The sequence below is a fragment of the Pongo pygmaeus genome, chromosome 5 (genome assembly GCF_028885625.2).
Source record: "Pongo pygmaeus isolate AG05252 chromosome 5, NHGRI_mPonPyg2-v2.0_pri, whole genome shotgun sequence".
NCBI lineage: Eukaryota > Metazoa > Chordata > Mammalia > Primates > Hominidae > Pongo > Pongo pygmaeus.
The window spans coordinates 171245141-171316581 of record NC_072378.2 but is presented as its reverse complement, the minus strand read 5'-3'; the positions used below and the strand labels follow the sequence as shown (position 1 = coordinate 171316581).

Sequence of the window (71441 nt, the reverse complement as noted above, 5' to 3'; positions counted from 1 at the left end):
TCCACTTTTATACTGCTATGAAAAAATACCTGAGTCTAAGCAATTTATAAAGAACAAAGAGGATTGGGCTGTGCACAGTGGCTCAGGCCTGTAATCCCAGCACTTTGGGAGGCTGAGGCAGGTGGATCATGAGGTCAGGATATTGAGACCATTCTGGCTAACACAGTGAAACCCTGCCTCTACAAAAAATACAAAAAATTAGCCGGGCGTGGTGGTGGGTGCCTGTAGTCCCAGCTACTCAGGAGGCTGAGGCAGGAGAATGGCATGAACCTGGGAGGCAGAGCTTGCAGTGAGCCAAGATCATGCCACTGCACTCTAGCCTGGGTGACACAGCCAGACTCCATCTCAAAAAAAAAAAAAAAAAAAAAAAAGAACAAAGAGGTTTAATGGGCTGGCAGTTCCATATGACTGGAGGGGCCTCACAATCATGGCAAAAGAGGAAGTGAAGAGTCCTTCTTCACATGGCAGCTGTAAGAAGAAATGTTGAGCAAAAGGGGAAAAGCCCCTTATAGAACCATCAGAGCATGAGAACTCACTATCATGAGAACAGCATGGCAGTAACCACCACCATGATTCAATCACCTACCACAGGGTCCATCCCTCAACATGTAGGGATTATAGGAACTACAATTCAAGATGAGATTTGGGTGGGGACACAGCCAAACCATATCAGTGCCCATCCACATTGGGTCAGGGTGGATCTTCCTTATCTCAGTGTCTTCCAGAAACACCCTCACACTTATGCCCAGAAATTGTGCTTTCCCAGCTATGTTAGTATCTCTTAATCAATCAAGCAGATGTCTAAAATTAACCATCAGAATATTTATGCCTGATTCATGGCTAATATTTCAGGATGGAAGCTATGAGACCTCTATTTGTGTTTGTATGTATATTAATATATGTTATGTATATGTGATTTTTCTTCACTCCGGAGAGCATTGCAAAATTCACTTATAAAATCTTCTAAAAGTGCTCTATTCTAACTTGGCTTGGAAAAAAAACAAGCATTTATAAATAAATATTCCCTAAACTCCAATAAATATAGGAACTGATCCAAATGATTTTCAAGTTAACACAATTTCAATAAAACTTAGTTAAATAAGAGTAATTTTATATTTTTGGTGTAATAAAACAACTATGTCTTCAGAGTTATCACCATTAAATATAAAACAAATTTCTATTCTGCTTGAGTTCTACTCAAATAAGCTAATATTATACTTACTAGATACTTAAAATCTTAAAGCTTATAGATTTGATTCTAATTGTCATTCTTATGAAAAGCATTATTTCAATAATAATTTTTTACAATAAATCTGCCTAATAATAGTTTCTAAAATACTTTTGGTAATTTTTAACCTTAAAGTTAAGCTAAGTAAAAGATTTGCATTGAATATCTAGATCATTTATAAATAAGATACAATACTAAAACATTAATTACTGAACATAAGTAATGCAAGTTTATATACTTTTGGCTTCTTGTTTTTACAGAGAGACTAAAGATATTTTGGCCCGTTAATAAACATATTTTTGTCTACCACACTGAGAAATTGTACAATGAGGAAACACATCCCTCTAGATGTTGGGAGATGGTATACTCATACATTTTCTAATCTACTATAGAATGCTAATGTGCGACAGTTTAAAATTGTCTACTTCCTAGTTTCTCTGGAAGATAGAGATTACTAAGTATTAAAAACTAGAAACAACTCTATGAAAAGTACATAAAAAGCAGGGCATGTTTTGCAGGTAAAGTAGGATGTATTTTTTATAAGAAAAACCATACAAAATATAAAATAAAAAGAGATACCTAACCTTCCCTGGGTTATATTTGTATGGGTAAAATGTTATGTTTTCAGAAATTGTATAAAATTACTGGAAATTTGTCAATGTCCTCCTTATCCATGCTATGTGCCGGTATACTGTTTTGAGTCATAATTTTAATTATTATTTTAAATGTTTTGTGCCACCAAAAAAATAGAATATCCTTGTCAGTTGTGGTATAATGAACTCTCATCAGACCTTTCATCACAGCCATTTCATACTCTTTGGCATTTAGATATTATTTCCCCCTGATACTTTCCTGAAAGCTCCTGCAATCAGCTACAGGTCAGAATGTTTGTCTCCAACACAGGACTCGCTCTGAGACTCACGGAAAAGCCTATGACAGGTACTCTGGTTGTAGGCTTCTGATGATATTGTTTAAATAACTTTAAGACCATACACTTGACTCAGTGAAGATCTCCAGAAGTCTAGTTGAGAAATTGATGGGTTCATGACACTGCTAACCCAAGATCCAGCAAGACTGGAATTGATTACATGGCACTGAATGAACTGATGAAAACTGATTATAATTTTATAGCTTTATTGGAGCACTGCTGGTTCTTTAATGTTCTAGTTTCTGGATTTAAGAAATCTCTTTCTCTTAAGCTAACTATAACTCACAAACATTTAGTAGATTATAGTTTTGTAAACAGAAATGAAGCATGAATCTTTTTTCCCTGACTGATTTCTCCAAAATTTTGAAAATCTTACTGAATACTCTTATTTGCATGACAATATAGTTGTTAGCAAAAATCCAATAAGAATCTGTTCACCTTATAGCAAGACATAATTGGAAACTTTGGTTATATTATCAAGGTTTTTACTGGAATATCATATTTAGGAATAGTGTACCTGAGATCAGTTATGACCAGCAATTTTAAGGAACTAAGGCTGACTTTTATGAAGCCAATGCTTACAAAGCACTTTGACAAAAGCCAGCCTGGTACCTACATTACAGGGTTCACAGCCTTACCGGTTAGTAAAGAAGGTCATTTCCTGGTAGGCCCAGGAATTTGGGGATATTTTGGGGGAGTCAAGAACAGAGGAATTCACATAAAGCTATGACTGCAGCTGAAATTTGAAAGTATGTTCTTGGCTTGGCTTTTAGCCTCAATAAGGCCTTTAAAAGTCCAATCTGAGATTCTGTATGAAAACTTCCAGCGAAGAAGCTTGAAAGCACCTATGTGGTCAGCTCTTGCTCTTGCTGCACTTACATAAATACTCAGGCAAAATCTAACAAAACTAGACTTATTTTTAAAACAAGAATAATCTTACACCGATTATCTATGATCAAAAATGATGGTTACTACAGAGAGAAATTTTATGTTTCAGTGGAAAACTATAACTAAGCCACGCGTGGTGGCACATGCCTATAATTCCAGCACTTTTGGAGGCCAGGAGTTCAAGACCAGCCTGGGCCACATGGCAAAACCCCACCTCTACTAAAACTGCAAAAATTAGCTGGGCATGATGGCATGTGCCTGTAGTCCCAGCTAATCAGGAGGCTGAGGAGGGAGGTTCGCTTGCATCCAGGAGGTAGAAGTTGCAGTGAGCTGGGATTGCATCCTTGCACTCCAGCCTGGGCGACAGAACCAGATCCCGTCTCAAAAAAATTGTTTTTAAAAAGGAAAACTATAGCCCTTGTGGGTTATCAGATTCTAGTCTTGTTTCTCGTTTTGGGCTATTTTCACCCCTTTGTAAACTAGATCCTGCCATCTGATGAATTTTGTTCCACAATGATACTTGTGGAATAAAAAGCCAAGTATTGTCTCTCCTACTAATATATCTATTGTCAGTTAATTTGAAGGTCTCCAACCCTGGAACAAAGTTAGAAGAGGAAGGTTTTGCTCCCTAAAACGCATAACCAAATTGTGGTACATTCATGCAATGGAATACTATTTAGCCATAGAAAGGAACAAGCTATCAACTCACACAAAGACATGAGTGAATCGTGCATGCACATTACTAAGTGGAAGAAGACAGTCTGAGGAGGATACACACAGTGTGACCTCATTTAATGAGATTCTGGAGAAGGCAAACTGCACAGATGGGAAAGCCATTGGCTGCATGGGGTGGGGATTTGAAGCATTCTATATGATTCTTTAATAGTGGATACCTGCCACTATGCATTTGTTAAAACACACAGAATTTTACAGCAAAATGGGTAAATCAAACTCTATTCTAATTAAATTAAAATATTCAGGATGTGGAGTATCCCAGCACAGAATACATCATGTGAAAAAGAATTTAACTATGCTACAAATTACTATGGTTTGGATGTGGTTTGTCCCTGCAAAATCTCGTGTTGAAATTTGACCCCCAATGTGGCAGTGTGGGGAGGTGGGGCCTAGTGGAAGGTGTTTGGGTCATGGGATGGATCCTTCATGAATAGATTATTGTCCTCCACAGGGGTGACTGAGTTCTGCTCTCACAGGAATGGATTAATTCCTGCAAGAGTAGGTAGTTAAAAAGAGTCTGACTTCCTCAGCTTCCCTGTTGCTTTTGCTCTTGCTATGTGTTCTCTGGTGCACTCCCTTGCTCCCCTTCCACTTTCCACCATGAGGTGAAAAAGACTGAGGCCCCACCAGATGCCTCTGCCCAATCTCGGACATTCCAACCACCAGTATTGTGAACGTTTTTTACTTATAAATTACCCAGCCTCAGGTCTTCTGTTACAGAAGCACAAAATGGGCTAAGACACAAATACAGGGAAAAAGTCGCTGAAGGTGTAGGGAAAATGGTGTTGACCTCAGTCACTTTGAAAATGAATAGAATCTGTAGGCAGAATGCAAATTAACTATACTTCTTTTCTTTTTCTCTGTTTCTCTTTCTTTCTCCTTCCTTCCTTCCTCCCTTCGCTACCCTTCCTTTTTCTTCCCTTTCCTTTTCCTTTTCCTTTTCCTTCCTTCCTTTCTTCCTGTCTTTATTTGAGGCAAGAGACAGGATCTCGCTCTCTTGCCCAGGCTGGAGTATCATGGTACAACCATAGCTCACTGCAGGTTGGTACTTTTGTGCTCAGGCAATCCTCTCACATCTGCTTCTTGAGTAGCTGGGATTAAATGCTCCTGCCACCATGCTCTGCTAATTTTTTTTCTGCAGAGACAGGGTCTCTCCATGTTGTACAGGCTGGTCTGAAACTTCTGGGCTCAAGCGATCCTCCCACCTTAGCCTCTGGTGGGATCCAGGACCCCTCTTAAGGAGGCCTGACCCTAGCCACCATCCCTCCTTGGCAGAGCCTTCACAGGATGTGAGATCACTCAGGCCAGCACACTTGCACGAGACCAGCTTCAGTTGGGAACTGAGTTAGGTCAGAAAGTCGAAGTGTTTGCTTCCTTTATTGATTTTAGCTCAAGTAGTCCCTGGGCTATTTGCTCACTGTTGTTACCTCTGCTTGCCACACATTAAGGACCCCAGTGCCACATTGATGAATAAGCTGAGAGTGTGTTTTGTGGTGGATGACGGGTTATTTGCTTTCGTGGAAACTCTTCCCAGTTTTGTACTGTCCATTATGGGCACCCTGGGATAAATCCTGGAGATCCCTAAGGGCCCCAGCAATGGAAAATGCTCTGCTGAACCATGGAACCTGGACAGTTTATTAACATCTTCCACCTAAGAGCCCTCAGCTCTAATTGAATGCACTAATATCCCATATACTTCATGAGATTTACAGCGTCTGTCCCCTGCCACAGCTGGTAGTGCTGCAGTACATTTATGCTGCACAAATGCTGTGAGCCTTCTGCCTGGGGAACCCCCACAAAAGGTCCCAACAGGAGTCTGTGGACCATTGCCAGCAGGGAAGATAGGATTACTTCTAGTAAGGTCTAGTTTAAATTTAAAAGGGATACAAGTACAAACAGGAGTCATTGATTCACATTACAATGGGGAAATTCAAATTGTTATATCCACTTCTGTTCCCTGGAAAGCAGAGCCAGGAGAGCTTATAGCACAGCTCCTGATTGTGCCATATGTGGAAATAGGGAAAAGTTAAATTAAATGAACAGGAGGATTTGAAAGCACAAATAAACAAGGCAAAGCTGTCACAGATGGCAGAAGAAACCCTGAGGAAAGCAGGACAACCAGTCACAGTGACAAATTTAATGGTAGCTATGACAGCAGTGATCACCATTGCCATGAGTATTCCTTCAACAAGGGCTGACACGGAGAACAATTGTACTTATTGGGTATATTTATCAATCTTGGCTGGCAATAATGCCTGGATGTAATCACTCTATGACACACTTACACATGCTTTCTGATCTCAGTATTTACCATAATAAATCTGCTCCTATAATTAAGACATACTGCCCTCAAAAACCTATTTGTAAACAGGATTGGACCCAGTTAGAAAAAATGAACATACTTGTTTAGGAAGAATGAATTGCAGAACAGGCAGAGGTGCTGCACAATGCTTCCTATGGTATCATTATTGATTGGTCCCCTAAGGGGATGTTTGGCTTGAATTGCACCTCTCAGTCTGCATGCCATGGCCACACTATGTTCAGCTGGTCTGAACAAAATGGTCAGACGGTAGAAATGATAAGAAGGTCAGATGGTAGAAATGATAAGACATGGCAAGAGTTCCTATCATCTGGAACCATGGCAGTATAGTGGCACCTCAACCTCAAATGATATGGCCCACTCTAGGAGCTTAAATAAAGATTTGTGGAAATTATTAATAGCTCTTAATTAGATCAAAATTTAGGAAGGAATTTAAAAAGCATCTAGAAGGACACTCTACAAACTTGCCTTTGGATATTGCAAAATTAAAAGAACAAATAAAGCATCCTAGGCACACCTGACCTTAATGCCAGGAAATGGAGTGCTTAAAGGAGCTGCAGACAGATAAGCAGCTAGCAACCCATTAAAATGGATAAAAACACTTGGAAGCTCTGTGATTTCAATGATGATTGTGCTTTTAATCTGTGTTGTTTTTGTATAGTCTGCAGATGCGGATCCTGACTCCTGCAAGAAGTAGCTCACTGTAACAAAGCTGCCTTTGCTTTTATCACTTTGCAAATCAAATAAGGGGGACATGTTGGGAATAGGCCCCCAAAATCTGGCCATAAATTGGCCCCAAAACTGACCATAAACAAAATCTCTGCAGCAGTGTGACATGTTTGTGATGGCCATGATGCCCACGCTGGAAGATTGTGGGTTTACTAGAATGAGGGCAAGGAACACCTGGACCACCCAGGGTGGAAAACCACTTAAAGTTGTTCTTAAACCACAAAAAATGAGCTTGAGCAATCTGTGCCTTAAGGACATGCTCCTGCTGCAGATAACTAGCCAGACCCATCCCTTTATTTCGGCCCATCACTTTGTTTCCCATAAGGAATACTTTTAGTTAATCTATGATCTATAGACACAATGCTTATCACTGGCTTGCTGTCAATAAATATGTGGGTATATCTGTTTGAGGCTTTCAGCTCTGAAGGCTGTGAGACCCCTGATTTCCCACTCCACACCTCTATAATTTTGTGTGTGTGTCTTTAATTCCTCTAGTGCCACTGGGTTAGGGTCTCCCCAACCAAGCTGGTCTCAGCAGTAACCAACTTTTGATTTTGTTACTTTCTCTGTTTTTTTGGGTCTTCCATTTATTTCCACCCTAATCCCTGTTATTTTCTACTTTCTGCTTGATTTAGATTGTTGGCATTTCCTTTTTCATTTCTAATGGTAGAAGTTTAGATTATTGAACTGGAATCTTTCTTTTTAAATATAGGTGTTTACAGCTGTAAATTTCCTTTTCAACACTGTCCTGTGTCCCATAAATTTTGACATGGTGTATTTTCATTAATCTCTACATGTTTTATAATTTCCCCTGTGATTTCCTTTTTATCCCATAGGTTATTTTGTTTAATTGCTACTTATTTGTGAATTTCTCACATTTTCTTCTTTTATGGATTTCTAATTTCATTTTATTGTGGTTGGAACACATACTTTGTATGATTTCAGTCCTTTTAAACTCATTAAGACTTGTTTTAGGGCCTAACACATGGTCTATCCTAGAGAATGTTTCACGTGTATTTGAAGAATATATATTGTGCAGTTGTTGGATGCAGTATTATACAGATATTTGCTGGGTCTATTTGGTTCATAGTGTTGTTTAAGTATTCCATTTTTTGTTGATCTTCTGCCTAGATCTGTTCATTATTGAAAGTGGGATATTAAAGTCTCCAACATTTATTCTTGACCTGTGTATTTCTCTTTTTAAGTTAGTTTTTGTTCCATTTATTTTGGAGCTCTATTGTCAGAGGTATATATGTTTATAATTGTTATGTCTTCATGATACATTGACCATTTTATTATAAAATATCTTTGTCTCTAATAATTCGTGCATTAAAGTATATTTTGTCTGGTGTTTATATAGCCACTTCAGCTGTCTTTGGGTACTGTTTGCAGAGTATATTTATTTCCATCCCCTTTCTTTCAACCTATTTGTTTTCCTGAATGTAAAGCAAGTCTCCTCATATAATTGGAGAATGGTTGTTGTTTCTGTCTGTGTTTTGTGTTTTAATCCATTTTGCCAATCTCTGCCTTTTTTATTAGAATGTTTAATTCATTTACATTTAATTACTGATATGGTAGGATTTGTGCCTATCATTTTGCTCTTTATTTTCTGTATGTTTCAAGTCATTTTGCTCTCCATTATTGCTTTCTTTACTGTTAGATATTATTATGTGCCATTTTATTTCTTTGTTTCTTTTACTCTATTTTCTTAGTGACTGCCTTTCAATTAACATTTAATTTCAGTTATCATCCTAATTTAAAACAATCTAGTTCAGATTCATACCAACTTAATTCCAAACATACACAAAAACTTTACTCCAATATAGCTCTATTCCCATCCGTCTTATTTGTGGTATTAACAACATGCAAATTAAATTTTCATATAACATTGTCAAAACATTTTTATTGGTATTGTTTCCTGCAGTTGTCCTTTAAATCAGAGAGAATGAGTTACAAGCAAACAAAAATACATTTATACTATCGTTTTTATATACCTATGTAGTTACTTTTAACAGTGCTCTTTTTTCTTCTGTAGATTCAAGTTATGTGTAATGTTCTTTTATTTCAGCCTGAAAGAGGATGCCCTTTAGTATTTCTCATAAGGCAGATCTATGAATGACAGATTATCTCAGTGTTATTTGTTTATTATTAATTTGGGAATATCTCATTTTTTTTATTTTTCTTCTTTGGTTTTTGAAGGCTAGTTTAGCTGGATATACAATTCTTAGTTGGCATGCTTCTCCACTCCACTGCCTTCCCAAGTATGTCATTCTGCAGCATTTTGTTCTCTGTGAGTTTTTTACAAGAAGCCAGCTATTAATCTTACTGATGATCTCTTATACAAAATGAATTGTTTTTCTCTTGGTGCTTTCACGATTCTCTCCCTCTTTTTTGGCAGTTTGACTATGATGTGTCTAGGTATGGACCTCTTTAAAAAGTATGAGTAGGATACACTTAAACTTTTTAAAATATATAAATTTTAATCAAATGAAAAGCTTAATGGAAAATTTTGGCTATTATTTCTCCAAATAGCCTTTCTGCCTTTTTTCCCCCTCATTCTCTCCTCTGGGACTTCCAGATTTGTTTGATGGTATCCTACAGATTTCAAAGGCTCTGTTCATTTTTCTTTATTCTTTTTTCTTTCTGCTCCTCTAATTGGGTAATCTCAATGTACCTATCATCAAGTCTGCTGTTTCTTTCTTTTGCAATCTCTAATCTGCTGTTGAGTGCCTCTAGCGAATTTTGTATTTCAGTTTTGTAATTTTCAACTCTAGCATTTCTTAGTTGGTTCTTCTAATTGTTATCTCTTCATTGGTATTCTCTATTTGGTGAGATATTCTTCTACATTCCTTTAGTTCTTCAGAAATGGTTTCCTTTAGTTCTCTGAACATATTTATAATAGCTAATTTAAAATTTTTGCCTAGGAAGGATAACATCTGGGCCTCCTCATGGACAATTTCCATTGACTGCTTTATTTTCCTGTTGGGAACAAGCCCCCCAAAATCTGGCCAGAAACTGGCCCAAAACTGGCCATAAACAAAATCTCTGCAGCACTGTGACATGTTCATGATGGCCATAACACCCACGCTGGAAGGTTCTGGGTTTACCAGAATGATGGCAAGGAACACCTGGTCCGCCCAGGGCGGAAAACCGCTTAAAGGCATTCTTAAGCCACAAACAATAGCATGAGCAACCTGTGCCTTAAGGACATGCTCCTGCGGCACTTAACTAGCCCAACCTATTCCTTTAATTCAGCCCATCCCTTCATTTCCCATAAGGGATACTTTTAGTTAATTTAATATCTATAGAAACAATGCCAATGACTGGCTTGCTGTTAATAAACATGTGGGTAAATCTCTATTTGGAGCTCTCAGCACTGAAGGCTGTGAGACCCCTGATTTCCCACTTCACACCTCTATATTTGTGTGTGTGTGTGTCTTTAATATCCCCTAGTGCCGCTGGGTTAGGGTCTCCCCGATCGTGCTGGTCTTGGAATTTCCTCTGCGCGGGCTTTTGTTTCTTTGTGTATCTCATATTTTTGCTCAAACATGAACATTTTAAAGAATAGGATGTGGTAACTGTAAGCCAGACCCTTCCCCAAGGGTTTTGTTGTTGTTGCTGTTGAATTTTTTAGTGACTTTCCCTGACTAATTCTATGAAGTCTGTATTCTTTGTTGTGTGTCTTTCAGTCTTTGCTTAGTGTGCTGAGTGGTCAGCTAATGATTAGATAGAGATTTCCTTAAATGCCTTGAACCTATAAGTCTCCCAGCCTTTGTAGAGTGGCTCTGTATGTGTTGGGACACATCTTCAACACTCTGGCAGTCCAAGTCTGCTTTAGCCTTCACTTTCTGATTGCACAGAACCCCAGAGTCAGATGTAAAACATTACAGCTGCCTCAGGTCTTTCATGGCCATGCACAAAGCCCTGCCCCTGTGTAGCTGTCTAGATTTCTGGAATATATCAGAGCTTTTCAAAGCCTTCTTTGAACATATCATTCCCCAGGATTTCTTTTTTTCATTTTTAAAAATTGTGGTAAAATACACATAACATAAAACTTATCATCTTAACCATTTTTATGTGTACAATTCAGTACTATTAAGTCTAGTAAGTCCTCATTCATCATGGATAGATTCTTGGAATCTTTATGTGACTTTAAGCAACACTACTGGTAATAAAACCAATTTGCCATGGGATGATTGATATAAACAAGAGTTAAGTTCTTGTAACATATTTCTGGTCACAAAAACATCAACAAACATCTAAATAAAGACCCCAAATATTTCTCATTTTAAACATTGAAATAAATGTGAGCTATACATTTAAGAAAGATTGATAAAAACAAGATAATTTTTTTTGGAGATGGAGTCTTGCTGTGTTGCCCAGGCTGGAGTGCAGTGGTGCGATCTCGGCTCACTGCAACCTCCACCTCCCAAGTTCAAGCGATTCTCCTGCCTCAGCCTCCCAAGTAGCTGGGAGTACAGGTGCGTGCCACCATGCCTGGCTATTTTTTGTATTTTTAGTAGAGACAGGGTTTCACCATGTTGATCAGGCTATCTACAACTTTTAACAATTGAGTAACATATACTCCTATGAACAAAATTTGGACCACATTTGGTTCTCTCTACCTGATTTCTCCAGAATTTGGAAACTATTTATAAGTATTCTTAACTTATGACAATACAGTTATTTGCAGAAGTGCACTAAGAATCTGTTTTCATTTGTAACAGGACACAATTGGGGAAACTGGTTGTTTTACCAAGGCTTTTACTTGACTTATGGAGCCAATTAAACCCCCTTGGAAAACTGCCCTCATAACTTTGTCTACACAGCTCCTGTACAGGGTTATTGACCTGTGGTAAGTAAATAATGTCACTTTCTGACAGGCCCAGGAGCCTCAAGTTTATCTTGGAACCTCAAGAGGAGAGGATTGCCCAACTCACAGGTATTTGAGGGCACAAATCCATGGCTGGGCTCAGCTTTTAAAAAGTCTTATCTGAAATACCCTCTATGGAACAAAGTTCCATCAAAGCCAATTTAAAAGCCAATGTTAAAAAATAATGATTCTTGCTGCACTGTATACAAATAATTAGGCCAAGTATAATAAGGCAAACCTATCATGATTTGTCTTTAGTATAAATGGGAAACTAGAGACAGAAAAACTATAGTCCACCAGTTGTTAGATTCTAGTCTTGCCTAATGTTTTTCAATTTTTATCATTTTCTACAGTTTGGACCAAATTCTAATTTTTGTGGGCTACAAGTCTTCAAAATAATGTTTTCAATTTTTTTCCTTCTTTTTTTCCCCCATTTTTTCCTAATTTGGAGTCACTTAAAACTAAGCTGTCACTAAACTAAGTCACTTAAAACTAAGCTGTCACTAAACTAAGTCACTTAAAACTAACTTTCGTGAAGCCCTGTGAACTGAAGTAGACAACTTAAACTTCAGAAGAAAATAATGGGAACCTATTTACTACATACATAAGCCACTTTCATACCTGCTTACTGATGTATGGACTTCAGAGTAACGTGGCCTAGATCAATTTTCCAAGATTGTTCTTATTGTTCTCCCTTCCTCCCCAAATTTTCTCTTCATAGGACATTAGACTTCACAACCTTCTAAAAATTAGCTTTCCTAATAACTCAGGACCTACCCTCCTAGGAATAAACCATCCTAGCCATGAGAGAGCAGATAAAACCTGGGAACAGAAACTTATTTTCTTCAAAAACGCTTTCTCCAAAATATTTTAAAAAAGAAAAGGGGGGAAATGTGAAACGAAATTACCTTGTAATCCCATAATCACTAAGCTAATGGGAAAAGTCAAGCTGGGAACTGCTTAGGGCAAACCTGCTTCCCGTTCCATTCAGTCATCCCTCTGCTCACTGAGATAAATGCATGTCTGACTGCCTCTTTTAGAAAGGTGAATCAGAAACTCAAAAGAATGCAACAATTTGTCTCTCACCTACCTGTGACCTGGAAGCCCCTCCCCACTTTGAGTTGTCCCACTTTTACTTTGAGTTGTCCCACCTTTCCTGACCAATATTCATTTTACATATGTTGATTGATGTCTTATATCTCCCTAAAATGTATAAAACCACCCTGTGCTCTGACTACCTTAGGCACATGTTGTCAGGACCTCCTGAGGCTGTCACGGTCGTGCGTCCTCAACCTTGGCAAGATAAATTTTCTAAATTGAGACCTGTCTCCAATTTTTGGGGTTCATACAGGTTAAATTGTAAAAAATCTGTGTCAGAGGAGGAAGTCCATTCAGAGGGTTGGGGGGCCTTATTTTATTTTTGGTTTATAGGATTCTGACCCTTTTTATTATTTCAGGTTGGCAATGAAAAAAACAGCAGAAGTATATAGGACTAAGGATTCTGGGCTGGGTACAGTAATTCACACCTATAATCCCAGCACTTGGGAGGCCAAGGTGGGAAGATTGCTTAAGCCCAGGAGTTTGAGGCCAACCTGGGCAACATATGAGACCTCATCTCAAAGAAAAAAAAATTATGTAGAAAACTAGAGAGGATAAATTAAAATTCCAATAAGAGAAATCTATTAACCTGGAAACCTAGAGGAAATGGGTGATTGCCTAATAAAAATACACATGAACAAAAGGAATCCTAAAATAAGAAACATACAAATAGGCCAGTTAGTATAGAAAAGCTTGGAATGATGCTTAGAGATCTCTCACTGGAAAAGACCCCAGGAACATACAGATAGATTCACAGTTAAGTTTTAACTGACCTTCAACAAATCCTGATTTTATTTAAAACGGTCAAGGCCTAGTTGAGGGAAGGGGAAAGAAGTTATTTTCTTCAATTGCTTTTATGGTATAATTTCTGTGAAAGGAAAATAAAACTCAGGATCACAAAATCACTAAACCAAAGGGTAAAGTCAAGCTGGGAACTATGTCAGGCAAACCTGCCTCCCATTCTATTCCTAAATAAGATAGCTGCCAAGATAAGAGGCTACATACCTCCCTTAAAATTTGCCCACTAGGAAATTCCTTGTGGATAAACGACAGACAGAACTCAAAGTTATCCCTTTAAGGCGCACCTGCGACAAATGCATATCTGATTGCTTTCCCTCCCCTATTGTTTAGGTAAAAATGATGATTCACTGAGCCAGACTAAATGGTGTATTCAGTGGAAGGCTGATCAAGGACTCAAAAGAATGCCATTTTTTGCCTCTTATCTACTCATGACCTGGAAGCCCTCGCCTCAAGTCCCACTTTACCTGACTAAAGTACATCTTACACATACTGATTGATGTCTCATGTCTCCCTAACATGTATAAAAGCAAGCTGTACCCTGACCACCAAGGGCACATGGTCATCAGGGCCTTCTGAGGCTGTGTCATGGGCGCAACCTTACCCTTGGTGAAATAAACTTTCTAAATTGATGGATGCCAGATGCGGTGGCTCATGCCTGTAATCCCAGCACTTTGGGAAGCTGAGGCGGGCAGATCAACTGAGGTCAGGAATTCGAGACAAGACTGGCCAACATGGTGAAACTCTGTCTCTACCAAAGATACGAAAATTAGCTGGGTGTATTGGCACACACCTATAATTCCAGCTGCTCAGGAGGCTGAGGCAAGAGGATCGCTTGCCCGGGAGGCGGAGGTTGCAGTGAGCCGAGATCATGCCACTGCACTCCTCCAGCCTGGGTGACAGAGCAAGATGCCATCTCAAAACAAAAAAAAAAATTGATGGAGCGTTAACTTTTGGTTTACAGTGTAAATGTTTATTTAAAAACAGACATTATTTTATGTACCATTACAAATATACTGCTACCCAGCTGCTCGGGAGGCTGGGGCAGGAGAATGCTTGAACCCAGGAGGCGGAGGTTGCAGTGAGCTGAGATCGCGCCATTGCTCTCCAGCTTGGGCGACAGAGTGAAACTCCATCTCAAATAAAACAAAAACAAAACAAATATACTGCCAACTAAACTGTTATTTTGTCAAAAATAAATGTTGTTGATGACTTTACTTCCATTAAAGCCACTGTAGTAGCCAAGGGAAAGCTTCCTTTTTGTCCTCTGAAGGTTCACTGAAAAGTCAACCGACAAAAGGCACATTAATTGGAGAAAGGGCACACAAATTTATTAACATGCACATGGGGGAGAACCAGAGTGATTTTGCTGAAACCCCACATGGGGTTCAGAAACTTATATACCATCTTGAGGTTACAGAATGGGGGTTTGGATTGTGGCATGACAGGTTATGGGGGTGGAGACCAGGCTGACAACCACGGTCTTGTTATGTAAATGAAACCTCCTAAGTAGAAGTCCTTAAAGAGAACAGATGGTACATGTTTCTTTCAGACCTTTGCAAACCAACAGTAAAATTCTAAACCCTCCAACCCACTGATGGACCCTCTGCTTGCCCAAGGGCATTCTGAAGTTAACCTGAAAAACTAGTTCAGGCAATGATGGGAAGTGGGGGTTGGCCATGCCTCATTATACACTCCTCCCTTGGAATTCAGGCACAGCAAGCCAGCACTAACATTAAAACAGAGACCTTAAGACTGACAGAAAAGACTCTTGTGCAGAGGCTTCTTCATTACTCTCAGGCACACACGATTCTTGGTTTCCACTGTAGGGTCCTCACTTTACCTGTTCAACCTTCATTTATCTTTCACTGCCTACTCTTGGTTAGCACTTGGCCAGTGCACAGGTTTCCCACATCCTGAGGTGGACACCAGCAGGGAAGGTTTGAGGGAGGGCTCTGCCTCCCTGGCGGCCACCCGCAGGCCCATAGCAGGACATTTGCAGAGGTGAGCGGAGCGCCGTCACCAGCTGCGACTCTCCCAAAGCCAGAACCATCCCAGAGCACACGGAGGAACCAGGAAAGCGGCTCGGAAGCAGAGGCGCCAGGGGCGGGGCTAACGCCGAGAGGTTTCCTCTGCCCCGTTCCCTCGCATTGGTCCTGCAGCCACTGCCGTCAGACGCGTTTCCGCCTCCTGTCCTCCGGAAAGGTGCCCGCCTCTTGCCTTCCTGCCCGGCGCCCGATTTCCGCCTTCCGACCCAGCTGTGGGCTGCGCCCCCCGCCAGCCCGCGCCCCGCATGGCTGCCGCGGGGGCCAGACCTGTGGAGCTGGGCTTCGCCGAGTCGGCGCCGGCGTGGCGACTGCGCAGCGAGCAGTTCCCCAGCAAGGTAGGCGGGCGGCCAGCATGGCTGGGCGCGGCCGGGCTGCCGGGGCCCCGGGCCCTGGCCTGCGAGCTGTGCGGCCGCCCGCTCTCCTTCCTGCTGCAGGTGTACGCGCCGCTGCCCGGCCGCCCGGACGCCTTCCACCGCTGCATCTTCCTCTTCTGCTGCCGCGAGCAGCCGTGCTGTGCCGGCCTGCGAGGTGAGCCGCCAGACGGGGTCGGGACGGGGCCATGCCTCCTACGCGTGCGCGGCGTTAATCCTGGGAGCGACGAGGGGGACGGCGGAAAGCACCGCTGCCGCCCCTCTGCCGCCCCATCCTCAGAGCTCCCTCCGCGCTGCCCCAGGAGCACCTTCTCCCGAGCCCTTCCAGGATGTCCTCATTTTTACTACATAAGCTTCTAACTGTGCCCACGCGCATTGGTAACCCCCAGCTTTTAATCAGTGGGTACCAGGTATGGTGTTAATTCAGATAATAGAAATTGTCTTGGAAAGATGGGTCCCAGTAGCTTTTTCGTATTTTTGGCAGTCGTTCTTAACGATCAGTCTTATTGATTTGATTAACTCAAACCACCTCCAGGAGGCAACTCAGTTGCGTGTACCGGACGAAATCTAGTTTCTGGATTTTAAAAGCTTATTCCTGAAAGCAAAAACGTTCATTTCTTTTTTTTGTTGTTGTTGAGTCTTTTCAGTTTTACGTGTAGAGGATGAAATATGTGAATTGCTGTTTTGTTTGAAGATTAAAACTTTTCTCTGCATTCTTTTTTAGTTTTTAGGAATCAACTACCCAGGAAAAACGATTTTTACTCATATGAGCCACCTTCTGAGAATCCTCCCCCAGAAACAGGAGAATCAGTGTGTCTCCAGCTTAAGTCTGGTGCTCATCTCTGCAGGGTTTGTGGCTGTTTAGGCCCCAAAACGTGCTCCAGATGCCACAAAGCATATTACTGCAGCAAGGAGCATCAGACCCTAGACTGGAGATTGGGACATAAGCAGGCTTGTGCACAACCAGGTGGGTAATCTTTTTTTTAAGTCTCAGTTCAGTTTCATCGCCTTTGTCAACCCACATATTTCCAGGATAACTTTAAAGGTAAAATTAGGAAAGGTATAGTACTTCAAAATTTTTCATGCCTGGAAAACCTTTGTAAAAAAAGCGGCTGTGAAGTCGGAATCACTGAATAATGTCACCATATAGGCATTTAATTTATGACCCTTTATCTAAAATGCCAGAACTATAGGGAATATAGTACTTTAGAGACAGCAAATTATTAGACTGTCTTCAAAACTAAATGATTACTAATAGTGCTGTCCTTTTTGTTTCAGATCATCTGGACCATATAATTCCAGACCACAACTTCCTTTTTCCAGAATTTGAAATTGTAATAGAAACAGAAGATGAGATTATGCCTGAGGTTGTGGAAAAGGAAGATTACTCAGAGATTATAGAGAGCATGGGTAAGCAGTTTCAGGACTTCATTAAGTGGTTAAACATATGCTTGGAAGAAAGGGCTCAATGTGCCTAGAAGAGAGGTACTGAGAGGAAGACTCACTCACTTTGGAGGCTGTAGCATACAATTTTCAGATATTGCCTCAGGTAAAAATATACTTCCTGGACTTTGTTTTCTGACACATATGAGGTGTGTTCTGCTCCCTGTAAAGACAAGGGTAGGTATCCAGATGGTCCCATGAGTAGGACTGCACAAGATGCTGGAGGCTTGGTAAGTTCCGCTGGGTCGCAGATCTGTTTCTTAGGTCGGGATAGTGTGAGTGCCTAGCACAGTGTCGGGCATGCAGAAGGGCCCCTTAAAAGTTTCTCTTTCATCTGGCCAGTTTTAGGTACACAATTTTGTCAGTTTACTTACAGTGCATACTCTTGGGTAGTACTTGTGCTGACCAAGTATCTTAGAGGCTTATTTTATTATAGTAGCCAACATTTATCCAGCACTTACCTTATATAAAGGGCTGTTTGTGCATGAGCTCATTAAAATCGTGACAGCAGACCAGTAAGTCAGAAACTGCCCCATTTTGAAGGTGAGGAAATTGAGGTTCTGGGCATAACTTTCTTTGGTCACATAATGTTAAATTTTACAATTTGAGCCTTGAGCCATACACAAAACCACCACAAAATTAGATTTACAGACTCAAAATGAAAACATCAGCTTACTGGTTTGTAGTTCATACTAGTCATACATTCCAAAACATGTTTGAGTCTTACTCTGTGCCTGACCTTGTGCTTGATAACAGGGATATAATGCGAAGCAATACTCCAGTGGTCAGATGCTCATAGTCTCATGGAGGAGCCCAGATAATACTTGGGGAAGTTAAAGTCCATGTAATGACTAGTAAGAGTACAATACAGGTGCCATGGGAACAAGTGACATCACTGAAGACTTCCTGGAAGGGGCCACACGTGTTCATACCTGTACGATACAAATGATAGATAATGAAAGTGCTTTTACGATAGATAATGAAAGTGCTTTTACCTTTAGGAGAAAGGAGAGCCTAGAGTAGGAGGATCAAGGATGAAAGCTGGACTCCAAATGTGCCTTGTTAGTGTAAATGTGACTGTGGAACTGTGTATTTTAAGATTATGGAGTGAAGTAAGTTTTAAAAAGCAGTCCCTAATCATCAAAAGTAAAAAACTCTCGATGTAGCCATATAACCACACTAAGAACTCTTCTAGGTGACTTCAAAACATAGGACAGTACATCTCTAGTGGAATATACCCTGAGAATGAAAAGAACGTAATAGTGTTAGTATTTTGAATAAACATGTTATTACTAGACTGTTGCTTTTATTTTGAGATGGTGGTGTGTGTACTGGGGGAAAAGGAAATGAGTAATTATGTTGGTGTTACTGAGAACTGAGATGTTGGGCGTAGGAGGAAGATAATGTTGATTGTGTCTACGTACCATTTCTCTCTAAAAGGAACTCCAGGCTCTTTGGAGAGGTGGTTGATTCCAGAACTAGGTCAGGAAATGTTCATATAATGTGGGAACATGGTCGTATCAAAGATTAAGGATAAGGATTACTAGGGCCATGTCAGAACGCAAGCAACATGAAAAGGCTCCTGCTTACAAAAGATGGACAGTTTGAACATCCACAGGGACACTAACTGCATCAGATATGTTTAATGGGTTCAAAATGATACTTTAAAAAAACTCAGTAATCATCTTTGTAGGATACTTGGGAACAGACTCATTTTCAAATTGGTAAATAAAAGGAAAGAGTTTGCCTTCTAGGGGTACATAACTTAATTATGAATGAAGTGATATGTGTGGAATTTACTTCAGAGTAATGGAGTTGGAAGTGGCAGAGAAAGGAAACACTGGACTTGATAGTGTTGAAGCTGATTAATGATATGTGGCGGTTCGTTATAGTATTTCCACTTTTGTGTATGTTCAAAATTTTCTAAAATAAAAGAATTGAAAAGAAAAATGCTTCCTGGAGGTAGCTGTGTCTTACCTGAGACTTGGCAGGAGGCACTAGGGCCTGAGGGAACAGCGTTTACAGTGTCCTAACGGTTATACTGAAACTTCCACGTATACTTGATGGAACATCAATCTGAAGGCATCCTACACTTCCTCCATCAGACCTGATGGTGCAAGTGAACACCATCAGTGCCTTTCCAGTTTCATCAAAGCAGTTATTTTAGCTTCTCTGACTCAAGGTATATCCGTTCTATTTTAATGTACATTACAAAGACTAATGGTTATACTTAGAGACACGGGTCTGTTGGGGACAGCAGTGTCTTAGGGTGGCTGTAATCCCAGGAAGGAATATGGAGAAGGAAATGAAAATTTTTTTTTTTTTGAGACAGAGTCTCACTCTGTCGCCCAGGCTGGAGTACAATGGCACCATCTCGGTTCACTGCAGTCTCTGCCTCCCGAGTTCAAGTGACTCTCCTGCCTCAGCCTCCCGAGCAGCTGGGATTACAGGCAACTACCACCACGTCTGGCTAATTTTTATATTTTTAGTAGAGACGGGATTTCACCATGTTGGCCAGGCTGGTCTTGAACTCCTGACCTCAGGTGATCTGCCCGCCTCGGCCTCCCAAAGTACTGGGATTACAGGCGTGAGCCACTGCTCCAGGCCAGAAATGAACACTTGATGACTGAGTGAGTGAGCCTACCAGCTGAGGATACTAATGATAAGAAGGGCTCACATTTGTTGGGTGTTCTGTGATGTGCTGGGCAGTCCTAAGCCCTTGACCATTCTGTTATTTTGAAGCTTTAAGGAAATGCACTAAATGGAAGTCCATATAATAGAGTTGCATGGAGTACCTGGAAATTCAGATGGTCCAATTTGAATGAGTGAATAAACAGGGAAAGCTATCTGATTAAAAGTGGGTCCCCTTCTCCATGTGTGAATTGTCAAGTTGTGGGGATTACTCCTGTTTTTCATAATAGTTAACGTTGATTTTTCAGGTGAAGCACTTGAGGAAGAACTGGATTCCATGGCAAAACATGAATCCAGGAAAGATAAAATTTTTCAGAAGTTTAAAACTCAGATAGCCCTTGAACCAGAACAGGTAAAGTGGAACTCATAGCTCCTCATTGTGTTCTCTTCAGACCATGTTTTATGAGTATCATCTGTGAGAAGAAATAACTTCATAGTAACATTAGTCTATTCCTTAGGAGCCTATAAAAGCAGGCTTTTGTTATCTTGTTAGAGGAGTTCCTCACGCAGATGGGCCATGTAGAAAGGTGTTTTGCAGTGCTGATCCATTTAATAGTTACTAAAAGACTAAAGATTATACTGTTTATCATACAGGGTTCATTTTCTAAAGCAAGCGTCAGGGATGGGAGATGAATGAGATGTTGCCTAAGGTACATGAGGTTTAGGCACCATTGGCTGCCCCCCACAAAAAGAAAAAAGGTTATTTTTGCCCATTTCCAACAGGTAACTTTGGTTTGTAAAATGTGACATGTTAACATTTTCTCCTTAACCTCCCCTACCATAAACGTAAATCACGAAAGAAAACTAAATTCCCATAAGCCAGTCACTGGTTCAAATAAATACACAGGGGTGTATATAGGAAGAATACATCTAGGTCTTAAACACTAAGGCAGTTTTTAGCAATGCATATGCTTTTAGACAAAATACAGAAAACCACTCAGTTGCTGTAGGAAGCTTATTACAGTGAAATTTACTTATGTTTGTAGTAGTTTTCAAAACACTATGTTTCACTTGGTATTTGTCCCTCCTAAAATTTTTTAACTCTAAAGGTAGGCACAGACTCTGGGCAGAATTCTGCAATCACAGCAGAGGCTCATTCTTAGTCCCTTCACAATATATTCATAGGATTAAGATTCCGACATTAGGTAGTAAAAGCGTCATCTGGGAAATATATTTTGATGCCCTCTGAGTCAGATAAGCTGAAATAATCACTTTGAGGTGATTGAGAAGGCATTAATGGCACACTGGCACAGCCAGGTCTGATGGGGGAACTGTGACATGCCTTTTGGGTCAGTGCTACATCAAGAGTAGGAACGTTCATGGAGTAGATAGCATGTTACCATTGGAAACTTTTAGGTAAGGTATTGATTATTTGAACATGATCTTCATTGATTTTAGATTCTTAGATATGGCAGAGGTATTGCCCCCATCTGGATTTCTGGTGAAAATATTCCTCAAGAAAAGGATATTCCAGATTGCCCCTGTGGTGCCAAGAGAATATTGGAATTCCAGGTATGACCCTTAAATAAGGACCATTTGGTGTGTAATCACCATGATTGTTTTTAAACATTAAAAACTTCACCAAGGTAATTTGTGCACATGGGTCAACATGGCAGTATGGAAGGGTGCCCTATGATGAAAATCATCAGTTTCCTGCCTCACCTTGGGGCTAGTTCCCTGGAAGGAACTGTCTTTTTTCTGTTTCTTAGTTTTCAGACACGGTCTGTTGACTGACTTCTGTGACGATGAGGATATCTACACTGCTCTCCACCTCCAGTGTGGTTATGTCATTATTATTAGTGCCTCTGTTAACTTTTGTTATTTTAAATAATTTATACCTTCCTTTCTTGTTCCATTAATTAAAGTCTTTGACTCCATACTTTATGAGAGGAGTCTTTACTGTTTAATCTTGGTTTGTGGATTTGTTAGAACAAATGGATATAAGCATTAAAGATAAATGTCCTCCCCTGCCCAAAAGGATTTGTTAGCATCAAAATCCATTTGGGTAGGGTGGAAATGCTCTTGAGCTATGGATTCACTAACCTTACCAAAGTCATAGCTAATACTGGTTTGTTTCTTTGGGTAAAAAAGGAATTATGAGGACCATACACAAAACTCTGCTTGGTTCTTAGTGCCAAAGCTCTCAATGTCCAAATTGAGGTGACAGGATTTGTATAAAGTGATTCCATATCAGGGTGGCTATTCTGTCTATTCACTCTTTCAGTTAGACTACTTCTAAGATTCCTCTCTGGTCTCTATAACTACACTGACAGATGTCCTTTCTGTACTCATTACTAGTAATTACTGTTTCTTGAGTCAAGAGTAACAACATCTGCAATGATACAAAGTGAAAGTTGCCCAAATAGAAGCCTCAGCCCTTTTGAGTGACATATTAGTAATGAAAATAATTCATTAACAGCCACTTGTGAACTTCTTTCTCAAATGGAAAAGACCAAACAGAAGGTGAGAGGGGCTTTGAAGTCATAAGGAAGTTTTAGATTGTTAAACACGTTAATTGTATAATGTCTATAATCCTGCTTTGTAGTATGAGGATTGAAAGACCAAGATCCCTATAATCATCCTGGCTGAGGTCTCGTGCTCCCTGCTGTGAAGCAGCTTTCTAACTGTGTGTCACCCTCTTCTCAGGTCATGCCTCAGCTCCTAAACTACCTGAAGGCTGACAGACTGGGCAAGAGCATTGACTGGGGCATCCTGGCTGTCTTCACCTGTGCTGAGAGCTGCAGCTTGGGTACTGGCTATACAGAAGAATTTGTGTGGAAGCAGGATGTAACAGATACACCGTAAAGGCATCTTAAAGCCTTGAAAAATGTTAATAATCTTTTATACCTTGCAATTCCATTTCTGGGATTTTATCCTAAGGAAATACTTATACCAAAAATAGAGGTGCAGAGATGTTGATGAATTGCTTACACAGTGTCTACTTATTAGTGAAACAAAAGTGTCCAGTGACAGGGAATTAAATAAATTTTGGTACATCCACAGTGGAAGGCTACAGTCTTAATTATAACACCTATATTGACAACAGACATACCATTATAGGTGGTATTCATGGTATGAGTCTATTCTTGTAAAAATATTTGTATGCACAGAAATCTGCAAAGATGTACACTTAGTGCACTGGTTACCAACGAATGGTGGGACTAACTAAAATGGTCTTTTTACTTATATGTGCATTTCTTTTTATAATAAAAATGGGTTATGTGCCTAATGAAGTCAAACCATCTCACTCTGAGAGCATTTCCCACCCTAAGTTTTTTAAAATACAAAAATACTTGGTAAAACTCCAACAAACTTGTCTGATCATTAGGTGATTATCACAGGCTCTAGTATGTACTGGAAGCCCAGAATATTACAAAAATACCAAACCTCAGGTTGGTGAGTATGATGAACAGGAAACCCAGTAATTCTGAAGCAGCAGTATCACAGTTGGCAGGATCAGGAACAACAGTGGCTTTGTGATCACAGAACTGGAATTTAAAGAGGCTCTACCTTCAGAACTGATCTTTGTCAGCCAGTGGCCCTGCTTACAGATGAGACACTGAAATGCAAAAGGCGATGGTCTTCCCTTTCCATTCCCTTTCCATGTCAGCATTGTATACAGGTTCCCTGTCGCATATACAAGGGTTATGGAATGTAAGCCAAAATAAGGGTCTGGCCTAGGAGGCAGCAGCCTGAGGAAAGGAAGGCCCTGAAGTCAGTTTTCAAAGGGCTGACCCTTGGCCTATTATGTTTCTGATACATTTGTTTAAGCAAGTGGCTCCTAAGACTACACTAAGGTTTCTTCCGTCCCCTAGCAGCTCACAATTGACAATTCCCAGTTCTCTCAGCACCAGTGATGCCTGCCCTGAAGACACATTGCTGTTGATCAGTGCTTGAATACTGCTGGCTAATTCTGATAAATTTCTCAGGCTTATTTCCTTAATCTACATTGGCTCACATTGTCCCCTAACACATCCCTGTTAACTGAAATGCATTGCCACCATAAATCCTCACGTTTTCATAGGTAACATCACTTGCTAATGTAATTGTCTACTTGGCTATTTTATTTGTAATTTAAAAAGTTCTGTCCTAGTAGTCCGTATTATATAAGTATATATATGCAATTTGTATTAATTGTGTAAGATAGTTATACATAGCACCATATGGGAAACTGCAGTATGGAGTTTCTCCCATGGGGAGGTTATCAGCTACTTAAGAGCTAGAGGATACTAGTTTCGAACCTGGGATGGCTAAATCTATGAGAATCACCTATAACTATGGTGTCACAGCCTGTGGCTACTGGAGTAAGTTGTCATCAACTAGTGACAAGAGTTGGTCGCAACACTTAGTAGGAAGCACAGTGGTGTAAGGAAACCTGGACTAGTGGGGCCTTCATATCTAAAATTATGTATTATTCCCTATAGGCAGAATCTGTAAGTACGTTATGACTGCTAAGGGCTTTTAAAGCAAACATGTTACGATCTTTCTATGGTAAAAACTGTTATTTGGGGACATCACCAGATGATGTGGACATTCTTGCAGGTATTCTGGTGTACCCAGGCAAGCTGTCATTGGTGTATATTCCAGTTAACCTCTGGAGATGATCATAACAGTTTACAGGGCCTTTCCATTTGGGACGGATATATCAAGAGGGAGACAAACTGGTCCAAATTACCAGAAAGAAAATCTCACAGCACCGACTTGGCATCTGTGTTAAAAAATAGCAACTATATTTAAAATAAACTGTACAACATAAAAAATTTAAATTAAAAAATGCATTAAGCAAGTTGCCTTTAGAAATGTGAAGACATTTTAAAACACTACAAGATAATGAGCAAGTCTCACCTAAATAATCATGGCTCCACAGACGGTACCAGTCCATGCATCCACCATTTCTCAACACCTACAAAGTTTTAAGATCTGCTTGGTTCAGATACTGTCCAGCCACAGCAGCTCCCCTGTGCTGTAGAGAGCAGCATATTCAGCTTTGCCTTTTTATTTCAGATACTGAATATCCTTTGACAATTTCAGATATCACAGCAAAAAAAAAAAAGTTCCAAGTGTTTTTGGCAATCATCGGTGACAGTATTTTTGTTACTCTTAAGAATGTTATGGTGGAGGTGGGAGGATGGCTTGAGCTTAAGAGTTCAAGACCAGCCTGGGCAACAGTTGAGTGACTTTGTCTCTACAAAAAGTAAAAAAAATTAGCTGGATGTGTTGGTGTGCACCTGTAGTCCTAGCTACTCCGGAGACTGAGGTGGATCACTTGAGCCCAGGAGTTTGAGACTGCAGCAAACCATGATTGTGCCACTGCACTCCAGCCTGGGCAACAGAGTGAGGCCGTGTCTCAAAAAAAAATTGCACATATAACAGATAAAGTAATGATAAAGTAAATATGTAAAGTACATGAGTAATTATGGGACATTCTAATTCCTCATCCCCCATGTCTTTAAGAATTAAAAATTCTCAGTGTAGAAGAAAGAGTATAATACAGAATTGGTTAAATAAAAACCCTATAAGCTTTGAATTTGAATTGGATATAGAATTGGTTAAATAAAAACCCTATGAGCTTTGAATTGGACATGTTAATATGAACTCATTTTATCTTGAAAACTTAAAAGGGGAAAGAAGCAAGTATTCTGCTATATGGAGCACAACACTTTATAAAAGTATTCAAATTAATAAATGAAAAAGAAATGAAATGACTAAAATGTCATTTTGCAACCCACTAATGAATTAACAGATCTAGGAATTACACAGTGGCTTCCAATTTGCAGGAAATACAGAGAATAGGGAAACTACACCATGAATTTCCAACTAGGAAACCCCAGACTATGAGAAGCTCTAAACACTAAATGGCCTGTAAATTGGAAAGAAAAGAAATGGACAAGGAACTTCAATTATCTTTAAATGCGTGAGAGTCAGGATAATAGTTACTGCTTGAGGGAAGCCAGGAGTGTGTGTCTGGATAGGACCATAAGGAGGGGCTTCTAGGACAGGCAGCAAAATTGTTTCTTGACCTGGTTGGTGGCTGCAAGGGTGTCTGCCTTTGAATAATACATTATGCTATACATTTGTTAGGTTTCCTGTATATGTAGCTACAACTGTAAGAGATGATTTTTTTTTAAGGTATATACACTAAAGTCCTAGGCACTGATAGGAAAAATAAATGTTGGAAAGGAAAACATAAAAAATTATTATTTACAGATGATTACATGCCTAGAACTTTCAATGCCATCAACTAAATCAGCGGTAACAGGAGTTCACTAAACTTGGAATAAGAAAAATATTATCAACAATAAATTTTGACAAAAATTTATCAACAATAAATTTTAAAGTGTTAAGAAAAACTTCCAGTAATAAAACAGAAATGATAATATACTTAGGAATTAAGGAAGTAATACTTATGAAATATAAAAGCCCTGTGTGAAAAAAATTATAAAACTTCACTGAGGAACATAAGACCTACATACATGAAGAGATACTTCTTTCTTAGATAGGAGATAATATTGGAATATCTTTCCAATTAATCCATACATTATTGGCATCACTAATGATTGGGGAATGCAAGAAAAGGACATTTCATACACCGTTCTCTTTGGACTGCAATCTGGTATCAACTGATTAGTTGCTCTTCTAGGAAAGTTTACTACATGAATACCTGCACTCATCCAACACATACAAGGATGTTCCCTGCAGCGCTGTTTATGATAGTGAAAAACTAGAGGTCATGTAAAGACCATAATTACAGGAATAGCTCAGTAAGTGAAGGTACCTAAGAAGAGTATCCTAGATTCCCAATCATGGAAATAGGTTTATGATATATTGACTGAAAAAAGGGAAAGCTATAAAACTGAATGTATTATTTTTTTTTTCCAGTAATGGGATCAAATACCATGCCCAGAGGATAGACAGAACGGGGCTTAGAAGATACCCACTAATCTGGTCGTTATCTTGGGGAAAGAGACAGAAGAGAAAGGAAGGAAGGACCTCCCCTTTCTGATTTTATTCCTCTGAGTCAGCTGAAGATGTACTTTTACAATTAAAAAAAACAAGCCACTCTAACAATAAAACCTAAAAACCTAAGAACCCACAAATGTCCACCTGATAGTCCATGAGAAAAAAACTGCAAAACAAGCAAAAAAAAGTTACTGCAGAGAGTTGGCAGCCTGTGGATAGGGCACCAGCTTCTACACCTGAAGGACTCACTCATTTTTACCACTTACTAGCTGTGTAACCTCAGCCAAGTCCCTTAGCTGGGGCCCTTATCTCCTCACCTCCAACAGAGAAACAAAACCTAACTGAAGCGTTGTGAGGATTCCAGGCATTGTATGTAAAATACCTAGAAAACAGGAGTTGCTCTATATATGGAAGGTAATAAATACACGTTTCCCGAGCAACTGTGAGTTCTCAGATCATTAATCTCTTTTCATTGCAAAATACAATGAAATATTGACTGAAACAAGCAAACACCAAGATGGTTTCAGGCATTATATCTAAAATACAACTTTGTAGAAAACAGTATGATCACATGACTCTTACAAGGTATCATAACAACAATCTAACACTTTTATAAACTGCATTTATTGTACAGAGTACTCTGAAGAAACAAAAAATATGTACAACCATTCATTTTCATTAACACATGTATTCTGTCCTGCAATAGTGGAGAGGTGGAATGTGTCTGGCACAGAAATAACCCCTAGGAGTTATAAATTAGAAAAACAACACTTTTAAAAAAGATTTTTACTTTTCTGGTAGAAATATAAAAACTGTGGTTCATGGGGAAAAACATTAAAATTAAAAAGTCCAATCAATTATAGAGGTGGCTTTAACACTTAAAGTTTTCTCCCTCAAACCAACTTGTCAACAGCAGTGTTTAAAATCTACATATAAATAAATGGGCAGCGCTGCCCAGATAGCAGCACGGTATGAGCAACTCACAGTCACGCTGCGCGGTGTTCTCAGTGCACAAACAATGCCCCTTCCCAGCATCCCGCAGTGGGCACTTACAGAAGGGCATCACCTGGTGCCGCAACCTGCAACTCAACATCCATCTTCTCACAACACCACCATTTAAAGGTACCAAAACAAACTGATTTGTTTAAAAAAAAAAAAAAAGTGGGTGGGGGAGGCAAGGGTACATGACAGCCATTACGTTGTCTTCCTGAATCCCTTTAGAATAGGGTAGATGTTTTCAAATGCTTCATAAATTTCTGCTCTGACTTTAGCACCTAAGAAGACAAGTTGGAGTAGAGATGAGAGACTGAAATGGCACTTCTTAACATATTAAGACGGTAAAATTATTACCTTAAAGCTGCAAGCACAATTCTCACCATACCCAGTCAGATTAAGGCACAGGCATGAAAACATTAATGGTGGAATCCCTTGTCACAATCTTATTTTTGTTTATAAAACAATACTTTTAAAAAATCATGTTAGTGACTCCAGCGTCTCATTCTATAGCTCAAGAGGCATGTATTCACACTTCTCTCCTTGGTCCTGAACCAGGCCATAAACCAAGCAGGTTTATGAATCTTCTTCTCCCAATTGCTACCTTCAACTAGACTCATTTTTGAATCTTCCTTTCTTGTCTCATAATCATATTGCTGAGGAATCCTAAAGCTTCAGATAACTAATTCCAAGTGAAAACACCATCTTTTATTCAATGCAATGCTCACCTCCTCACTGTAAATGGAAGTCTGCTTGCAGAGCTGTGGTCAGACTTCCCTGCTCTCACTGTGCCTTTAGTGGGCACGTTTCTCATCAGACTTTGGGTGGCAGGCCTTTGTACAAGAAGCTAGCCCACTGTCTGAACACTGAAATTTCTTTTCAGCACTGAGAAAATGCCATACTCGAAACACTTACAAACTTTCAGATACTACTTCCTGTTACAACTTACCTGTTAATACAACTTTTCCAGAAACAAAAATAAGGAGAACAATTCTGGGTTTGATCATTCTGTAGATTAAACCAGGAAATAACTCTGGCTCATAACTAGAAGGAAAATTGCAAAAACAGTTTAGAAATCAAGAGCTTTGTGTGCTTTTAGATAAAATGAGGACCTGTACAAGAAAAAACATTGAATAAACAAGTAAACTAGTCAAGAGGTAAAGCACAGTTCTTCAAGCAGCATATCAAAGGATAGAACAATTAAAGCAAGTGAGACCGATTTGTAGGCATCAGTTGATAACCATTGGATGGAAGGCTATTTGTCCTCCTATCACTTTACCCTATTTCTATTGAATCTGGATTTTCTGATTTAAGAAAAAGAGCCCTGTAGTTATGTCTGCAGTCTCTATATCATTAGATATAATGATATCTAATGCAGATAATAATCCTTTACTTTTACAGTCCTAATAATTACTATTACAGCCCTAATAATCATTTACTTCTAAGATCCAATACTGACAGTTTAACTTTTAATCATATCTTACCTCCTTAAATTGAAATATTCTCTAGCCGTCAATTGTGGTCAGGAAATTTAATCAAACTTATATACTAGCCTGAGAATTAACCTATACCTGATTAAGCTGTCTGACTGAATGGACTATTGGTATATATTTTTTTTTTTTTGAGATGGAGTCTTGCTGTGTCGCCCAGGCTGGAGTACAGTGGCACGATCTTGGCTCACTGCAACCTCCACCTCCTGGGTTCGAGTGATTGTCCTGCCTCAGCCTCCCGTGTAGCTGGGATTACAGGCATGCACCACCACATCCAGCTAATTTTTGTATTTTTAGTAGAGACGGGGTTTCACCATGTTGGCCAGGCTGGTCTTGAACTCCTGAACTCAAGTGATCTGCCTGCCTCGGCCTCCCAAAATGCTGGGATTACAGGCGTGAGCCACCAGGCCAGGCCTGGTACATATTCTTCTAAGCCTAGTAATCTCATTTTTCTCAGTTCGGAGAGACTGAAAACAGGATGCCTCTGTTTCTGTGTGTCTGACCTAAGACAAAATTCAGGACAGGCTTCTCTGAGGAAGAGTGGAATGGGTAGACACATGGAACTCAAGTGGGAGCTTCCTAGGTGAAAAGGGAAATGAGCATACTAGGCATAAAAGTGGCAAGTGCAAAGGCCCAGGGCAGGAGGAACCAAGTGAGCCCAAGGGGCACACAGAACTAATATGCCTGTAAACAGACACCAGAAGACCATGAGATGAAGCAGTGAGGTGGGCAGGGCTGCCTGCCTGTGAGTCTTCACCTGCAAGTAGCAGGGAAGATAATTAGGAAGTTGTTCCTATGGCTCAACTTCACACTTTGCTGGTAGATCTGACACAATGTTGACTAAAAGAGAAGATCCAAACTGGGAAAATAAATTGATACAAGAGGTTAGGTTCAATTCATGCATTCCAACTGTATTCAGCAATAAAATGATAAAACATACAGAAGTAGAATCAAATTCATTCCAGTAAAGGGGAGTTATGGGTACCGCAAAGTGCTAAAGGAAGCAGAGGCTGGTGAGGGTGATAAAGATGACTGAGAACATCAGGAAGACAATGCAAGAATACATACAACTATAACCATGTCAACTGTTCTCATATACTGAATATTTTGCATGTGTTTTATTCTGAACAATGTTTAGATTATAAATGAACTGTTGCCAAGAACAATCATAATACATTTCAGACTTACCTACTAAATTGTTGGTGGGTGAGCACAAGGCCTTCTAACCTTATAGGAAACTTCACATCACAGCTCCCCACCATGTTCTGAATCTTGAAGTCCAAGAACTTAGCTGGAAAACCCAACTTCTGTACAACTCTAGCATATTTTCTTGCTGCCAGTCTGGACTGTTCTTCACTAGGGAAAGGAAAAAAGTGAGTTATTCATACTCAGAGCCAGCTAAAATACTTATTTAGACTAATAGCTTATAAAAAGTCCAAAACAGTAAACTAATAAAGTGTAAACTGGTCAGCCTTCTTGCAATAGGAGAAAAGACTGACAGGCATTCACAATTCCTTATAAAGTATTCCTGGATCCTTGACAGAAAACTGTAGGCCTGCCAAAATGACCTTTCAATCCGCGAAATTATTGTAGCCCTAGATTTTATGGATGTGAATTATCACCATCATCAATCATCACTATTTCTGTATTTTAGCCCATGCATTTCTACCGAGAGGAAAACTAACAAACTTCATTTTGATCAGAAAATGTTGATGAGATTTATTATTGAACAATGTATTCACTAATTCTATCCTCTTTTATACCAAGACTCATCATGAATAGACATTCCTATGTCATTTGTTGAATAAACTATGACTTAGCAGTTCAGAGCTTACATAAGAAAAGCAGAATGTGGGCCAGGTATGGTGGCTCACGCCTGTAATCCCAAGCACTTTGAGAGGCCAAGGCGGATAGATCACCTGAGGTCAAGAGTTCGAGACCAGCTTGGTCAACATGGTGAAACCCCATCTCTACTAAAAATATAAAAATTAGCCGGGCATGGTGGCAGGCACCTGTAATCCCAGCTACTTGGGAGGCTGAGGCAGGAGAATCACTTGAACCTGGGAGGTGGAGGTTGCAGTGAGCCAAGATTGTGCCACTGCACTCCAGCCTAGGTGACTCCGCCAAAAAAAAACAAAAAAAAGAAAAAAGAAAGAAGAAAAGAGAAGAGAAAAAAGAAAAAATAAAAGAGAAAAAGGAAGGCAGGCAGGCAGGTCGGGCACGGTGGCTCACACCTGTAATCCCAACACTTTGGGAGGCTAAGGCAGGCGGATCATGAGGTCAGGAGATTGAGACCATCCTGGCTAACACAGTGAAACCCCGTCTCTACTAAAAATACAAAAATTAGCTGGGCATGATGGCGGGCACCTGTAGTCTCAGCTACTCGGGAGGCTGAGGCAAGAGAATGGCGTGAACCCAGGAGGCGGAGCTTGCAGTGAGCCGAGATCGCGCCACTGCACTCCAGCCTGGGCGCAGAGCGAGACTCCATCTCAAAAACAACAACAACAAAAAAGAATGTGAAAATATTACCATAAAAAGACTATCAGGTGCAGGGGATCAGGAAGAACAAAAATCAAGCATATATATATATATGCTATGCTTTTAATTTTCAGGTAAATATATTGGTGGTTTCTTGTCTTGATGAAATAGTCATCCAACTAGATATACAATATTCAGTTTTCAGATGCTCTGGGACAAAAAGGCTAAATGCTGCATGAAAAGCTTGCCTTGATAAACCAAAAGTTTCTGACGTTCCATGCAGGGGAAAACAAGCAAACAAAAAGGCTCTTAATTAAAGAGGTTACTACTGCATGTTGTGGCCAAGGGGAAGTGAAAGGCAAGAACAGATCCTTGTCCTGCATTCTGAAAAAACTTGGAGACCAGGAGCCAGAATGTCCACACCAATGGCATTCCCTTCACTGAAAGACAATTTCAAACTTCAGAATAAGCAAAAATATCCACAGCCCACTTCTATGTGTTGATACCTCCAAGTACATTTAATACTCTTTCATTTAAAAAGTTTATTTGTTCAGTTCATTTATGAAGCTAATGTCACTAATTTTCCCCCTAGTTTTTGACTTCTACCAGGTATATGAGCTCTGTTTAGAACAGTCAGGACCCCAGAGTACTAACCTTCAGACAGGATCACTTCAGATGGAGAATACAGGCAATGACATTTTATAACAAGGGTGCATTCCTTAAGATCTGCACAACTCAAACACTCATAATGAAAGCTAGTTCCAGTGAGAAGGCAGGTTTCTGTGGACAACATATGTGGTGCTGTCACGCTGCCAGGCCCAATAAGGTGTGCAAAGCCCTTACACCATTAGCTTAGAAGTGTTTTAATTCTTGATCAATTTTTTCTTCCCTTTCAAGATGTATTTGTGTTATTTACAACATTTTTCACATAAAGGGAATTTTACTAATAGTTCTGATGTTGTATTACATCTTACCTAATTTTTTTTTTTTTTTCTGGAGAAAGTGTCTTGTTCTGTCTCCCATGCTGGAGTACACTGGCATGATCTCAGCTCACTGCAACCTCCACCTCCCAGATTTAAGCGATTCTCGTGCTTCAGCCTCCCAAGTAGCTGGGACTACAGACATCTACTACCACGCCTGGCTAATTTTTGTATTTTTAGTAGAGATGGAGTTTCACCATGTTGGTCAGGCTGGTCTCAAACTCCTGGCCTCAAGTGATTTGCCCACCTTGGTGAGACACCACGCCTGCCCATATCTAATTTTTAAGAAAATGAAATCACTGCTATCTAAAGTTAATAGAATCAAATAATAAATAAATAAAAATAAGAGAATCGTATTAAAATGGTTTTTATAAGAAAGCAATAATAACATGTTAAAGTGCTAACCTAATAACCTAAAAACAATGAGATATCACCTTTTCATTCATAACCCATAGACCAGAAGAATGAATTTCTTACGGCTACCTCTTGGCTCCTGTGCACACCATTTTCCCAGAACTGAAAATCAGTGCCGTGGTTCGTGGCTCTCTTATCCTCATGATAACTGCAGCAAACCGCTACAACGGTCAGAGAGAATCATTAGTGAGGTCACGCCAAACTGCTCAATTTTGTTAGGAGAACCACCCATTGACAAAAAATCACAACTGGTAGGAAGGGCACAGTACATCTAGTTATCAAAATATTTGTCCTGTATTTCTGTATATCTGTAAAGGATTTGCATACACCACATGTAACAAATATTCCTTTGCATAAGGAGCAGAAAATAATCAATTGTGACTACTAAGTTATACCAAATCTGTATGTTCTTTCACATGGGCATTCCATCACGAGAAATGTTTGCAAAATTTGGTTATGTTCTCAATAAATACCAGTGCTTCTGTTTCTACTTTATATTTGCTGCTTATCATGACTATAGCTTCTCTAATGATACATTTTGTTTTATTAATATGAATTTTGAGGCAAATCAATAAATCTTTTCTACCTTAATGGAATTAATAAATCAGATTACAAGCCTATCAATAGGTAATGAAGTAAAATCCTGCTTCCAATTGGCCTTTAGAAGCAATATTAATGTATTAAACACATATAAATGCAAATTAGGAAAAAAACACAGTTTTAACTTTTATTTTCTGCTTTTTATGCTTTAAACATGTTCTTTCAGAAAATTTTCTTGCTAAGGTGGTAACTCAATGGGAAAATATTTCAACTATGGGTTGAATTAATGGCCTCAGTTATTAGGTACATGATAAAAAGCAAATAATTACTTTGAAACAACTTAAAGATTTTAATACATTTAATTATACAATAAAAATCTATATATTTCTAATTAAGACGACTCTATGACAAACTAGATTGCTTTAACAATTTTATTTTTTTATTTTATTAATTTTTTTTTTTAGAGACAGAGTCTCACTTTGTTGCCCAGACTGGAGTACAGTGGTGCAATCATGGCTCACTGCAGCCTCGAATTCCTGAGCTCAAGAGATCCTTCTGTCTTGGTCTCCCAAGTAGCTGGGATTATAGGTGTGTGCCACCAACCCCAGATAATTTTTTAAATTTTCTGATGAAATGAGGCCTTGCTATGTTGCCCAGGCTTGTCTTGAACTCTTGGCCTCCCAAAGTGCTGGGATTACAGGTCTGAGTCACCATGCCTGGCTTTTAACAATTTTAGTTTAAAACCTCCTCTATGTCTTCCCTGTGATTTTATCAACATCTAAAAAAGCTAGCAGTATATAGTAGTTTATATAAGTCCCAGGAAGAGCCTAGCTATTTTGAATTTCCAGAATTTCCTCTACTATTTTTATTGGTTAAATATCACTTCACTTAACATCATAAAGTAATAAAATTATGTATTCAACTAAATGTGATTATAATAGATGAAAGATTAATTCTTAGAATGCTACATGTCATACAGACTCATTATGAGTGGTTAAAAGGTGATTTTCAGACCCTTAGCTATCTTTCAGATCTTAGGCATTATGTTTCAGGGATTTTAAAATGCACCCTAAGTCCATTACTTAACATTTCTCTCAACCCAGCTAATGTTTATCCAAATTACTTTGCCTACTATAGCTGGCAAACATCATCCCTATACATATACAAAATTCTTCACATGATCCCAATACAATATATATATAACTTAGCTTATTTTATAGACTGCTGTATTCCCAAGGATTCTTTTATCACAGACACTCAATAAAAGATACAAAACAATGCACATTTTACTTTAGATCTTCATTTTGTTGGTGTCAAGGAATAAACATAACACAAACTCTTTGATATACAGATTTTTTTTTTTTTTGAGGCAGAGTCTCGCTCTGTTGCCAGGCTGGAATGCAATGGTGCAATCTCCACTCACTGCAACCTCTGCCTCCCAGGATCAAGTGATTCTCCTGCCTCAGCCTCCCAAGTAGCTGGGATTACAGGCGCATGCCACCACTCCTGGCAAATTTTTGTATTTTTAGTAGAAACGAGGTTTCACTATGTTGGCCAGGATGGTCTTGAACTGCTGACCTCAGATGATCCGCCCACCTTGGCCTCCCAAAGTGCTGGGATTACACGCGTGAGCCACCAAGCCCGGCCAATTTTTTTTTTTTTTTTTAAGAGACAGGGTCTTGCCATGTTGCCTGGGCTGGTGTTGAACTCCTAGGTTCAAGAAATTCTCCTTCCTTAGCCTCCCAAAGTGCTGGGATTACAGGCTTTACCCACTGTGCCTGGCCTGATCTACAGACATTTGTTATATAGCGTGAAATACATTAAAATATAGAGACATGGCAGAGAAGACAAAAAAAGAAAAAAAAAACAAATACATTAAAATAGATCTAACCTTGGGATTATATTCGGCATTTCGGGCACGAAGTGCAATGGTCTTTAGGTCAAGTTTACAACCAAGATTCACTGTGGATACAATATTTCTGTAAGAGATTTAAAAAGAAAACACGACTATTTAAATTACTTAACTTTCGTTGGATGAGGCATTAGAAATTATGCAGACATCTGATTATTTCAACCAGGCTTTAATTTTTTTTAATTGCTCACATTTATTGTTTAACAAGTATCATGCATAACGCACTGAGGTAGAAGTTACCAGTATTCTCACATTTGGATAAATAAGCTGAGGCTTAAAGGTAGTGCAACTTGCTCAGGACGCAATGGCTCCCAAGTGGAGGAGCCATTGAGTCTGTCTGTCTCCAGAGCCTGCCCTTAGCCTTCTCACAGACAAACTCAATTCTCATCTGTGAGCTCTGAAAAGCTACCACCACCACCGTACTCCTAAGTCACTATTTATAATGAAAACAAGCAGGCATGAACTGCCCAGTTCTCTCAAAGTAAGTATCTTTTGAAAAACAAGAGCTAAGTGTATTTAGCAAAAAAAAAAAGCAAAACCCTGCTTTCTCTTCTAATTAACTCTCAGTAAATATGGAGAAATGGAGCCATCTGGGTCCACTGACCCTTTTCATTTCTCAGTGTTCTTAAATCACTTAATGAATAACTTATACAAGGATAAAGATATACTAAAAAGCAACTCTATTAGAAATTTTAATAAAAATTTAAACAACAAACCCACATTTTCATTATACATTTTTCTGCTTATGAAAGTATATATAGTTGAAATGGGCAATGCCCTTTGAATGCAATTAACTGCTCAACAACTGTCTCGCATGGACCTGGAAATCACCATCCCAAGAATATCGAGTCCAGATTTCAAATACATAGGTTCAAATACAATAGGTTTTAGCTCATTGTTGCTTCTGGTTCTTTTTCTTGTACTGTCAAAATGCAATACTTTTGAAAACTTGATGGCTCATAATTTTTTTCAAAAGGGAATGGCAGTCTATGATACACAACTGTAAAGCCAATTAGGTTGATCCACACAATGAATGTTTTCATTTCCGTATCATCTATTTCCTTCCAATCACCATTGTATACACACCTGCCTTTAGCATTTGTCCACTTATGAACTAACTATACCAAGTAGATTTTAGTATATCTATCACAACTTTAGTCACATAATTGTTAAATGTATTCTTATATATTTTCATTAATTAAATATTTACCTTAATCCCTCTTAAGCCTACAAGATTGAGAGGGCACTGAACTACCACCCAGGAGGGTTCTTAGTAGATAGTGGAAATTCAGGAATGTGGATGACTGGATGCTCTGGGGAGTATCAGAACAACAAAGGCACTCGCAAGAAACAAACACCTGACTGTACTATTTATAATTTATTATTTAAATCAGAAATGCAAACTTAAATATTCCTGGGAGTCAGACAAGCATGCTGGACACATGGGAGTGGTATAGACAAGGGTGAGCTAAAAAGGGCTCTCTCTAAAATCACTAAAATTACTTTGTTTTTAAAGTTGTGTGTGGGGTCAAACAAAATTGTGGAGGCAAGATTTAGGTCTTTGGGTGAAAGTCAGCATCCACGATTACACACCACTTAGTTCCAAAAATGATCAGAGACAGCTTATAAACAACAACCATACATGTAACAAGGTGAATAAATGTAAACAGGAAATACTAGATCTAAAGGGAGTATGAAGGAGGAAGGTATCTGTACAAGAAAACTGAGGAGATGCAGAGACTGCAAGTAACCTTTTAATTTGGTCATAAGCTTTCTAAAATGAAAAGCTATACACTTCTTATTGACTGGGATTATTTGGAAATATTTGCTGGTTTTTCAGGAAGATGAAATTATTTCCTACTCCTACTACACTGTTACATATAGAACCCACTTCATTTAGGTAGAAAAATCCATTTACGACAAGAACAGTCATCCTCATTTTGTGGGAAGGACACAGACCTTCAAAGATTTATATGCAGCCCCCATAGTAAAAACAAAAAACAAGAACTACCAGAAATTATACTGATATTGTGACTAAAGACCTAAAATAGCATAAGGGAGAGACTATATAACATTGTGATTTAGCGATATCAGATACAGGGAAATGTCTATAATATAATAATAACAACAGTGAAAGTCAGATTAAATTTTATTGGCTCAGGTATGTAAACACAAATGACCACATTTCTAAACCTGTTAAGAGCCTTTTACTGAGGACACTGACTAAAATAGCTTTGCTTCCCTTTCTGAAGTGTGAGATAAAGCAAATTTTGATACACAATTACCATTAGTGCCACTCCCTCCCTTAATAAAAGGATCCATCTGAAAACAGAGCAGGAACACAACTCAAAGGGACTCCTAAGTGGGAGGAAACATAAAACACCAAGTACTCACTGCAGCTGCGGTACAATCCCAGAACTCTCCGAAGCTGGCGTGGCAGGAGTGATGGGGGTCATGGGGGTCATGGGGGAGGGATACAGTGGAGTGGTGCCCGGCAAGGGTGCAGTTGTGAGAGTCTGTGAGTGGAAGAGCTGTGGTGCCTGGCCTGCGGTTCCCTGTGTTGCCTGCTGGGACGCTGACTGCTGAACGGCTGCAGCTGCCACTGCCTGTTGCTGCTGCTGCTGCTGCTGCTGCTGCTGTTGCTGTTGCTGCTGCTGCTGCTGCTGCTGTTGTTGCTGCTGCTGCCTTTGCTGCTCTTCCAAAATAGACAGACTATTGGTGTTCTGAATAGGCTGTGGGGTCAGTCCAGTGCCATAAGGCATCATTGGACTAAAGATAGGGATTCCGGGAGTCATGGCACCCTGTGGAAAGCAAGGAGAAAAGCAGGTTAGGCCGGCTGCTGCTAAGTGTTTGTGGAACTTTCTTGGTGGAACAGCAGGTCAGATGTGCAAAGACAGATACCTTCAGAGAATAATGGGGTTATTAAACATTAATTACGGAAGAACCAGCTATTCTTATACACATTGCTTTCTTCTTTAATACCACACAGTGGATAAACATGAAGAAAAATTGATAAACTGAACTTCGGAAAAATTAAAAACTTCTGTTCTTTGAAAGATACCATTGAGAAAATTAAAAGGCAGGCCACAGACTGGGAAAAAAAATACCTATAATACATACATCTGAGAAAGGACTGGTAAACAGAATAGTAAAGAGCTCTGACAACTCCATAAAAGAAGATCAACAAATAAAATAATAGAAAAGGGCAAAACATGTGAAGGACATATTACAAATGAAGATACAGGCATACCTCGGAGATACTATGGGTTAGGTTCCAGACCATCTCAATAAAGCAAGCGGCATGAATTTTTTGGTTTCCCAGTGTCTACAAAAGTTATGTTAGCACTATAGTCTATTAAGTGTGCAATAGCATTATGTCTAATAATATGTATATACCTTAATTTAAAAATGCTTTATTGCTAAAAATGCTAACAATCATGTGTGCCTGCAGCAAATCATAATCTTTTTGCTGATACAGGGTCTTGCCTCCATGTTGATGGCTGCTGACTGATCAGGGTGGTAGCTGTGGCAATTTCTTAAAATAAGACTGACGAAGTTTGCTACACTGACTCTTCCTTTCACTGAAGATGTCTCTGTAGCATACGATGCTGTTTGACAGCATTTTACCTACACTAGAACTTATTTCAAAATTGGAGTCAATCCTCTCAAACCCTGCTGCTGCTTTATCACCTAAGTTTATGTAATATTGTAAAGTCATCAGTTCTTCACCAGGAGTCAATTCCATCTCCAGAAACCACTTTCTTTGCTTACCCACAAGAAGCAACTCCTCATCTGTTCAGGTTTTATCAAAAAATTGCAGCAATTCAGTCACATCTTCAGATTCACTTCTAATTCTAGTTCACTTGCTATTTCCACTACACCTGCAGTAACTTCTAGCACTGAAGTCTAGAACCTCTCAAAGTCATCCACGAGGGTTGGAATCAACTTCTTCCAAACTCTTATTCATGTTGATATGTCACCCTCCTCCCATGAATCACGAACGTTCTTATGGCATCTAGAACCATGAATCTTTTCCAGAAGGTTTTCAATTCACTTTGCCCAGATTCATCACAGGAATCACTATCTATGGCAGCTACAGCATATGTCCCTCCCTGCTTCCTTTCTTTGAGACAGGGTCTCCACTGTAGACTTCAACTTCTGGACTCAAGTGACCCTCCCGCCTCAGCCTCCCAAGTAGCTGGGACTACAGGCACATGCCACCATGACCAGCTAATTAAAAAAAATTTTTTTTTGTAGCAACAGGGACTTGTTTTGTTACCCAGGTTGGTCTCGAGCTCCTGGCTTTGAGTGATCCTTCCACCTTGGCCTCCCAAAGTACCGTGATTACAAGCATGAGCCACCATGCCCTGCTGTATTTCTTAAATAGTAAGAATTGAAAGTTGAAATTACTCCTTGATCCATGGGCTGAAGAATGGATATATTATTTAAGCAGGCATGAAAACAATATTAATCTCCTTGTTCTTCTCCATCAGAGCTTGTGGACAACTAGTTACACTGTCAGTGAGTAATATTTTGAAATGAAACGTTTTTCTGAGCAGATCTCAAAGAGCTTAAAATATTCAGTAAACCATGCTGTAAACAGATGTGCTCTCATCAGGTTTTGTTGTTCTGTTTACTGAGAACAGGCAGAGTAGATTTAGCATAATTCTTAAGGGCTCTATGATTTTAGAACAGTACATGAGCATTGGCTTCAACTTAAAGTCACCAGCTCTATTAGCCCCTAACTACAGTTAGCCAATCCTCTGAAGCTTTGAAGCTAGGCATTGATTTCTCCTCTCTAGCTATAAAAGTCCTAGATAGCATCTTCTTCCAGTAGAAGGCTGTTTCATCCACATTAAAAATCTATTATTTAGTACAGTCACCTTCATCAATTATCTCAGCTAGATCTTCCAGATAACTTGCTGCTTCACGTTGCATTTTTATGTTGTGGAGAAGGCTTCTCTCCTTAAAGCTCATGAATAAACCTCTGCTAGTTTCAAAACTTTCTTCTAACAGCTTCCTCTCCTCTCTCAGCCTTTACAGAGTTGAAGAGAGTTAAGGCCTTGCTCTGTATTACACTTTGGCTTCAGGGGATGTGTGGGTGGTATGATCTTCTATCCAGACCACTCAAACTTTCTCCATATAAGCAGTAAGGCTGTTTTGCTTTCTTATCACTTGTGGGTTTACTGGAGTAGCACTTCTAATTTCCTTTAAGAACTTTTCCCTTGCATTCACAACTTGGCTAACTATTTGGTGGAAGAGGCCTGGCTTTTAGCCTATCTCAGCTTTCAACATGCCTTCTTCACTAAGTATAATCATTTCTAGCTTTTGGTTTAAAATGAGAGATGTGCAGCTCTTCCCTTCATCTGAACACTTAATTAAAAGTCACTGTAAGGTTATTAATTAGCCTAATTTCCATATTGTTGTGTCTCAAGGAATAGGGAAGACCAAGGAGAGGGAGAGAGATGGGGGAACGGCTGGTCACATTGTAGACATTTATCAATTAAGTTCCTGTATTATACAGGTGCAGTTTATGGCATTCAATAATAATTACAATAGTAACATCAAAGATCACTGATCACAATAATGGATAATAATGAAAAGGTTTGACTGGGCACAGTGGCTCATGCCTGTAATCCCAACACTTTGGGAGGCCAAGGCGGATGGATCACTTGCAGCCAGTAGTTTGACACCAGCATGGTGAAACTCCGTCTCCACTAAAAATACAAAATTTAGCTGGGTGTGGTGGCGCATGCCTGTAATCCCAGCTACTCGGGAGGCTGAGGCAGGAGAATCGCTTGAACATGGGAGATGGAGGTTGCAGTGAGCCAAGACTGCACCACTGCACTCCAGCCTGGGCAACAGAGTGGCTGTCTGCAAAAAAAAAAAAAAAAAAAAAAGAAAAAGTTTGATAACAATAACAGATAATAATAATGAAAAAGTTTGAAATCCTGCAAAAATTACCAAAATCTAACCCCAAGACATGAAGTGAGTACACACACTGTTGGAAAAATAACGCCAACAGACTTGCTGGGTACAGGTTTACCACAACCTTCTATTTGTCAAACATGCAGTAAAGTGAGGTGGGCCTGTGTATGAGTGGCTGACAAGCACTTGCCAAGATGCTCAGAAACATTAGTAATCAGGCAAATAAAAATCAAAACCACAATAAGATACTACTAAGCAATCACTAGAGTGAAAGTAAAAAGACTGACAGCAGAAAGTGTTGGTGAGGATGGGGAGCAACTTAAATCTCTTATGCTGCAAAACAATACAGCCACTTCAGAAAACAGTTTGGCAGTTTCTTATAAAGTTATACATATACCAATATAGGACCTAGCAATCCTACTCCTAAGTATTTACCCATGAGAAGTAAAAACAGTGCATTCAAAGTCTACACAAATGTTTACAGTGCTTTTATTCATAATAGCTCCAAACTGTAAAGACCCCAAATGTGAGCAACTGGAGAATGGATGAACTGTGGAACATCCAAACAATGGAGTGATACTTAGCTATACAATGGATTAACTACTGATATACAAACAGCATACTGGGCTAAGAAGTCAGACATACACAAAAAAGCATACACTATGATTCCATCTATATGAAATTCTAGAATAGACAAAACTAATCTTCAGCATTGAAAAGCAGATTCAGTAGTTACCTGGGGCCAACAGAGTGACTATAAAGGGGAAGAAGGGACTTTTTAAAGTAATTGATATGTTCTGTAACTTATACATTATATATAATTATCAAAACAGACACTTAAAATGAGTTTTTTTGTATGTAAATTATATTTCAACAAAAGTTATTGATTTTTTTTTTTTTTTTGAGACAGAGTCTCGCTCTGTCTCCCAGGTTGGAGTGCAGTGGCACAACCTCTGCTCACTGCAACTTCCACCTCCCGGGTTTAAGCAATTCTCCCTGCCTCAGCCTCCTGAGTAGCTGGGATTACAGGCACCTGCCACAACGCCTGGCTAATTTTTGTATATTTTGTAGAGATGAGGTTTCGCCACGTTGGCCAGGCTGGTCTTGAACTCCTGACCTCAGGTGATCCGCCTACCTTGGTCTCCCAAAGTGCTGGGATTACAGGCGTGAGCCACTGCAGCCAGGCTGAAAAATTTTTAAAGTAGATGGGTGGTTGAGAGCTTGAAATGTAAAAGGGGAAAAATAAAACTAGAAAATAATTTGGTGAGGGTGATTTTCAAAATCAAAGACCCTATATAATCATTTGGAACATGCTCATAAGTGTTTATCAAAAGATTAGGTGTTTCATAAATATATAACTTAGCTTCCAAACAGACTCCCCAAATAAACACCATTGTGCCTATTCAAAGCCTAATAGAACTTCTCAACAAAATAAGGCTTAAAAAATATATTAAATCATTTTCAAAAACAGATCATTAAATGCCCTTCCTTGCCTTTTGACACCATCTCTTGCAGCTCAGATTTCCACCCTCCCTATTCTCGCCCTCCTGCTGTATTACCTGAGGGGAGGCCAAGCCCTGAGCGTAAGGTGGCAGGCTGTTGTTCTGATCCATGATGTTCACTTTCTTCTTGGCAAACCAGAAACCCTTGGGCTGGAACTCGTCTCACTATTCAATTTTTTCCTAGAGCATCTCCAGCACACTCTTCTCAGCAACTTCCTCAATTCCTTGGGTTATCTTCACACGCCAAGAAACAGTGATGCTGCTTGGGAAAAAAGTCTACGGTTTAATTTAAGGATCCAGGTAACCTGTACAGTCCTATAAGCCAGTTTTATGGCTATACAAAACACAAACATGAAAACCAGTGAAGCTATTTTGGAATACATTTGTTTTTACCTTATAATCCTAAAGTTTTATTCCTTCCATGTTTCCGGCGATTGCATGTAAAATCGCCAACAAAACAAAAATCATTTTGTTACGTGTTTAAATACTCGAAAAATGCTCAAAATCGAGCTGTCATAACCAGCATTAAAAACTTTTGAGGAAAAACACCTAGAGAAAAATAATTCCTAAGCAAAATGTAACATCAGAGCAGAATATTTACTAAGCACTATATACACAGCACTCTTAAGCAAAGTTTAGATCTTTAAATATTCCAATTTTACATCCTCTACAATGTCTTGGGGAAAAAAGTAAATATTAAATTCAATCCAATATACTTCAGAGTGATCATTTATCAAGCTCCTACTGTAATGAAACTGTAAAAAAAAAAAAAAGCTGCACAAAGATAAAGCCCTGAATTTTTATAAATATAATAACCTTACCTCTTTAGAACACATTAATGGAAACTGTGCCTGTTATCTGACTTTTCTTAAATCATCATCGCTTTACTCACTACACATCTGAAATGAGTTTATAACAACATATTCTCACATAGAACTTAGAGGTCTCAAAGTTACAAATTATACGTCCAAAGATCCTTCAGGCATATGCACTTCAAGCATGTGCTGGTACAGAACAGATACTCAGATATTTGCTGAATGTATGAAAGACTCTGACGATCACTTTGAAAGGGCAAAGGCCCCCAAAGACTATCTATCCTACATACTCATCACTGAAAAACAGACCAAAAAAGAAAGCAAGCTCTGCTTCTGGAAATAAATATTATCAGAGATATTTCTTAAAGTATACTTTTTTTTTGACAGTTATCCAATAATAACAATAACAGAAGTGCTGCAGATGAGGATATAAAGATAGGAGGATATAGTCCTTGGCATCAATGTGTTCAATATGAAGGGTATGCAAATAATTACTGTAAAACATAGTATTATAATAGCAGGTATGGTCTAAGCTAAGTTCCTTGAATGCAGAAACCAGCCTACATGTCTTTGTGAGCTCTGCATCTAGCACTATGCCTGGAATACAGTATGTGATCATGAATGAGCCCATATACACCCCTGGAAGAGAAGACAATATAGACTAACAGCCAATCACTATGTAGAGAGGGCAGTGTTTTCACAAAGCAGGGACCATCTAACTTGGGTCTCACAAGGTGAGTAGGAATTTACACATCAGGGCTTCAGACAAAAGAGAAATCAAGCAGAAAGAGATAACAGATTGAAAAAGCATGCAGTATGCAGGCGACAAGCTTAGTATGACTGTATAGAAGGTCACTGCAGGAGATGAGACAGCACATATTGGTGGCTCATACTACCAGGAGTTTTCAATGTTATTGCATAGGCAATAATAACAGTTATGGAATTTTGGAAGTGCAGTATGAATAGATCTAATTTGGCAAGACTAGATGAATTTGAGAGGAGTACAACTGGAGGATGGAAGTTCCGTTTCAGGAATCTAAGGTTGAGGCAAGAGATAATGACGGCAGGATTTAAAGCCATTATAAGTATGATTAGAGATTTATCCAGGACCTTCGGTGGCTTCAGGCCACTTTTTGCAAATAAGTCTACAGAAGAAACCGCACAGTGATTACTGCACTAATTTATCCTCAGAAAAGAGCTGTTTGCTGGGTATCTTCATCTCTTGGAAATGGAAACATCAAATCCGATATTTTTTGGAGGCAATCAAATTAATTCTGCATAGCCTTCTAGTGTCTGTATAACTAAATGAAGCACAGTCTTTTCACAGAAAAGTCTACCTAGAGATTTGGAAAACCATGATGGCCTGAACCGAGAGACGGGGGACCTTGTAAATAAAGTGCTGTGTATTACATCTTAAGCGCTACCGTGCCCGCTGTCTCAGGCTTCTGACAAAATATTTACGTCTCAATGTTGGCAGCAAAACAGGCGGGCACAGATCTGGGTGAATCTGCTTCTAACATGGAGAAGAAGCGGATGGCAGGACAGGGCAGGGTAAACTTAGGGTCTTCGATGTAAGGGACTGTCCTGTCCTGTCTGCCGCCGCCCAGCAAGCCAGTAGTACCCTGAGCCCCACAATCGTACGATGGGAAGCCGCTTGCGAAACACAGCAGAGTAGGGCACCAGGCGGGAGCGGCGGCCGAGTGGCCGTTACAGGCCGGAACGGCGGCAGCACGAGAGGGAGGAACGTCCCCCGAGGGGCCTGCACGCGCGCCAATTCCTAGTCTCTTCCCCACCATTGCCCCCAGGCCTCAATGCAGTGGTCGCCTCCGCCCGAACCGTCAGAAAAGAGTACAAGCTGTTACCTGGGTCACTGCAAAGATCACTATGGGCCAGCGGAAGCGAAGTTAAACAGCCGGCGGCCCAGGCGCCCGCCACAGCGAACCTGCCCGACCTCACTGAACTCCTGGCGCGCGTTGATAATGTCACTTCCGCCAGTTCTGCCCTCGGCTTCAGGGAGTTGCTCCCACTAGGGCCGAGGCCATGAGAAGTGTGGGCAGAGGTCACTTCCTGTGTTTCCATAGGCGCGGAGCTTAAGGTAAGGAGGGGCGAAGCTCTTGAGGAGTTCCGGGGCGGGGCCGCCGTGCCACAGCCGTCTCTCATTGGCCCTTGCTGGACGTAGGAAAGATCGATTTTTAAATGGCGTGTGTGTGTATAGGTGTGTGTGTGTTTTGTTGTTGTTGTTGTTGTTTTGTTGTTGTTGTTTAAAGCAACTAGCGGCGTTACCTTTGGCAAGTTACCTGACCTCTCTGCCGCATTTTTTTTCTGTAAAATTGAATAATGATAATAGTGCTTACCCTTGGGCTGTCGGGAGATTGACAGAGGTTGACAGAATCAGTGCCTGAGCAGTGCTTAGCACTCAGTAAGCGCGTGCTCCTTACCTGTCAGCAAGAACGCTAGCTGATCTTCAAGCGTGTAGAATGACAGGAAACACTAAGCAAAACAAACGGCTTATGTTTACACATGCATTTATATTCGGTTCTGCCACTCCCATTTCATGCACTGTTGTCACATGGCTCTTTCCGCAGTTGTTTCTTAGTGGGACTTCAGCACGCCTTGATTTTCCCTTCTGTAGTTCACTGTAGCGTAATCATATGTTATACTGCTTGTTTTCTTTGTACTTTTTATTATCTGAGGTAGTGAGCTCTTTAAGGATAGGAAATGTTATATACATTTTTTATTAGCCGGGACAATTAACGCTCCCACCGTTATTCGAGTTGCCGTTGCGCCATAGTTCTGACAATTTTTTTTTATGGTCAGACTTAAACTTTTGTCCATTGGGGTGAATTCCAATGTTTTCTTCGAGAGGGAAAAAAACAAAAAACAAACAAATAAAACCCTTTACATCTCTGTCAGCGCTTTTTGGAATGGGCGGGACTCAACTACCAAAGGGACAAGCAGCCGTGCAGCCCTCCAAGAGCAACGACTAGCGCGAGATAGAGAGGGCGGGAGCGAACTGCAGGAGAAACCGGAAGTGGCGTAACGTCCGGTCAAGGCAGCCATCTCGCCGTGAGACAGCAGGTGTCGGATCCGCAGGCGCAGCCGTGCGATGTTGTCCTCTACAGCCATGTATTCGGCTCCTGGCAGAGACTTGGGGATGGAACCGCACAGAGCCGCGGGCCCTTTGCAGCTGCGATTTTCGCCCTACGTTTTCAACGGAGGGTAAAAACCCCAGAGAGCTGCCGCTTTCACTTTCGCCCTTCCCCCATCTGCTGAAGCCTATTTAGGAGTCACCGCCGTGGTGGCGCTGCCCCGGGCCCCTGCAGGCCTCAGAACCCTGAGCTGAGTGGGTCCGCACAAGGCCGGTCTCCCTGCCGTCCTCTCATGCCCTGTGTTTCCCTCTTCAGGCTCGCTTTGCTCAAGTTTACTTGGTGATTGCGATACAGCCTTGATTTTTAGGGTTTCCCATTACAGTCATGTCATTTGAGTTTTTATGTGGACTGCCACTCCATGCTCCTTGCTGCTGTAAGACAGTAAAGTAGAAATTGAAACATAGTCTCTGCTCTGTGGAAGACCATTAAAACTGGACCTCATGTACACGTTTCGTATGCCAGCAGGCGAGGGTAGAGGTTTAGCGTCTGAAACTTAAAAGTTAGGATTGTTTGGTCTGTGTTGTTAGATGCATAGCTGGGTTGGTAGCCGACATGTCTAATTGTAGCCGCCTGATTTCTGTTATTTCTAATTGTAGCAGTGTAATCATTTTGTTTTATTTCAAATAGAAGGTGGGATTGGCTGAGCAAACTTAGTTTCATAGATAAGTGCTTTTTTTTTTAACGTTTAGCTTAAGTTCAGGAAAACAAAATACTCAGAAGATGGACCTTTTAGTATGTGTGTTCTTGTATGTTATGTTCAAGTTTGGGTTTTTATTTTAATTACCAGCTTTATCTTAAGTAGTATAATTTTCCGTGGTGGCACGCCAGAGATTTAGGGTTATAGAAAGATGCTCTGTTTAAGACTCTTGACAGGGAAGAGCTGTAAATTGAAGCAGTGGTTATAGTTACCAATCAAGCCTTGTACATTAAAATATACACACTCAATTTGAACGAACCGATGGTTCTTAAAACAAAAAATATTGGCTGGGCACTGTGGCTCGCACCTGTAATCCCAGGACTTTGGGAAGCCAAGGCAGGAGGATCATCGCTTGAGGCCAGGAGTTGAAGACCAGCCTGCGCAGCGTAGCAAGACCCCATCTCTACAAAACTAAATTTTAAAAACAAAGCAAAAATGTTAATTGGTTCCTCATAAATTTGAAATATAAATGCACATTTTTGGAGTGTGTTAGAAAGATAACGAAAGTCTGATTTTAGCCTTGGTTCTGCCACTAAAGGACACTTTGGGTACTTCTGAACTTCTTGAACCTAAATTTCCTTATCTTCCTTAGTAGCTTCATAGTTTTTGGTGAGAATCAAGAGAGATGCATTTTGTAAATTGCAAGCTGTCATCTTATTTAATCCTTAGGAAAAGTGAATGTTAGGTGATATTAGCATCCTAGGGTTATATTAGACGTTAAACTGTCAGGGTCAGAGAGCTGGTGTGAAGTTGAGCCAGGACTTAATTCATAGCTATTTCACCACTGAGTTTATGGATACTTTTCCATTACGCACCTTAACACTTCCTGTGATGACTAATTAAGTTGTATATTGTAAGGAGGGTTATTGGACCTGTTTCGTAAGGCTGTTCTCTATAAATAAGAATTTTCAGTGTTCAGTATGCCCTGCTCATTACTCACTTTTTAATCCCTTGTAATCCAGTTTAAGCCATTACTGCCCTAAAAATTACTTAGAACTTTCTGATTACTTTTTCTCAGTCACTGTTCTTTTTCTTTAGTGTTTACTGCAGCTGGCTCTCAGGCAGCCTTCGCTTCTGCAAAATGAGGCCTCGTTCTCTTTTTCTACTCTGTCTTTAAATGTAGTTAAACAAGTCATTAGCCGCCTTGTTTATCGATCAGCACTCTTTCATGTCTCATTGCTGGGAGGATTACTTCCAAATCTGGTTTTCCAGTTCTGCCTCTCATGAGTCCCTCGATTCGGCTTCTTCAGTAAAACATTTCTAACTGGTTTTTCTGCTCTCAGGGTAACTCAGGACAGCTAGCAAAACAAAAAGCAAGCTAATTATTCCCCTCCATCTCCTCTTCTCCTTTGTTCTTCTTATTTTTTGAGACAGAGTCTCACTCTGTCCCCCAGGCCGGAGTGCAGCGGTGCGATCTCAGCTCACTGCACCCTCCAACTCCTGGGTTCAAGCATTTCTGCCTCAGCCTCCTGAGTAGCTGGGATTACAGGCGCCTGCCACCACGCCTGGCTAATTTTTGTAGTTTTAGTAGAGATGGGTTTCACCATGTTGGCCAGGCTGGTCTCGAACTCCTGATCTCAGGCAATTCACCCGCCTCAGCCTCCCAAAGTGCTGGGATTACAGGTGTGAGCCACCGTGCCCGGCCTCCTCTCCTCTCCTTTAAAATACTTATAATTATGCCATCATTCTGCTCATCTAAGTTCGAAATCTTGGATGTCATAATTGGTTTTCCCAGTTCCTAAAACATTTACGTGGATATAAAAATTTGTCTATTTTGTGTGTTTGTGATGATTTTGGATTTACTGTTCACCCTGCTACCTTACTATTGCATTAGTAGTATTAGAACAGTGTTTCCGTCCCATTTCACATACTATGTTATTGTCAGAGTAGTCTTCCTAAAACCCCACTTTGTAAATTGAACTTTTCTCTCTCTTGCATTCCTTTTTTAAAGACCAGGTCTCACTCTAATGCCGAGGCACGATCATAGCTCACTGCAGCCTTGAACACCTGGGCTCAAGCAGTCCTCCCACTTCAGCTTCTTGAGTAGTTACAACTACAGATCATTCTTGCTCAGAATACCTTCATGATTTCTTGCTAAAATTCCAAAATCTTTAGCTTGGCATTTGGGATTTTCTACAGTATTGAACCCTGTCCATCACATAAACCTTAACGTCACTACATGTGCTTATGCAAAAAGGGCTGCCTGAATGAGTTGCTTGAATGTATGTACTATTTGAATAATTACCTGTTTGCCATTGCTTGCTGTTTATATTACCGGGAATGCCATCCTTTTCTACTTGAGAGCTTTAGCACAAATCCCTCCTCAGTAAAAGTAGTGGCTTAAGTTTTCTGAGTGCTTACGTCTGTGAGGCACCATGCCTTTAATTTCCACTGTTGCATTGAAGCAGTGGTTGTAGTTATCAGTCAAGCCTTGTACATTAAAATATACACACCCAAATATACATACACACCTTGTGACACAGGTACTGTTATCATCAACTTGCATTTGGAGAATTTGTCCAAGATCACATACCTAGTAAGTAGAAAGAGTGGATCTCTGTCTCATGTAATTCCAGAGCCCAGGTGCTTAGTCATACTCCAGTGCCATAGCACTTATAGCTAACACTTACTAGAGGACCAGTTACATGTCAGGGACTGCTATAAGGGCTTTACATATTTGATCCTTTGAACACCCTAATGAGGTAGCAACTGCAGTGATCTCTGTTGTATATATGATGAAATTGACGCTTTGAGAAGTAACTTACCCACAGTCTCATATCTGCGAAATGGGAAAGCCAGAATTAGAACCCGGGCAGTCTGCTTTTGGAATTCTACTGTAAGTCTCTTTGATAAGCTGTCAAATTGTACAGCCACAGAGGGAAAAATTTACTGTTTGTCCATTTATTTGTCATTATATAAGGGCTTGGGTATAAAGAAATAAGCATTATATAGGCGTTATATAAGGACTTGGTTATAAAGAAATGAAACAAGAAAAAAAAAATCCCATCTTCTCTAAACTTACAGAACTTGCGTTGTAGTACCACTGTCTATACCTGATCCTCAAGGGCACAGACGTGGTATTTAGTTGTTCTGTATTAGTAGTACCTTGCACAAGTAGGTATTTAATGTGTTGGTGATGATAATTCATTGCCTTTTCTGTTACCTCCTGCCATGGAGACTTTGCCCTGATTTAGGCTTATTAATAATTTTTTTTTCCAGACAGCTTGTAGCCAGGCGTTCATTGTCTTCCCGCTCATCTTTCCTCTTCCCATTTGAATCATGTTTTTGTTGACATCTAGAGTATTTTATCCCATTATGTGCTATGGAGCATTCTTCTATTTGTAGGGATAGGATTACCACCCTGGAGAATTAATTTTTTTTCTTTTTTCCTCAGTACTGTATTGGCAATTGCTGGAGAAGATTTTGCAATTGTTGCTTCTGATACTCGATTGAGTGAAGGGTTTTCAATTCATACGCGGGATAGCCCCAAATGTTACAAATTGTAAGTAAATATTTCTAAAGACATTTCACAATGCCTTTGTAATGATTTAATGCTGTGAGAGTTTCTACTTCTAAATGATTTGTTTCATGAGTTTTTAAGTTGCTGTTGGGAGCATTTTTATTAGAAAACCATTTTCTAAGTTAATGTTTCCTAATAATTCAATGTGCAGTCTTAATAATATTTGCTATATTCAGGGTACCAAAAGTGCTTTCGGTAACCTAAATGTGTTCACCCCAGCATTTTACCGTGAAAAATTTCAAATATACAACAAAAGTAAGAGCGTTTCATAATGAAAACCCATATGCCATCACCTGGATCTTACTGTTTGTATTTTACTAAAATTACTTCATCACTTTTTCCATCTATACATTTGTCTTAGTCCATTTTATGCTGCTGTAACAGAATGCCACACACTAGGTAACTTATAATGGACAGAAATTTATTGATTTACAGTTCTGGAGGCTGAGAAGTCCAAGATTGATGGGCTGGTATCTGGTGAGGGCTTTCCTGCTGTGTCTTAACATGGTGGAAAGCCAGAGAAAGAAAGAAGAGCAAGCGAACCCACTGCTGTGATAATATCCATTCATGAGGGCTGAGCCCTAGGACCTAAACACCTGGTGCCAACTCCCAGTACCATCACAATGGCAATTAAATTTCAACATGAGTTTTGAAGGGAACATTCAAACCACAGCTCCATTAATCCATTAAATGATATTTTTTAAAAATCTGCCTCCCCACACTTTTTTTTTTTTTACCTGAAACATTCGTTTTAGAAATATCCTAAGCAATTATATCCACAGCTCAGTTTTAATAAGCTAGCTATGTTTTTCCTAAAACATGAAAATAAAGCCAAAACTTAAAAAAAAAAAAAACCCTGCATAAATCACCTGAATACATACTGCAGATTGGCAGTGGTCTGTATTTAACAGTTTTGGAAATGCTTATAAATGGTCATGAATTCCTGGGTTAATTAAACTTGAATTGTAATAGGAATGGGACTTACGAGGTTTAGGTCGTTTGGATGGACCCTCCTTGTATTGTAGGAAGTAGGTACAGAAGAAAAGATACATTGTCTTTCCTGGTCCCAGGGATGGCCCACATCTTAAAAAGCAATGAAGTTTGTTTTCATCTTCCCAGTTCTCTTTCTCTCCACTTGTATCTTTTGATACCCCCATACCTCCTTTCTGCCTTCTGTTTATGGTGCTCTCGTGTTACGTTTTTTTCTCCTCAAGGATGACACTTGTACAACTTGAAAGTAGTAAATATTAGAAATAAGATTTTAAAACAACTTTATGGATACCATCCTTGTACTAGCTTTTACTCATCTTTTAAATATTGCTTTGGTTACGTTTGCTGCTGAAGTGAGCACCTTTTTTTTTTTTTTTTTTTTTTTTTTTTAATGAAACACGTCAGATACAGAGATAGAGAATAAGAACAATGCAGCATTAACGAATGCCTGTATATATCCCTCATCCCATGTCCTGTGGGGCTGACCTAGAACTAAGCTTGCCTCTTCCAAACCTGTTTGAGACTGTATTCTTTGCATGAAAACTCCCATTCCTTTGATGCACCTGGATATTTGGGAAAAGCATCTTGAAGTTCTAAGATTTCTGTCTTTCCCTGTTGGTATTGTCAACCAATCTTGTTAGTAAAGGCAGTAAAGCCTTATAGGGGATTGGACGTCTTCACCTCAGTGCATTGAGGTTGATGGTAGGGATAGATGAGGTGATGTTAGTGATGACCCCAGAGGTGTCAGCTGCTCTCCTAGTAGGACAGGTATGGTTTGTGCGAGTCATTCATAAGTTTCCAAAAGGAATTATGTGGCCTCTGCAAAATATTGTTTAGGTTTCTTTGTAGATTCATATCAAGATCTAGGAATTAATTTTTGAAATACACAGTTGAATTTGTATGTCTATACCAAATTTTAATCCTTTCCATACAGATGGACATTTAGGTTTTGTTTTGTTTTGGGGTGCTATTTAAATGAGTACTCACTGGTGAGTCTAGAGCATCCCTTTGCATACTTGCACAAGTATATTGACAAGATGGATTTCTAGCAATAGAATTGGTTAAAGTGGTGTGTATTTAAATTTTTAATAGATACTACCGAATTGCCCATCTAACAAGTTAATCAGTTTATACTGTTTCCACAACCTCACCAGCATTTAGTTAGGCATTTTTAGCCAGTATAATTGGTTGAAATAGTCTCTTTTTTAGATTTGGATTTCTGAGTAACATAGAGGCTCTTATGTTTATGGTGACTTAATGTCTCTTTTTTCTGTGACTTGTCTGTTCATAGAAGGTTACCCATCTTTCCTTTATGTTATTGCTTTTCTTATTTGTAAGAATTTTTATAGAATTAAAATTAGACTTCGGGGGTAGATGCTACTAATATATTTTCTTAGGGTTTTAAAAAGCTATTCTTAAATTTCCCTGTAGAATTTTATGTAGTCAAATTTATGAAATTTTTCTGTGTGGCCCTTGGATTGTGTTGTTTAAATCTACCTTCACGAGGCTGGGTGCAGTGGTTCACACCTGTAATCCCAGCACTTTGGAGGCCAAGGCAGGCGGATTACCTGAGGTCAGGAATTCGAGACCAGCCTGGCCAACATGGTGAAACCCCATCTCTACTAAAAATACAAAAATCAGCTGGGTGTTGTGGTGGGTGCCTGTAATCCCAGATACTTGGGAGGCTGAGGCAGGAGAATTGCTTGAACCTAGGAGGCGGAAGTTGCAGTGAGCCAAGATTGCACCACTGCATTCCAGCCTGGGTGACAAGAGCGAAACTCCGTCTCAAAAATCAATCAACCTACCTACGTATCTTCCTCAGCCCAAGATAGTAAAAAAATTCACCCATGATTTATTTAGTCCATTCGTAGTTGCATTTTTAAAGTCTTTGATCCACCTGTAATTCATCTGGAATAAGGGGTAAGATGGAATACAGACCCCTCCTCCCCAGAAGGGTGGCTGTTTGTCCCATTACCATTTAGGGAATAGTGGGAATCAGAATTTTAAATTTAAAATTGCCGAAGATATGTTTTGCTCTACTGTCTAACCAGCTCAATTTTCTGAAATGTGCTTTTTACAGAACAGACAAAACAGTCATTGGATGCAGCGGTTTTCATGGAGACTGTCTTACGCTGACAAAGATTATTGAAGCAAGACTAAAGGTAGATGCTTTTGTACATTTCTACACTATTTTAAATTAATAGTAATTCATTAAATTCTTTGAAGCCTACAGCATGACTGTTGGTCAAATGGAGAGTCACTAGGTTAGTAGATGAATTACAAATGTATGCAAGAAATGAAATGATATCATTACTGCAGGGTCATTAAAGTTGCATAATGTGAAACAGCAGCATATTCCATTTGTTAAAGTCTTGTATCATATGAAGGGTTCTCTACCCTTTTAGAAGGAGCCTGGGAGGATTTCTTCTCTGAAGATACTCTTCCCTCAAAAACAAAGCAAATCAATTTCTGTGGCAGTAGAGAGCCCAGGAAAGATTTGACACAGGAGCTTGGTTTGCATCACCATCAGTTGACAAGCTTTTCCTCTTTACAGTGCTGTGCTCTTAGTTGGCAGGATGCATGAGTAGAAATACGAAAGAATGAATAAGCCGGGAGCTTGGATGAGAGGCACAACATGCACCATTAACTTCTGTCACCTGACAGGCTTCAGTTGATAGCCAGCTGCCAGAAGTCAGGGGTGATCACATTCTGTTTTGCCTATTCATGAATAACACTTGAGATTATTTACACTTATGAGTGTTTACTGGAGTATATAATATATTTATTTAACTGACACATGCTTTTTGAATGTGTAGAAAGGATTTCACTCAGTATTTATCAATTGTTAATGCTTTTTTAGAAACTTACATTGAAAGCTATAGTGACTTACATTTATTGGCATATTTATATGATAATTCCTAATGCTTATTTTATAAATGGGAGTTAGAAGACAAAAGTAAACATGATATTGTTAATAAAACAAGGAATGGTGAATTCAACATAATACACACCCCTTCCTGAAGTTTTTCTCTCATACTTTATTAGATGGTGAAATAAATGTTGGTGCTTGGTTTCGAAATGAAATGGAATGAAATTTTTTTTTTTTTTTTTTTTTTTGAGACAGAGTTTTGCTCTTGTTGCCCAGGCTGGAGTGCAATGGCATGATCTTGGCTCACTGCAACCTCTGCCTACTGGGTTCAAGTGATTATCCTGCCACAGCCTCCCAAGTAGCTGAGATTACAGGCACCTGTCACCACCCCGTCTAATTTTTGTATTTTAGTAGAGACGGGGTTTCACCATGTTGGCCAGGCTGGTCTCGAACCCCTGACTTCAGGTGATCCACCCATCTCAGCCTCCCAAAGTGCTGGGATTACAGGCCAGCAGTGAGCCACTGTGCCCGGCCTATGAATAATTTTTTTATAGTTTTTATCTTGGAAAGACATTCCTCTATAAAAAACTTATCCGTTACTTGTAGTTCATTTCTAATCATTTTTCAGTGTTTTGACTGTCATTGTTTAATTTTACGGTGCTAGTTAGGTATCTATCTGCCTATTTATTTAGAGACAGCGTCTCGCTTTGTTGCACAGGCTGGAGTACAGTGGTGCAATTGTAGCTCACTGTAGCCTTCATCTCCTGGGCTCAAACGTTCTCCCACCTCAGTTGAGATTACAGGTGTGAGCCACTATTCCTGGCCATTAGGTTTCTCATTAGAGATGTTTGCTATATGGTTAACAAAAATTGGTGATCTTGAATTCATTTTATGTTTATAATTTTTGTGAAGTTTCTCTACCAGTGGATAATGTAGGGCTCCCAACGGTATAGTAAAGCTAGGATTTGCAGTCACTGTATTGTCATGCTAAGACCCTGTTTTGGATGCTTGTGTTCTCTACTGTAGATGTTTTAAGGATCACGACCACTGCTGTGTATTAAAATCATGCAGATTAAGCGTGCCGCCCTGTGTCTTCTGTTCTCACAGAGATCTGCTCCACAAAGAGAGGGACTTACATCTAGGTTTGATCAGGGATTGCCATAATTTTTTCTGTAAAGGACCAGATAGTAAATATTTACAGCTTTATGGGCCATTTGATCTGCTTCTGTAGTGAAAAAGCAGCCACGGACAATATTCATAGAAATAGGGAGTAGGCTGGATTTGGCCCCTGAGCCAAACTACAGGGGTAATTTGTTGACCCCTGGTCTATATGCAGAGTGAGGGAGAGAGATGGATTTAAACCCATCTTCCTTAGGCCACTTCATGTGCCCTTTCATGCACATTAGCTCTTGGATTAGCAGTACCTGAAATAAGGGTGGTATGGAAAATAGAGTCTTTAAACCAGAGAGCTGAGGGCAAACTTGGCATTCCTTCCCTTAAAATTTTATGTTAGTAATACTGTGTTGGTTGATCATGAAGGAAATAGGCATGCTTTCCCCTTTCACTGTGGTATGCATTTATTTATTCACTTTATACTGTTGATTGTTCTAGTCTATAATGGCCTCTGCCTCTACATGCCTGTGACTTTTATCAATAATTGCAGATGTATAAGCATTCCAATAATAAGGCCATGACTACGGGGGCAATTGCTGCAATGCTGTCTACAATCCTGTATTCAAGGCGCTTCTTTCCATACTATGTTTACAACATCATCGGTGGACTTGATGAAGAAGGTAGATTTCCTTCTTTCTGGAAAATGGTGGGGGGAGGAGTTATTATTCCCTAGATGTGTGTATCTCCATCTAGAGTTGAAAAGAACCATAAATACCATCTGACAATTCTCATTTCATTTCTGATAATGAAAGTGATGAAGAAACTGAAGCTAATATATGACATCCAAAGGCACGTTAAAGCTCTAATAGTGAATGTTGAGCAGCCAGTTATTTTACTATTTTCTCAGGATCTTGCATGAGTTAGTAGTAAATAATTAGGCATTTTTATCTTATAGAAAGAAATCGGACCTAGAAAGCTTGACCTAAACGTGATTCTGAATATCGAAAATTTTTTTATTAACAAATATACTTCAAAAAAGTTCTTTAAAGGTTCTAGAAGTCATTTGGGGTAATTAATAATAAGCATCTACTCCGTGTTTTCAGAACTTTTTGAAACACCTCTTTGATTTTTTGTCAGAGTCAGACCAGGATTCCCTGAGAGTATTAAGTCTTGTTACTTAATATTCCATCCCATTTTTGATCCAGAGCTGCATTACCCCACATGGGCACCAATGTTTTCCACCAGTTCTCATTTGGATTGGCTGTTGGTTGCATTTAAAAACCAAATACAAGTACAATGTCCCAGGACATATCTGTGTCACTTAGAGTAGTCCATTGACACAGATGGATAAGTAGTCCGTTGACACAGATGGATAAGTAGTCCATCTGTGTCATTTAGAGTAGTCCATTGAGATAAGAAGTTACAGAAGTGTCTAGACGAGGATATCATTGGAGTAAGCACATCTTCTGTGTTCCTTCTGGCTGAACCTGTAGCTGAAGTTGCCCTAAAAATGGGGGCAGAGGAATTCCTGTAAGGGACTGCCCTGAACCTAGTTGGGGTTCCAGAACACTAAATCTCAGGGTAATCAGTCAAAAACATTTAGTGCTGCAGCAGTCCTCTCAGCAGACAGCAGGAAAAGATGTGTCCAAGGTGAGGGAGTTGATTTGAGTGTTGAAGGAATTTGGTTCAGGGCCAGGGATAGTTTCTGTGTGTTTAGCAACAGGGATAATTTCTCAGTGTTTCAAGCAATAGCCTAAACAACATTATCAGTGCCTGGGAATGTTCAAGGCAGGCCTTGGCGTGGGTCAGAGCCTCCAGGGGAATACATGCAGCTGGCCACATCACAGAGCATCTCAGTTGGACACAGAAAGAAAGCAAGGGGACTGGGGACCCTAAATCCTGTGAGGGGAGAATTCTAAGAGGAAAGGGTCAAGCTTCTTTTCAGCGCTCTGCCTCTCGGTTGTTGACTCCTATCGCTTTCTGTTCCATGAGCATTTTCTTTGTGTGTGCTATCTCTGACTCTTAACATCCGCCCCCATACACAGCCTTGGGGAACATTCTGATCATTTTACCTGCCATGGTTTAGGTGTAGACAAATTAGGTTGACACAATTTCTTTTTAAGGCTTTCAACCTTAGTTGAAAACCAAGAGAAAAAGTAAAGTGTAGAAATAGTAAAAATAGAAATGAATTACCTTTAACCTGGGTAATTAGAGTCTAGCTACAAATTAATTTGCCTAACTTAGCATGCAGGATGCTTCTGGTGTCTTTTTTGACTTACATTATGCCTGGCTTTAATGTCAGATTAATAGATTCAGATTTTAGCAACGTTAAAAATAGCTGCCATTGAATTTCAGCAGGCCAGACAGCATCCTTTGAGTTTTTCCGAGAGTTAGAGAGTCTAATCTGGGAAAGCTGATATCTGTTAACCAGCAGACCTAAGATTCAGGTTTGGCTTTTGTTTCACTTCAGAGCCCTGTTCTTTGATTTCCATGTAACAGTGTTGCTAGTTTTGGTGACAACCTCAGGTGTCTCTAGAACTGTCTTTCTAAGCTTGTCTGTCTGGTTGGCTTTTAAGTGTTCTTTAAACTAATTTTTATTTTATAGAGGAATTTGTGTGAATAATAAAGCAGTCCTCTATCTTTTTTTTCCATTGCCGTAAGACAGTTTTCAGCTCTTTTACCTGTATTTCCTGGTACTTACCTCCATTTTCCAAACTCTGTATTTGTACTGCACTCTTTTGAGATATCTTTTGGTGTTTTGTTCTGGTAGATGATGGTTCTTAGCTCTTTTGTGTCCTCTTCCTCATTAGCATCCTCCTTTAACACATTACACTTTTGGTAACATAGACCTTTAATGTTTTTATTATGACCAGATAGATATTGATCTTTGTTGCGCCAAGTAGTATGCATTAATATTTTCTTTCTTGTGTAACTCGTTTTTATTTTTTTCTTAAGTTAACTATCTCTAATTGGCTCAGATTTCTTTAAACTTTTTGTCAGTTCCTTGTACATTCTCTGAGTACAATTCATCTGGTTGTCAGACCTTACATACTAGGTGGATCCCTTTTCCCCTTGCTCCAGGATGGACCACTGCCATCCTGAGATTCCCCCACATCCTGTGCTCTCCTCTTTCTTGATTTATTTCCTTATTTTAGAGACTTATCTCCTAAAAGATTTCTGAAAAAATCAAAATGGGACCTTTTTGAGACTTTGCTTTTAGGATGTTTTCTTTACCCTGGTGTTCTGAAATTGTATAGTGATGTTCCTTGCCTAGAGTTTCTTCTTTGTTTTGTCCTCTTTCTCTACCTTCTTTCCTCTCCTCCTCCCCTACCTCTCCCCACCTTCTCCACAACTACCTGGATTATGACCCGGAACTTTATTTTTGACTCCGCATGTTATCCATGTCTGTCTTTTTTGTTCTACTTTATGAACATTTCCTTAATTTTAGCTTTTCATCCTTTACTGATTGCTTTTATTTCTGGTGTCATTAATTTCCAAGAGCTTGTTCTTATTTTTTGTCTTTTTTAAAAAAATCCTGTTTACTTTCTTTGCAGTTTTCTATATTTCATCAGAATGCTTTTTTTTTTCACGTTGTGTGTTCATTTTTGGCCTCTGTCTTCTATGTTAGAGGCTTCCTTCAAATTTCTGATTTTTTTTTTTTTTTTTTTTTTTTTTTTTGCTGTCCATTCACATTGAAGAGTCTTGTACCAAAATTTGATTATGAAAGTCCTTGTTGACATGGCTTGTCAACTGACAGCCATTAACTGGGTGCTTAAGTAAGCAGCATTTTCTTCAGATGAAGAATTTCTTTAATCTTTTTTCCTGAGGTGAGGTGGGACTACAGGAAGAGAAGCCTGGTTGGCAGCTTTTTAGGCCTCGGAGGAGGAAGGGGGCTGAAGGTCTGTGTTTTGTTTACATCAGCTTTCCATTTCATGTGTTTTGCTCCTACCCTTTACCACTCTAGAGCCTGGTCCCGTAAGTCCAGAGCCTCTGCTAATGTCTCAGGAGACTTCCTTTACTGTCTTCTGTGTTGGTGGATGCAGGGACCTAGAGAGCAGTGCTCCATATTGAAAACTTCAGGACACCAAGGTCCACAGCTCTTTCCCTTGGTGTCAACCGCTGTCTGCACTAACCTCTCTGTCGTTAATCTCTTAGCTGCTCTCATGCCTTTTAAAAATTTTTCTCCTAAATTAAAAGTGGCTTTAGTTTTTCTGCAGTGAAAACAATCAGTACATGTTTATACATACACTCATGCAGTTTTATGTAAGTAGGACTTTGGTATCTGTTTTTCTGTAACTATACATTATGTATTATCAAGGAGATCTAAGCTATATGCATAATGATTTTTGTATTTAATTAAAAAAATTTTTTTTCTTCTGTTTTTGCTGCTATAATACATACCATCATTTACCTAACCAGTCCTCTAAAGGGCATTTTGGCTTCCTGTTTTCTTAATATAAACAGTATGATGAACATCCTTGTACATACATTTTTGTGTACTTCTCCAATTATGCTTGTCTTGCTAGAATAAACTTCGAGTAGTTGAAGTATCGGGTCAGATAATTTTTTTTTTGTATTTTGTTGACTATCCTTTCTGAAGGACACGCCAGTACCCTGAGTACCCGATTTTATGTAACCTTCCCAGTATTAGAATTAACACATTTTGAAACATCTTTTTGCCTATTGTACAGTCTATTATTTTCATTTATATATATTTTTGGGCATGTTTTCATATGTTTATTGACTTTATAAATTTCCTCTTTGGAGACTGATTCATATATTAACCGTTGCCCATTTCCTTATTTGCAGGTTAGTTTTCTTCTTACTGATTTTCAAGAACTACATTCAACTGTGTCAAATGTCTGTAATATTATAGATATTCCCAAGAGTGTTATTTGTCTCTTTTGGGCACTGCGTTTTGCTACACAGAAATTTCTGTGTTTCATACAGTCTAATCTGTCAATCATTTCTTTATGACATTCAGTTTCTTGCCTTGTTAGAAAAACTTCTCCCATCCGAAGCTTAGCTGTATTTCTTTTAAGACTTGTCTGATTTTATTTTTTACATTGAAATGATTGTGCTTTTTGGATTTTACTTTGATGAGGAAAAGCACTTTGTAGTCAAGATTCATGCCATTCTACATTTATTTTTATTTTTATTTATCTATTGATTTTTGCTGTTTTATACTGATTTTACTAGTGTCTCTCTTGCTTCTTCTAGGGGGTCTTTAAAGCTATGTTCTTGGACATAGCCCACCCTTTCTTTGGTTTGTTTTTTTAAATTTGTTGTGTGTGGTTTTCTGAGATTGGTTCCATCCTTGGGTAAACCTTTTGGGCCTCAGTTTACTTGTGGCCTGTCATCCTCATGAGAGATACAATCATTTTTCTGCCTTTACACCTTACATCTCTTTCTTTTTTTGTATATTGAGGTTAGTGGATTGCCTGCTGTGATCTCATGTCTTGTCCCAAGCTTGCTTCCAGCAAAAGTAATTTCCAGTTTCTTAGGTGACCTCAGATGGTGCCTTCTCCACCAGAGAATTCAGTTTACACAATTCTTTTTTTTTTTGAGACCAAGTCTCGCTCTGTTACCCAGGCTGGAGTGCAGTGGCGTGATCTCGGCTCACCACAACCTCCGCCTCCCGGGTTCAGGCGATTCTCCTGCCTCAGCCTCCCAAGTAGTTGGGACTACAGGCACGTGCCACCATGCTCAGCTAATTTTTGTGTTTTTAGTAGAGACGGGTTTTCACTATGTTGGCCAGGCTGGTCTCGAACTCCTGACCTCGTGATCGGCCCACCTCGGCCTCCCAAGAGTGCTGGGATTGCAGGCATGAGCCACCGCGCCTGGCCAAGTTTACGCGGTTCTATAGTAGAAAACATACAAAGCTAACAGTGGCAGTTGTACATGGTTAGTAAGGAGATTGTCCCTATATCACATCTCCCAGGGTACTGAGTTCTGGTATATAATGTGTTTTCCAAATCAGCTATATTTTTAAAAAATCATACCTTGTAAATGACTTGTGATTTCTCATACCCAGAACACAGTTCTTTTTAACAGGCCTTTTTAAAAATTGTAGAATTACCTGTGTTCTTTGTAATAAACTCAAATAATATAGAAGCATATGAATTAATTCCCTTCTTTTCTTGCCTCTAATTCAGTGCTCAAAGATGACCAACCACAGTTTGTTATTTATCTTTCCAGACTTTTTTGTGCTTGTACAAATAATTTTCTTATTCTTTTAAACAAAAACAGTGTTGTATTATGCAAGTTACAGAGTTCTCTTCATTTTACTTTGTCTTGCGGATGTGTCCCTTGGACCTGTCTATATACATAAGTCGTGCTTTCCTTCAAGTTCTCCTCTTCATTAGCTTAGGAGAGCCAAGAAATAAACACTTTCTTATAAATTACTGTTTGAGTTTGGCTGATGTGTCCTACAGAAACCTAACCATCTCTCTCTGTGTTCTCCCTACTCTTATGGGTCCTCACCTACTCCCATGACTTGGATTATTTTTATGTATTCTCATGGCTTCCAACTCTTACATCTGCAGTGCTTAATTCTCTTGTCATCTTTACCTGAAGATCATAAAAATGCCTTTCTCCCTCTTACCCACCCTTTCTGTGTTACTCAATATTGTATTTTAACTCCCAAGCCTACAGTTTACCCTCGAACAACACACCAACACAGGGATTGGGGCTCTCTGCTGGGTGGCACCTGTGCAATGGTGACTGTTCTGGCTGTCACCTGTGCAATGGTGACTGCGTTCTGCCTGTCACATGTGCAACAGTGTGTGTGCTGCAGCTGTCACCAGTGCAACAGTGACTGTGTTCCAACTGTTCCCTGAAGTTTTAGCCAAGGTGATAGTCCGTTTTGTGTCACGTTTTGACCTGATTTATTTTTGCGATGATTTGGGATTGTGATTGGATGCCATCCTTATGAATACTGTTCTCTTCTTTAAGGAAAGGGGGCTGTATACAGCTTTGACCCAGTAGGGTCTTACCAGAGAGACTCCTTCAAGGCTGGAGGCTCAGCAAGTGCCATGCTACAGCCCCTGCTTGACAACCAGGTAATGATACTATGTCCAGCTTGTCATGGTGTTCAGTTGAAGTGCTTTCCTCCAAGTTCTCCTCTTCATTAGCTTAGGAGAGCCAAGATATAAAGACTTTCTTATAAATTACTGTTTGAGTTTGGCAGATGTGTCCTACAGAAACCTTATGGTCTCTCTCTGTGTTCTGCCTACTCTCTTGTGGGTCCTTACCTACTCCCATGATTTTGATTGTTTTCCTGTATTCTCATGGCTTCCAACTCTTTTATGTCTGTAGTGGTTAATTCTCTTGCCATCTTTACCCTGAAGATCATAAAAATGCCTTTCTCCCTCTTACGTACCCTTTCTGTGTTACCCAATACTGTACTTGAACTCCCAAGCATACAGTTGACCCTTGAACAACACAGGGATTGAGGTGCCAATTCCCCGAGCACTGGAAAATCCACATATAACTTTCGACTCCCAGAAAACTTACTAATAAGCCTAGTGTTGACTGGAAGCCTTGCCAGTAACGTAAACTGTGGATTATCACATATTTTGCATATGTATTATGTGCTGTATTCTTATGATAAATAAACTACAGGAAAGAGAATGTTATTAAGAAAATCATAGGAAAAGAAAATACATTTACAATACTGTATTTGTTGATACTGTAAGTTTACATCATCTGTTTACAAGGAGAATCATCTGTCTGGAGTGGTGGACAACCACAGCTACAGACCTCAATCTACAGTACATATCAAGCAATTCAGCTTTTTCTTGTAATGTCATAACTTTCCCTGCTTCTTGGGAGCACTTCCAGCATCACTAATAGTGCTTTGTTTGGGTCACTTGTTATTTAAGGTTTATAATATTGCACTAAACACAATGAAAAAGGAGAACATTGAGAGATCACTTTAACTTTTTATAATCAATTTGTGTGTATTTTATGGTAGTAAATGATAAAACAGCTAGTATCTACATATAGTTTATACATTTGTGACATACCTTTCTCTTAATTTTTAAGATATTTTTAGGCTACTTGGTTCATCTGAGTTTTTTCAAATTGTTGCAGGTCTCCAAAAACTTCTCAGTATGTTTATTGAAAAAATTTATGTATAAGTGCACCTGAGCAGTTGAAAACTGTGTTATTCAAAGGTCACCTGTATTTCTAATTCATCCCTCTTTTTGATTACTGCTGGCTAAAGTCAGACCTACATTATTAGATTATTGGATTTATTTCCTAACATCCTTTCTGCCTACAAGTTTACTTCCCTAATTCATCCTGCTCAGTTTTCTGAAGGATGTCATATATAGCTACTCCTCTGCTTATTGCATATTGACCTCATCTCCTGTCACCCCACTACACCCAGACCCTAACTCTGCTTTTCTCAGAAAAGATGTGCTCTTCCTAACTCCGTCCCACATCTTCAGTCTGGAATGTTCTGTGCTCTTCAGTGTAGCCTTCAGCGCTCACCTACTTAAAAGTCCTTTCTGCTGAAGCCTATCTTCTTCTAGGAGACTTACTGGACATTTGTTGGGGCTCTCCTGGCTCTTATTTTCTTCTTAGTTGTAATAATTCTCTCATCACTTTGCTTGCATATGTCCACCTCTCTAGGTCATGTGCTTCTCAAGAGTGGGAGCTTTGCCAGGGAATCCTTGTCAGATTTCTGATGTGTATAATTCATCCAGGTCTGGAAGGGTCTTTATTCAGTCTGAGGGATATTTTAATTTTGTGTAGTATTTTCATCACAAATCCTCATACACATGAGGGTATTGGAAGAAACTTGAACCTTTCCTTTGTGCTACTGTCACATGACATCTCACCCAAGTTTCCTGTCCCACCAGGTTGGTTTTAAGAACATGCAGAATGTGGAGCATGTTCCGCTGTCCTTGGACAGAGCCATGCGGCTGGTGAAAGATGTCTTCATTTCTGCAGCTGAGAGAGATGTGTACACTGGGGACGCACTGCGGATCTGCATAGTGACCAAAGAGGGCATCAGGGAGGAGACTGTTCCCTTAAGGAAGGACTGATCTGTGTGCTGTTATCACCAATCAGTTCAGAACTGGTTGATTTTGTACTTTGGAACTGTACCTTGGATGGTTTTGTTTATTAAAAGAGAAACCTGAAGTACTCATTTTGCTATAACTTGTCTTCTCTAAGCAGGACAGGTACAGGAAGTAGAATTTCTGTTAATTTTCTTCATTTTTCCCACTCTTTTCTATTTTTCCGAGATTTTTTTTTTTTCTTTGCATTTTAAGTAATGAAAACAGGTCATGTTAGTTTTCCCTTACACTAATGAGCTAGGAATTTCTCTGTAAAAGTTGACCTTTTGGGCAAACTTATCTTATGAAGAGGGCTCTGGTGTTTATTCAGCCAGCTTGCCTGAAGGGACCTTTAAACCATCCAGAAGGGAGAGAATTTACTAGGGTTTTATTAAGACTCTAATGGTTATAAATGAAATATCTTAAGATTTTTCACTTTTGGGACTGTTAAGCAGTCTGGAATAGCTATTTTGGAGAAAGATCTTCAACCAAAATAAAACTGTAAAAAAAGGCATTTATACAAGTTTTAGCCAGAAATCTGGGATAATTTTTACAAGCACTTTAGTAATGTTATAATTGAGACCTAAGTTTTGATAGAGCCAAAATTTTTGTTTTAGATCTATTAAATACATTTTAACTCCATTATAATATTTGAGTAATTTTCTTGTTATTGAACAAGTCAAATTATACCTAACATGGGAGTTGTTGTTTGCTTTGTATCTACATAGCAGATGTAACATAGCAGAACAACCTGTGGTATAAATGGAATTTTACTAATTTGGTGGTTAATCTTAGATACCACTTTTGTTTATTTTGCCTTTTATAAATAATTTAATTCAAATTATCAAAAGCTAGTAGATACATATTGTAAACATTTATTGCACAAACATCAGTACTGTCACTCACTATCACAGGCATTGGGGACACAGTGATAACACCTGGTTCATATTTCTCTTATAGTGTCTGTATGAGGATTCTCCAAAGACTCAGAACCAATAGGATATGTTTGTATAGAGAGAGAGATGAGAAAGGGTTTATTAAAGAAATTGGCTCACTCAATTATTGAGACTGAGAATTCCCATGCCTGGCTGTCTGCAAGCTGGGGAACCAGAGAAACTGGCAGCATGGCTCAGTCCAAGTCCGAAGGCCTCACAACCAAGGAAGCTGATGTTATAACCCTTGAAGTCCTGAAAATAAGGAGTTGGGTGTGAGGGGTTGCTAATCAAGTCCCTGGCTGGAGGAGAAAGACAGTGAATTATTTGCCTTTGCCTTTTGGTTCTATCTGGGCTCCATTCAGTTGGATGGTGCCTGCTCACACAGGCTGATCTGCACTCAGTCCACAAACTCCTAGGCCAGTCTCCGGAAACATCCTCACAGACAAACCCAGAAGTAATGCTTTACCTGCTGTCTTGATATCCTGTAATCCAGTCAAGTTGACACCTAAAATTAACTATCCCAATGTCCCAACTAAAAACTAGACTATCCCATTTCAAATCTACATTTTTTCTTCTTTTATATATACTAGGTATATTCTTATTCTAAAGGATTTCCCATTTTGGAATTTTCTGTTTATATGAAGTTGTGTATCTAGGATTTTCTATAAGGTTCTCACCTCCCAAGGTGTATAGGGAAGTTCTACAAATTGACTAATGATTGATGGCACATAATTAGTGTTTCATGATGTTTTTTTACAACCTTCAGCTAACATTGTTTTAATCCAGTATTGCTGTAGACTTTGAACATGGTCTCAGTTTTGGAGTCAACACGACTTAGTCCAGAATGTGCTTGGCATATGGCTCCTAGAGCTAACCTGGCTACTAGTTATTTGGGTAGCTTTTATAGATCATTCAGGCACATTCCTTGTGTGAAAAGACAACCTTTGATAAAGATTAGAAGTATGATTCATTCTTAAGAGTTAGCCTTGAAGATTCCAGTGAGAAGCTGCTGTTATGTAGAGACTTTCTCTTCATTACTGCCTGCAAGGGGATTGGAAGTATCTGGTAATATTACAAATGATTGATGGAAAACTGCTTCAGAGGTTGGCCATGACTCCATTTATACACACGGGATGCATGTAGATGTTTGGATTTGTCTTAATTATCAGACAGATGGCATAAATACTTTGCAGCAGTCTGCTCAGTAGGGCTGTGCTGACTTGGGAGGTTAGAAACACACTGAGCCGGTGACTGCCAGGTACCACTCTCGTGCCTCCATATTTCCCATGCAGCCATAGCTCCTGCTCTAGTCACAGTGACTTTGCAAGCCTACCCAAGGGGAATGTAGACAATTTAGTAGGAAAATAGTATTTCTTACCAACATGTCTTGGCCAAGCACAGTGGCTTACACCTGTAATCCTAATACTTTAGGAGGCTGAGGTGGGGAAATCATATGAGCCCAGGAATTTGAGATCAGCCTATGCAACATGGCCAAACCCCTCTCTACAAAAAATTAGCCAGGGATGGTGGCACACGCCTGTAGTCCTAGCTACTCAGGAGGCTGAACTGGTAGAATCACTTGAGCCCAGGAGGTCAAGGCTGCAGTGAGCTGTGGTTGTGCCACTGCACTCCAGCCTGGGTGATAGAGCAAGACCCTGTCTCAAAAAAAAAAAAAAAAAAAAAAAAAAAAAGGTATAATTATTACTCTGATAGGTTTCCTTTTTCTGCCTTTTTGTACCTGTTACCTGGGTGAGCACTTAATGGCCCAAAAGTGTATTAACATGCTTTCTGATTCTAGGTCTCTCATTCCTTGTATTTGTGAATTTCAAACTGTAACTGGGAGATTCCCTGTATCAGAATTACATAGAGCACTTGTTCAAAATGAACTCCTAGGTTCAACAGACCTATTGTCCCAGTCTCTGAGCTAGAAATCCCAGGTGATTCTTATGCATACACGATTTGAGAACTTCTTTAACTCCTCATCAGACAGGTTCAATCAGAGAAGCCCTAGGAGACATAAAAAGATTTATTACAGAGTTTGGCCTCACATAAGAGGAGCTGATTAGATGATCTATATAAGCCTGTTTCTGTTTGGTTCTAGGAGCCTAAAACCCATAGCACAGGCTGTCAAAGGGGCGATGGTGCAAAAGGAGGATGGTCAACAGACTGGATTGTGACCTGGAACCATGGGGGACACCTGTGGCAGTCCCACTACCTTAGAACTTTCACTTAGTGATCAGGTACTGGCCTCCTTTTTCATGGCTAGACATGTACCTGGCCCAAGAGCTTGGGAGAAGTTGCAGAAGGGCCTGACAGGAGCTTAAGGAGATGGGACCCCATGTGCAGCCCATGCCACCAGGTGAGTCAGCAGGTAAAGAACACGCATGAGCGGTGACAGCCCATCATGCTCTGCTCAGCAGCACAAGAGCAGATGGCTGCTGCCTCACTGCACCTTCTGCATCTTAGGCTCCCTTGTCTGAGTGCAAACCCACCAGAGTTGTTCAGTACCCATCAGTGGTCTTCATTACTGCATGAAGTCCAAGTCTTTCTCCTTCGCTTTGTGAAATTAATTCAAACTTAAAGCTGTTGGAACTTTAAATTATTCTGAGCCTTGAAAGAAATGTGGCTATGCAGCCTGAGTCATGTGGCATGCAGGCGCAACTTCTGCCTTTTTCCCCCCTGTAAATAAGACAAAAGGGCACCAGATATAAGACCCCTCAAATCACTACTCCTCCTCACAGAGTAATAAAGTAATCTTGGAATGAGCGGCAATCTATAACCAATCAAATTGCTGTGGCGAATGCACTGGTCTTGAATGGAAAATGTGATCCTGCTAAAATTTCTAAGTGAAACTTTAACTTCTCCACTTTGAAACATTAACCTTACTGGTTTAGAGTCAGTGTTTCCAGGTGGCCATTCTCAAGCTCTGCAGTCGAATTAACCCTCTACTTAATCATATTTTCTAAATCTCATTATTTAAGGTTGATAGTTTTCAGATCCCTCCACGCCATCCTCGCCTCCCCACCCAACTCCCTACCTCTTCAACATACTTCTTCAACTAGCTGGGCTGCTTTGTTAAGTGGGTATGATATTCTCATTCTTCAGTGATTCAACTAGCATTGTCTGACTTTGTGTACTGTCCCCTTGAAATTTATAAATCATACTCTTAAAGTCCAGATCAAGTTTTATTTTCTCTATTGAGATTTTCCCAACTTTTCTAGATTTATGAATTTCTTCTGAGCATCTATTAACTTGATACTTGTTTATATTAAATATGAATGCAATTGTTTGCTGTTATTTCTTAAATATTGCCCCTCCCATTTACTTTTCTTATATATCTATTATAAAGTTTGGACACATAGGAGGCACCTAAAACCTATAAAAAGACATGGAACTTGTTTAAAGGACCCAGGAGTGATCTGTTTGTTGGTGTTGATTGAAAATCCATCCTGCTGCCTACTTCTGGTTGTGAGAGAAACATTAAATCTGTGAGCAGTGCAAACTTCTTTCCATCCCTCCTCTGGAGTTCCTAGCGGCAGGCCTGGGTCTAAATGTGGGAAGGAGCTTCAAATCCTTTATTTCAAGTTGTCACTTCTATGTAGGGGTAGTAGCTCTGTCCATGGGCAATTTGGAATGTTGGAGGAGCCTGAAGGCAAATGGAGTTAGGAATACAAGTGTCTCACCCTTGAGTTCCGCTCAGCAGAATGAAGAGTATGGGTGCATTGCTTCACCCACAGGATCGCGCTGATTTATCTGCCGACATACTGTGCTAGTTTTCTCCCTAGACCAGGAGGACCCATAGTGTATGTGGGTGCATTTCAAGGCAGCAACTTTGTATGGCCACTATGTCCAATGAAAGGAGAGGCCTGTGGCCCCACTCTTGCCATGAGCACCCTCCCAGCAAGGCTCGGTGTCTTGTGCCTCCGCCAGACAGAGCTTCATGTGCATCTGCTCCACTCTTGAATGAGTTTAGCTGGCAAGTTGCTCTCCCTTGTCTGAATGGCGCCTGGAGCTTGTGAATCATCTTTGAAAAATATTTCTATAATGGGAAAATATTTCTATAATGGGAAAATATTTCTATAAAAACAGCACGGGGCATGAGCAGATGTCCACAGGGCTGATTGTTAGAAAGTACAAGTGATTGAAAGTGTGATCCTCCCACTTTGTCCTCAAGCCGACCAATGGCCTGACCTCTTCTGCAGTGAGAACCTGCTGGAGAGTTGGCTGAGGTTCAGGAAATCAAGGGACCTTCATTCTTCAATGAAAGCCAGGCTCCACATCACCCTCCAAGAGGCCGCCAGATGGCAATGTTGACTCATCCAGCCTCTGTGAGAACCATAGTTTTCTAATGCTCAGAAAACTGCTACCACAGTTTTCTAGTGCACAGACTTTACTGAGTGACTAGGAAGGGGCCTTGAGCCTAATCATTAATCCTGTTTTACAACCTGGAAGGAGGTACACCTTGTTGCTGTCCTAAATCTCAGCTATTCCTCAGATCAAAGCGGAAAGGACAGAAGGAGATAAACCCAGCAAAACTGGTAGTAACCTATGCTGCAGGTGTCCTAGGTGTATGTAGGGGTTGGGAGGTGGGTGGGTGGGGGAGAGGGAAAGGGGGAGAGACAGAGAGAGAGAGAGAGAAGAACAAGAAGGAGGAGGAGGAGGAGAGAAGGGAACAGGGGACTGGTTGTGGTTTGGAGAGACAAAGAACACATAATTTTTTTGGAGCTATATACTTTCATAAACAAGGAAACTAATGGGCAGAGAATACATTAAAGTGCTCTGTGCAGGCTGCTGACTAGTGGTAGAACAGATTAAGACTCAGTGTTTGGTTTTTCTACTTCTCTCTCTCTCTCTCTTTCTGGGTTTTCTTTGTTTTGTGCTATCAAGTTCTTATTTCTTTTACTTCAATAAATTTCAAATGAATCTAGATGTTATGATGAT

General features: G+C 39.8%; 3 protein-coding genes across 8 annotated transcripts; 2 read left to right on the top strand and 1 right to left on the bottom strand.

The window, feature by feature from the left end:
- The first annotated feature begins 15775 nt into the window (after positions 1–15775).
- Positions 15776–23389, top strand: PDCD2 (programmed cell death 2). Of its 3 annotated transcripts, none has more exons than XM_054490829.2 (6): positions 15776–16173; positions 16741–16983; positions 17295–17426; positions 20399–20502; positions 21549–21662; positions 22797–23389. In XM_054490829.2, the coding sequence occupies exons 1-6, from the start codon at positions 15891–15893 to the stop codon at positions 22953–22955; spliced, it is 1035 nt and encodes a 344-aa protein (XP_054346804.2). In that variant the 5' UTR covers positions 15776–15890; the 3' UTR covers positions 22956–23389. The 3 variants fall into 3 exon arrangements, with proteins under 3 accessions (XP_054346804.2, XP_054346805.2, XP_054346807.1); XM_054490830.2 differs by lacking the exon at positions 22797–23389 and adding an exon at positions 21860–22595; XM_054490832.2 differs by lacking the exon at positions 20399–20502 and having other exon boundaries at positions 21549–23389.
- A 4323-nt stretch (positions 23390–27712) lies between these two features.
- Positions 27713–47143, bottom strand: TBP (TATA-box binding protein). Of its 4 annotated transcripts, XM_054490842.1 has the most exons (9): positions 46892–47143; positions 46601–46798; positions 43405–43606; positions 38312–38718; positions 35897–35984; positions 33535–33626; positions 30782–30949; positions 29053–29147; positions 27713–28384 (listed from the first exon to the last, which is right to left on the bottom strand). In XM_054490842.1, the coding sequence occupies exons 3-9, from the start codon at positions 43456–43458 to the stop codon at positions 28305–28307; spliced, it is 984 nt and encodes a 327-aa protein (XP_054346817.1). In that variant the 5' UTR covers positions 43459–43606; positions 46601–46798; positions 46892–47143; the 3' UTR covers positions 27713–28304. The 4 variants fall into 4 exon arrangements, with proteins under 4 accessions (XP_054346817.1, XP_054346814.1, XP_054346812.1 ...); XM_054490839.2 differs by lacking the exons at positions 46601–46798; positions 46892–47143 and adding an exon at positions 46025–46164 and having other exon boundaries at positions 43405–43609; XM_054490837.2 differs by lacking the exons at positions 46601–46798; positions 46892–47143 and adding an exon at positions 46025–46160.
- Positions 46255–65653, top strand: PSMB1 (proteasome 20S subunit beta 1). Its single transcript, XM_054490843.2, has 6 exons — positions 46255–47381; positions 51403–51510; positions 54599–54680; positions 57051–57180; positions 63455–63561; positions 65368–65653. The coding sequence occupies exons 1-6, from the start codon at positions 47269–47271 to the stop codon at positions 65551–65553; spliced, it is 726 nt and encodes a 241-aa protein (XP_054346818.1). The 5' UTR covers positions 46255–47268; the 3' UTR covers positions 65554–65653.
- The last annotated feature ends 5788 nt before the right edge of the window (positions 65654–71441 follow it).

Coding starts and splice junctions, on each gene's coding strand:
- PDCD2 (XM_054490829.2), top strand. CDS start 15,891: ATGGCTGCCGCGGGGGCCAGACCTGTGGAGCTGGGCTTCGCCGAGTCG. Junction 16,984..17,294: donor GCAGGCTTGTGCACAACCAG/GTGGGTAATCTT, acceptor TTTTTGTTTCAG/ATCATCTGGACCATATAATT. Junction 21,663..22,796: donor AGAGAATATTGGAATTCCAG/GTATGACCCTTA, acceptor CCCTCTTCTCAG/GTCATGCCTCAGCTCCTAAA.
- TBP (XM_054490842.1), bottom strand. CDS start 43,458: ATGGATCAGAACAACAGCCTGCCACCTTACGCTCAGGGCTTGGCCTCC. Junction 38,719..43,404: donor AGGGCTTGGCCTCCCCTCAG/GTAATACAGCAG, acceptor TGCTTTCCACAG/GGTGCCATGACTCCCGGAAT. Junction 35,985..38,311: donor GGGATTGTACCGCAGCTGCA/GTGAGTACTTGG, acceptor AATCTCTTACAG/AAATATTGTATCCACAGTGA.
- PSMB1 (XM_054490843.2), top strand. CDS start 47,269: ATGTTGTCCTCTACAGCCATGTATTCGGCTCCTGGCAGAGACTTGGGG. Junction 47,382..51,402: donor CCCTACGTTTTCAACGGAGG/GTAAAAACCCCA, acceptor TTTTTTCCTCAG/TACTGTATTGGCAATTGCTG. Junction 51,511..54,598: donor AGCCCCAAATGTTACAAATT/GTAAGTAAATAT, acceptor TGCTTTTTACAG/AACAGACAAAACAGTCATTG.